This window comes from Pollicipes pollicipes, unplaced genomic scaffold (assembly GCF_011947565.3).
Source record: "Pollicipes pollicipes isolate AB1234 unplaced genomic scaffold, Ppol_2.1 Scaffold_7262;HRSCAF=8765_pilon_pilon_pilon, whole genome shotgun sequence".
Classification (NCBI taxonomy): domain Eukaryota; kingdom Metazoa; phylum Arthropoda; class Thecostraca; order Pollicipedomorpha; family Pollicipedidae; genus Pollicipes; species Pollicipes pollicipes.
The window spans coordinates 6642574-6706907 of NW_023597055.1; the positions used below are offsets into that span (position 1 = coordinate 6642574).

Here is a 64334-nt window from a genome sequence, read left to right on the forward strand (position 1 = left end):
GTCTTTTAATACTTTGGATTGTTATTACAACGGCATGCATCCGACTGTGTCAAGAGACGTGTACATCTACAAGCAGGTCGTTCTGAAATGTTATGAAAGCCACGTATCAATAACATGTTCCAACAGACGATCACGGTCTACGATGATGATGATGATGATGATGACGCTATGACAAAGCTTTGCCAGCATAAAGGAAGACATGAGCAGTGCGTTCGTAAGTCCTCTTGATGCTATGTATGTGCAGTCATTTGAAATAAACAGACAATGCAATGCGATGGGTACCTGAGCCGTGATGTTTCTGCTTTCTCACGAACAACGGGCCGTCATAGCCATCCTCCGTACAGAACATTTCGCTGTTGCCAGTGTATGCAGGAGGGGGGGGGGGGGGGGGGGGCGAACGCCCTGGCATTTGGACACATGACAAGATAGCAAACACTCTTGGGCGTAAGAGATAGTTTGGCATACTCTCCACATTCTTCACGAGGTCATTGAAGGGTGACCCGTCAGGTCATCGTTAAGGTGAAACCTTGGGTTAATTCGACCTTTTTGCAATTTTTCGAGAAACGCTTGCTAATTTCTCGTACTCAAAGACCTTTCAATGACATAAGCGTGTTCCGCAGCTCCTTATGAATTTAATGAGACACGACAAACTACATTTGAAGTAAAGGGCACCAGTCAGGTCAGACCAAAAGCAGACCCCACAAAAAATAACGGGATTAAATATTGTCCATGTCCATTGCCATTGTCAACAATACAATACTGTCCAATACGTACCGGTGCCTGCAGCCATTTTATTGATAAATATTGACGGTGAAGTTAAATTAATGATGTTCAGTAAACCTCGAATCTTCCGGGAGATTAACAAAGAAGCCACCACAGTTCACCTAAGGTCAATGACCTCAGCATTACGCAGTTTCATCTGCAGCTGGACAGTCTGTCCCCACTGAAGCTTCCATTTGCAAATGGTTGTTCTGTCCCCACTTAAGTCTTTATGAAACGATGGGTGTAACCTTACTTACAAAAAACAACGGCGTTATCAGCCACCAAGAACTTCATGGAACACAAATACGACACGTATTCACGAACACTGCGGGACTCAAATGTGTGGGACTCATATGTACTTATGGGAACTGCATGCGAAGCGGTGCTACATTTGAAGTGCGTGAATTAGCTACACTGCAGTTTCAAATTCATGACATACCAAAAGCTGAATACAAATTTATAAGAGGCTAGTAGATACATGGATGACGAACTGGAATACCAGGGTTCAAGGAATCCCAGTAAACGTGAAAGTGTCACAAGGTTAAACTAGGCCAGTGACCTTTAATGACCTTGAGAAGGTAAGGGGCAGTGTACAAACGTTAATCCATATATGTTCTGTTACAAATCACCCAATGTGTGCCGTCTTTGGTGGATGATGACCTACCAAGATGTGATGGTCGACAGTTTCGGAGACAGCTGGTTAGAGGATGTCATTGCTCCGTGACCTGACATGACCCGGTCAATTCTACAAACAAAAGGTGCGAGGAGGATGCCCCAGGACTACTGAAAATTTCAGCTAAAATTACTGAAAATTTATCCACTGAACGATGCAGCGTCCACCTAGGAAAAGCAGGAGGAAGGGGAAGGGTCGCATCGACCCTTACACCGGTGAGGGTCAAGGCCGTGATGCTTGCACTCGTGGGGTAAACACCTAGTATTGTGCGGGTGCCCCTCATTTCAACCACAAACTGGCAATTGTGGTTGAATCCATCAGATTGTAAAAGCCTACTGAGGAGTTATTGTTGCGCAAATGTTTCCTACACACCGCAGGGCCATCTGAAAGCTGTTCTACCATACACGAAACCCACAATTCAATAATGGCAGTAAGGCATGTGGAAAACTTTTTCAGGAAGCTTTCTAGCTGATGATGCGTTCGAAGGTTGGCTTAGTCGGTCTGGCTTTAAAAACACCCGTCGGTGCTCGCAGGAAGTAGACTTGCCGACATATAATTGCAGATATGATATGATATAACATACAATACAATTTTATCATTATGCCATATTTTATATGATATGATATGATACAGTATAGGATGATAGCGTAAGTAGAAAAGAGAGAGAGAGAGAGAGAGAGAGAGAGAGAGAGAGGAGAGAGAGAGAGAGAGAGAGAGAGAGAGGAGAGAGAGAGAGAGAGGAGAGAGAGAGAGAGAGAGAGAGAGAGAGAGAGAGAGAGAGAGAGAGAGAGAGAGAGAGAGGAGAGAGAGAGAGAGAGAGAGAGAGAGAGAGAGAGAGAGAGAGAGAGAGAGAGAGAGAGAGAGAGAGAGAAAGAGAGAGACCAGTTACCTGTGTAGATATTGAAGCTTGCGTATATACTATATACTGTATATTCACGGTGACAGATATGACATTACCAAGGCACGGGGAAATATTAAAAATACACACAGCTTGACTTCCGCGGACATCATTTTCTAGCCATGATAACTATTCTTCTGAAATAATATTCTATTTCACACTTATTACAAAAACCATCCAATACCATCCATCCATCCAACGACGCCCAAATGAAAAAAGATAAAAAACAAAGACGCCCAAAGAACCTCCAAAGTTCCGCGCCAATGCGCCTTTTGCGATCTCGCCCAAGCAGCAAAAGGGCAAGCTTCACGTGTAAACGCGGGCCGCCTCAGCACACATCTGCTACACATGTCATCGCTGATACCTACCGACAGAAACGTGAGGGTGCCAGCGCGGCGGGGCTGTCTCGCGATAAAGGCGTATAGTAATCCCTGCGCAGCCAGTTCTGCCAGATATGGGCGGCACCATCAAGCAGGTGACGTCACCTGCGGCGACTGACAGCGCGTATAGGTGGGCGGCGGCTTTTCTCTTTTGGGAAGGACCTGCACTCAGTACGCCCTGCTGTCTAGCACCCATGGAAAGCAGTGTGTGTGTGTTGTGTGTGTGTGTGTGTGTGTGTGCGTGTGCGTGTGCGTGTGCTGTGTGCGTGTGCGTATGTGCGTGTGCGTGTGCGTGTGCGGTAGTGTGTGCGTTTGCTGTGTGTGTGTGTGTGTGTGTGTGCTGTGTGTGTGTGTGTGTGTGTGTGTGTGTGTGTGTGTGTTGTGTGTGTGTGTGTGTGTGTGTGTGTGTGTGTGTGTGTGTGTGTGTGTGTGTGTGTGTGTGTGTGTGGTGTGTGTGTGTGTGTGTGTGTGTGTTGTGTGTGTGTGTGTGTGTGTGTGTGTGTGTGTGTGTGTGTGTGTGTGTGTTGTGTGTGTGTGTGTGTGTGTGTGTGGTGTGTTGTGTGTGTGTGTGTGTGTGTGTGTGTGTGTGTGGTGGTGTGTGGTGGGTGTGGGTGTGTGTGTGTGTGGGTGTGGTGTGTGTGTGTGTGGGTGTGGGTGTGGGTGTGTGTGTGTGGGTGTGGTGTGTGTGTGTGGGGTGGGTGTGGTTGTGGGTGTGTGTGTGGGTGTGTGGGTGTGGGTGGGTGGTGTGTGGGTGTGGGTGTGTGTGCGTGTGTGTCTAATGACCTTTTAGACAAATAGTGTTATTCGCAGCAAGATACGAATCCAGATGCTGTCGCAAATCCCTCCCCACCTGCCTAATACATAGAGAGTTAACACGTGCTTTCGGTCAAGCTCGTTTCAATAAATGTCGCATTTGCTATGCATAACACGCAGGGAAAACAGGATGCGCTGTTTGAGAGAGCCTGGCGTCGCTTCTCCCATACGCACCTCTCCGGTGTCCTATCATTGCCGATTTTGGGTGTGAAGCAACACCCTATGAGGAGGAATTTTTCACCCCTTTTCCCAATACTTTATATTAATTCTTCACTCTCGCCTGACGTTGTCTAATCGCACATGCCAAACCTCTATTTCCCTTTCTGAGGTTTCCAGCTGTCATTCAAAACCGAGCTCACTTGAAATCGCCAAGCATAAATGAGGCTCCACAGAACCTGGACACCTATGGCTAGGTCGTGCCTCCCCTACATCTGAATCACGTCTATGTATGCGCAGAGGAAGGGCGCCAGGTACCTCCAAGCTCAAGAACCCCAGCGATTCCAGCCGCTTGCACGCATCAAGTTTGATTTGTTTACAAAATGTATTACAATCGGCAGCTGTGTGCCAAATGCAAGGTGTTCATGCATCCCCTATATATTTCGTCTCACCACCACACCACGAAAGCAGAGCCTGGTGCGAACACCAGCAAGGCCTGGTAGATAATTTTACTCCACGTATTTATTTTCCCCCGAGAAAACTTGACCACTAAATTGCATCACTCCCGAAATGCAGGAATGAAGGATTGAAGAAATACGAGTGTGATGCCATTTTATTCTTCCTTTCCTTTGGATTGCATTCTGAGGTGCCATCTGTTGCTTAAAATGCTGACCAATTTCTCTGCAAGGTTCTCCAACTGCAAACTTGTACGTATTTCATACATGCATTGGATTAATTCGCCAGCCGCCCAAAGATGTTTGATATGCACCCAAGAGCGAACAATTCACAGGGAATGAAGGAGATAATTTGAAGCACGGAACTACCGCCATTTTTGCATTGTTAAACCCGCGTTTAACCTTTTTCTTGGTTCATGGCGGTGCTCAATAATGATAAATCTAAGCCTTTCGAGCGTCTAACTCACCAGGCTACCTGTCGAGGCCATCCTAATGCTGCCATACAGAGCTTTGGGACAGATCTGACGCAGCTAATACGGAAGTGTTTGATGGCGAAATTCTGCCCTCTGGAGGTGTTTATCATGCACACCTTCCCACTTGTTTCGCATTTCCACCATCTCGTAGATTGGTGGGCATGGTTGATATTTATATTTGGGGGTGGGTGAGATGACTCTGTCTGCTAGCAGACCATGCAAAAGGTACTGACTTTTTGTCTTGAGGGAGCAGGAAGAAGCCAGTAAGCCTCCTGTGAACCAAGTAATTGCTTGCATTACCTGCTTTCCACACATGATTGGTAACCAGAGTTAGCCATTTTCTGTTTCAACCAATCGAGTTTTGTCATAAGACAAGTTATGATGCCACAAGGCATGCAATGGGCTTATTTTGTTCCATATTCTTGATTACTTGCCCCAAATCTCTTGAAGAAATCAATCATGGCTCCTTTAGCCAGATGTTTTCTAGAGTTACCATGGTTTGCTGGCTGGCAAATGACTGTACAATCTGTATCTGTATATATGCACCATTTTTTACATAGGGATGCTCTAAGCTGTATAGCAATTATGGTATGAGTTAAATATTAGTATGTAACAAATAGACCATCCCATTGAAAATGTCAAACATTGTCATTAAATATGACTGAACAAGCCTAAATAGATGCATTTGCTGCAGCTAAAAAGGCAAGCAGCAATACTGGCATGGTCATCTAAAGGTTATACTACTTTTGGAGAAGAGAGATTGTTTTGTGGAGCAAATCCATTATTGCCCTTGACATAGGTTAACCATGACAATCAGAATAAATTGTTCAAAGTGATTTCCAGTATTTGATTTGTGCGTTGTCAACTTTGTCTGAGGTCAACAAGCATACACAAATGAAATGAATAAAAATGCAAGTTGAAACCAGCCAAAAATTAGCTACATTGTGTTTTTATCACAAGTGCTGCTGTGGACAGGCAGGTGAGTTGAGGTGATGTACAACATAAGCGCTACTTTAAGTTAGGTTAAGTTGGTGAAGTGCATGGCAAGTGGCAATAGGAATTGTGCAAGAATCAGTAACTCACAACTGCTGTTATGGTACAAGCAGGTTAGACAGGATGATATGAAGTAAGGCCTCTTTACGTTAGGGCATATTTAGGCTATTATGTACATATATTTCATGGAATAAGCATTGGTATGTTGTAAGAAACAGTGACAAAATTTTCCTGACCCCATCTTAACAAAAGCCATAGGCATGTCTATTGTGTTTGACTTGGTGATGGGCTGATGCCTAGGAATCCAAGGCGTTTTTTTTTGTCTGAGTGTTTCATGCTTTTTGAATTTTCCGTTATTTTGTTATTGAATTCCTTTGCTTTGTCTTGTGTAAAAGTGATGTGGAAGGGAAGTGCAAAGTACAGCATAAAATTATTGGTGTTAATAATTGTTTATGCTCATTACACTGTCATGGAATTACTATGCTTTAATGTATTCTGTTTCACCTTAATGGCTTAAGATATTAAAAACCAAAAAGTTGCGTCAGGTTTATGATATTACGCCCATGCCGACGTGAAATAGATGTCTTTGTTTGCTAAAGCATCAGTCACGAGCTCATAAGTTCCATCCACATGGAGTCACATTCCACAATCCACATCCACATTCCACATGGAGTTGCACTTTTTTGTCAAGGTAGCTACGGCACAATCACTCATCACTGCAACCACACACGCAGCGCAGTCCCCCGGCCCGCCATGGCGCATGATCCTAACGCGCTAGTCTACCGAGACCCGTGCTGCCACCTAGCGCGAAAACCAAAAGTATGGCTTCAGCCGCCTTGGAATACTGTGGTACAATACTCTCCTCTCGGTTAGGTGCCACGCAAAACCAAAACCACAAAAACGCAGCCGCAATAGAAGTCGCGCGCGGGGCCGGCGAATAAACAAGGAAGGAAGGCAAACATATGCACATGAGGCCACTGCGCGTTGACGGGAAAAATCCGCGTGCGCGCGCATGCCTGTAAATCTAAACGAGCTGGGGCACGACGAACACGCATAGAATGTCGCCGAGCGCGCACTGACGAACGCGACCCTGGGACCGGAAGCGGCAGCGCCAGCACGCCAGGCGGAAGGGCGCGCGGAGGCGCCGTCCCGTCGGGTACAGGCGAACGCTCGGCAGCCACGGGGAGCGGCCGATATGCAGGCCGGCGTACCGACCACGCGAGGATGGCAGAAAAGGCCTCGAATGGCACCGCGCGCAGTAGCAGGTGTGCGCGGTGGCGGGTGAAGATCCGGCCATCAGTCAGCTGAACTTGACAGACTGGCCCATCAACAGCTAGCGCAGCTAGCAGGGTAGGGTAGGGCCCAGCGCGCTGGTAAAGCGCGCTGATGAACAGCTACCGCTGGCCCCGCCGAGCTGGGCCGACCTGAACCAGACAGGCTGGCGGTGCGAGCTGTCATGCTCCTGCAACCAGACGCACGCCGCCCGTTCAAAGCTGATGAGAGCACACACTACCTCACTCTTCAGCACAGCTTCCTAATCATGCACGCTCATTTTCCACTAGCTTGCGGAATAGCTAGTTGATTGGCAACGCAGTTCAAAACTTCACAGAAATGTGGAACGCTTTGTAACAGCACTAGGCTTCTTCCCTGCAGTCGCGATAGCCGTCGTCATGACGACGGCAGAATCTGCTAGGTATCGTTGTTAGCTGTTACTGAATAACATTGGTGCAAACAAACGTTTTCGTCGCGGGCGGCAAAGGCCTCTTTCGAAAAGTGCATTGGTTGGATTTGAAGTAGTGCGTCACTATAGACCATGTGATACTCCGTTTCCCAAAGCCAAAATGCACTTAGAAAAGAGTCGCTGTAGTATACTCCTAAGGGTAGAATTCAAAACAATAATAACGCGGTTCGTTGAATTTGCAGAGTAATAGCTTCCTGCTCGCGTATCTGTTTGTGTGAGCAGTGTCTCAAGCTTTCATGACATTTATTTGCAAACATGTTGACAATGTAGCGTGTTGCATGCATTACAGAACACACACGTGAAAAAGCAAGGCAAATGAGTTTTATTTCTTTCATAGTGGTGAGCAGGGAGTCCAATGATATTTCTGCCACAGGATTCTTCGTTTAATATCTTCGTTTTTTACCTTCAGCATCTTCAGGATACTTCGTTTCTAAATTTTGAGGTATTTAAGATTTTGAGGAAGCTGGTATTACCGATCAAATCGCAAGCGTCTGCCCTAACAAGTGAAAAGTACAGAAAAGGTGGCATCCAGCAGCACGCTCACTCCAGCTGCATTAACATCCGACGCCCGTTGGCCGTGAGCGTGTGTTTGTCTCCAAATACTAGAGACTTTTCGCCTAGGGAATTCTATGGGTATTTGGTGGACATCTTGCGGTATAAGAAATTTACCCAGATTTGCTGAGGCAACGGCGAACAGGACTAGATGTCGTATGGGATCTTGGTTTGGTGGCAAATTCAAGGTGGCATTTGAATTCGGTGAAACGATCTTCGTGTTATTCATGTATGTGCACCAAGTCACAACTGAACAAATGCATTGTCCCTGCAAATGATGGAGCAGTTGCCTACGTAGCTATTGAACACACTGCCTATTCGCTGTAGAAGAGAACGGACAGCATTTTACTGTAGGACATGCACCCTAAAGCTCAATTCATCATCATCATTACGAGCAGTTTCTGGCTGCTCTCGTCGTTTTCAGTCTGTCAATTCTCATTGTCCGATACGTATCAAACTTATGACGGTCATCTGGTGCAAGTGAAGCCGCTTGTGTGAGGCTTAGTTTTTTTTCCTCAAAGCCATCTAAGCCCATCCGCCAAAAAGTCCATCTACTTCGCCAGGTGCTCCAAAATATGGGTGCGTTAAATTTCATGCTTGAGTGCGCTGAGCTCAGTTCAGGTCAAACTTACTTAAGTTTTAAATCCTTTTGCGTGAGAATGCTTTTTGAAGTGCGCTTGGGACACATCCCAGACGTTAATGTGCCGAATCTTATGTTTGAGTCTGCATAACTCAGGTCAGATGTAAATGCACTAAATTTTCAACTTATTTCGTGCGGGAAAGTTTTTTGAAGTATGGCTGTGTGAAATGACTTGCAACGCCCCATGCCTAGGAATAAAGCTTGTGTTTTGACATTGATGGTGACTGTGCAACAGGGGCGCTGAAACCATGTTCAAGCGCGGAGTGGGCAAGCTCCAAATGTCAAAATGAGCCCCCTTCAGGTTGGAATGACCCTTTACAGTTAATAGTGGGTCATTTACAAGTCAGAATTAGCCTCATAGGACCAGAATGTGCTCGCTGCAGGACAAAACAGGCCCTCTGCAGTTTATTATGTCCCCCCCCCCCCCCCAACAGATTAGAATGGGCCCACTGCAGAATGTGACAGAATGAGACATTTACAATGGGATAAAATCGGACATCAGAATGGCACGTCTACGAGCCGGAGTGGGCTTTCGTTCGCCCAGATTGGACCCTTTACAGGCCACAATGCACCCTGTACAGGCCTAAATGGGCCATCAGCAGCCGATAATGGCTCCTGTACAGATCAGAATGGGCACTACATTCAACAATAGGCCCAATGTAGGCCAGAATGGGCCCTCTATGGGCGAAAACTGGCCTTCCACAGTCAATAATGGGACTTCAGGAGACCAGTATGCGTTCTTTGCAAGCCACAATGCCAGGAACTACTGTGTCAATAATGGGTCCTCTGCGAGCCTGAATGGGCCCCTCTATAGGCGAGAATGAGCCATGAATATGCTAGAATTGGCCCTCGAAAGTCAGTGATGAACCCTCTATAGGCCAAAATAGGCCCTCTGCAGGCCGGAATGGGCTCTCCAGTCAATAATGGGCCGTCTGCAGTTCAGAGTGAGCTTTTACTGGCCTGAATGACTTTCTTCAGGTCAGAATTGGTCTTCTACAGGCCCACAAAAGCCTCATTTGGTCGAAATGGCTCCTAAATAGATAAGAATGAACCTCGACGGCCAAAATGGGCTTTTACAGGCGTTACACAGTTTTCAGTTCAGAATCGGCCATCGATATATCAAAGCAAGTGAGCCTCCACAGGTCTCCAAGTTGGGGGCGCCCCCCCAGCTTTCCAGTTGGGGCCGGGCTGCCCTCCCCACCCCCCCCCCCCCCCCCCCCCGGCAGTTCCCGCGTTCCTTATTGTGCACCAAACACTGAATGCTTGGATTCATGACATACATTTTAACCCCGATGTCATTGTTGCCCGAGACGTGCTTAAAGGAAAATTCTGCATAGCGGTCCGGCGTAAGCCCCTGACTGCAAAGTGCGCGTTATGCTTCCAGCTAGGCTGGGTAATTGCTGTTATTCACGCGGTCATAAAGATGGAGGCAGGCTTGGCATCCGGGTCATGTTCATCACCTATGGTAGTGCATAGGAAATCAATGTTTGAGTAAATCATAATATTTCAGGGTCAATTTCAGACAAGGATGCCCCACAGCATTCTTGAAGCAAGTTATTTTGAACTTTGGTGCAGTTTGGTCAAGCCTGTGTTTGGTGCATGCTTGTGCCAGGTTCAGGTTCAGCGCTATTTTAGGGTAGGGAAGATTTTGCAAGGAAATAAAGGAGCTTTCTCAACGCCCACCTTCCCTCCCCCCCCCCCGAAGAGCGCGATAATGTTCAGCATCGTTTCTTTCCAAAGAACTCTGCTCCATCATTTGCTTTGGTTCCCTCAACTGCCCCCATCTGTGGCAGTTTTACTTTCTCATGGGTTGTAAGAACGTTAATGTTGTCTTGTTATCTGTTCATTCGCGGCTTCCCAGTTCCGGATCACGCGCACAGCGCTCCACAGTTGGCGTCTGTATTTGAACTGAACCACCGTAGTCCAACGGAATCGCGTCAAGGTACACGGTGGCGCACAAGGCACAATGGCGATGTGGGGGAACTGGCTCTTAAATTGGGGGCGCCACGCGTTTAACATGGGACATCACGTGACAAATGTATGATTTTCAATGCACTATTTATGCATGCAACATGCCGTCGCGTTAAGTAGCGTTTGTGCAATATTGCCGGTGAATCCCAGCCGGCTAGAATCCCTAGAATGTACGCTGCCCCCGAGGTTGGCATCGCTGCGTCATGTGACGTCACAGATCTGACCTTGACGGCGCGCGACGCCGATGGGGGAGGGGGCGGCGACCGCTGTCGATGGTCTGCCAACAGATCTATCCGGCGCAGTTGTGCTCGCTGCGGCTGGGGGGTTGCGCGCCGGCTCCCGTTGGGTTGCAGCTGTGGTGCCGTGTGGCGGGCTGGTGAACCGAATCCCTAGCGTGATGCTGCGGCTGTTGGGGAGGCAGGCGCTGGTGAGGGCGGCGGCGCCCGCGCAGAATGCCTGCTACGCCACGGCGGCCATACCCCAGCCGGTCGTGAAGCCCGACATCCAACACACAGGGGTGAGTGCTGAAGTCGGCCTAGACTGTGGAACATTGCGCGTTACGCCGAACATGCCGGCGAACCAGCGACATCATGGCGGCACCTTCAACGCGTGTGTTTCATAAACCACAGCGGTCAGAGCTCTGCGCGCGGTCGCTGCCAATTTCAGCGCGTGAATAGCCGACGTTGCAAGGAATAATGACGTTTCTGAGGGGATTTGAGTTAAACAGTCTGCTTAAACTCACGCGAAATGACTTGAAATTCCTCAAAAGTTGTTAGGCCTGAGTAGGAACCAAAAAAGACATCCTGAGTACATTAGCCCTTTGGTTAAAAATAGGATGCCGAGATCCGTCCTGGTAGCTCCTCCGCTGGCCATAGCACCTGCCTCCAAATCCACTCATCCGTGGCGGAATGAGTGGGTCACTTTAGGCGCTCGCTTTTAATAGAGCTAGCTAGAGAGAGCTAATAGAGTAAACTCTATTTACTCGTTGCTAGGTCGCTTTAGGCGCTAGTGACGCCCGCAGGTCATACCTTTACGTGCGGCTGGGCTCCACGACATCTTTGCTACAACAAATACTGTCTCTAACCGATAGGAGTGGTACGAGATTAGGTCTACTGCCAATACTTATACACGACATTAGACATCACTGCTACACGGCAAAAATTGTGCTTCCAGAATGGTATCCGTCATTGCTTCTGCGAAGCCACATCTAGTCACTGTGTTGGGTCGCCACATCTGCCGCGCGTCCGGCCGACCTCCGCCCGAAGGCATTTCCGTACCGCTCCGCCGTCGCGCGGAGCCGGCTGCCTGCGGTGGCCGTCCGCGCCTCTCCCGCCGGGCGCTCTTGACTGTTTAAATCGCTGACTGATTGGCTGACGCTGCTTACACCTGTGTGTTTAGGTGTATCTGTGTGTGCTTTTTTTCTTGTGCGACTTGGCGCTGGAAAACCACCGCCACGTACGCGCCGGCAATAGAATGTAAATGTAAAAATTAATAATGCACGACATTAGTTCCACTGCAAATACTTAAACGTGACATTAATGCTATACTACAAAAATTATGATTCCAGAATTATGCCTGCTGTTACCTCAACTGCGACAACTTTTAGTGTTTATGCACATCACCTGTACTGCAAAGACGTACGCGCTACGTTAGTGCCTACACCGCAAAACTTACGCGTGATGTTAGTGCTCTACCACGAAACTTATGCCTCAAAAGTGTGTAGCTGTCATCACTTTTACTGCAAAACTGGTATGGTCTTCACGCGACATAACTTCTACTGCCAATCCTTTCCATGAAGTGCAAAAAGCGTGGAACATTGTCAGGGGTGTAGGAACAATTTACGGATAAGGAGCGAACCAGAATTGGTCAATGCTGCAATTGAATAGTCGTGGTGCTGATACAAAAGGGGTTTCATCCATTACGTTCCGTGATTTTGTAGGTTCGTCGTGCTTCGTGAAAGAGGAAAGGCCCTAGTTTTGGTAGTAAAGATGACGAATAATCTCTTAAGTGTCCTTTTGTAGCGCAACATGGAAGCATAATGTAAGTCACTGTAGTAGAAGTAATGTCACCTTTCAGTGGACACCAAGCGAGGGGTGTGCTTTCTTTTTCAGTCGGAGACACCATCTCCGTCATCTGTAATGACCAGGTGTGTCACTGTAGTGGCGGAGACTACGGTCCTTTACGACGTCGTCCTGCCGCACCTCACTGATCTTGACCTTGACAGTCTGGCTAGCACATGGCCGTGGGCGAGACCGCTTTTTCAGCTGAAGCGTCGTCGTTGTCAAGCGACTTTAAGGGCACCAATCAACGTCCGACGTCCAGTCATGATGTGGTGCCAGAGGCACAACGGGTGTGTGAAGGGCCTGAACCAGTTTGGTGTGATCTGGTGCGCCTAGGCTTTCATCCGCGTCTGACGAGATGGAACTAACTATATCACTCAGACCATTGCTCGCAGGTATTCTGTTGTATGAAGTGATTCGTCACAATTCTGGTAGAATGTTCTCGGATCACGAGCACTTGCAATGAAAGGGACGAAAATAAATCGGGATTCTGTAAAAGCGAATGCGAGTGATCACAATACATTTTGTTGAAAAGTGAAGCACGACATGTACCTTCGTAGGCAGTTACAACACGCTAATTTTTGGGAGCTAGTCAAGATGTTGAGTGCATTAGGATCGGTATCAGAAGCTCGGTGAGCTTAGTTTTTTGTTTTGACCACAGGTTGTAGATTATGATTTGCTTGTTTCTGATGCGTGAATTAAATGGCTTTAGCTTTAGGGTGTGGGCTCTAAGGAAAATAAATGTCCCATGGTAGGAATGTTTGGGTAAGCATGCATTTACTGCAGTGCCAAATGGATTACTTAATGTGTAAGAGTTGTGTGGTACGGCCACAGACAGGTTGTAATGTGATGATTTGAACAGAGGATTTTCTTCGCCGCAAGATATTAGCTCTCATGAGCCCGTTAATAATGAGATAGTTGTAGTACTAGTATCTCACCCCACCGCCTCCGTCACTCCTCCTCCAAATAAGTCCGTCGGTAATCGGACTTGTACTGCCTTTAACATAACACGTCTCCAAGGGAACCGGGCCTTGTCAACATGCGTCCCCAGTCCAGACGCTCGCTCGCTCGCGTCGCGCCCGCCCCGCGTCACCGTTCGTGTGGCGCCGCAGGCTATGACCTCGTGACCCCGACCGGGCCGACTGCCGCGGTCCACTGCTGTCGGCCCTGCCAGCCGTGGGGCAGACGGGACATGAAGGTACAATAGTTGTAAGTTAACGATAAATAAGCTCAATGAATAGGAGTTTCTGTAGCTAACTCAGTCTTACAGAGCAGAGTGTCATTGTGATAATCGTAAACAAGGGGTCTCGGTAAATGATAACAAGCAAATCGCGAATTCAGATAAATTATCTGAGCCTTTTAGGATGAACTGGAGAAAGGTGACTGCATTCTAAATCGAACATATCAATGTCTGGCTATTATGCCTATTCCCTACAGTTTGCTTTCAGCTATATTCAGGCCTACAAGGCGATTTTTTTAGGAAGGATAGTCGGCTTGAGTGCATACCCAGTGGTCTGTGGCACTCGCAAGGGGACAGGGTACTGGACCCCTTAGCGTCTGGAAATATTGGCGTCCTTCCGTCCGCTTAAGGCGCCCCTGTTGCAAGTCAAGTGCGTAGAACAAAGTTCAGGCATGGTGTCGCACCTAAAGTCGGACGAAGGACGACGCTAAGCCCAGATGGAAAGCGCCTTAAACCCTGACGCAAGGCGTTCGTAGTTCACGCAGAGTCACGTTGTCCAGTGCTAGGCCAAGCTCTGTCCTAAACTCAGAGAGGCTCTAAGCAGTGACACGGGGACCCCTAGTCTTGATAGAGGCCGAATGCCCCAATATATGCCATCTCAAGCCGAAGTCACTTGCTCTCATTGGGGCTGTGCGACGCACTCAGCTGCTGAGGCTGCGTGGCGTCGCCTGCCTCTCACTCAAGCGGGCGGGGCGGGCGCCGCGGGGAATCGAACCCCTTGCCTCTGGTTTCCCTGACATGTAACTTAACATCGACTCTTCATGCAGGTAATCGCCCCCCCCCCCCCATGCCGTAGTAGAGAGACGCCCCCAAAATTGAGGTCACGGGACACCCATAAACGTCTGTAGGGGAGCGCCCCATGCCCACTGGCAGATGTGATCCTCAAACTCTTCTGTGAATGCCCTCGGGCACCAGCAGAGAGGCGCCGCTAAGTCCTGGTAGAGAGGTGTCCTTAGTGTAAGTAGAGAGCATATCTAATTTTTCTTTCCTCATCACGTCAGGGCAACGAAGAAGACTCGTTGACCAACGAACAGCGCTGCTGGCCCCGTTGACAAGGGTTTTCGCCCGACGTCATGCATGGTATCACCCCCCCCCCCCCCCCCCTCCTCAACAAAATTAGACCGAAATGTTGTTATGAGGTCTGTAAAAACGCATGGCTACCCTCCAAAAATGTAGTCCCCCGTTCGAAAATCACGGTCGCGGGTCTGTCAGTGGTGTTGCCGCCGCGCATGGCAGCCCCCTCTGTACATGGCCAGTCGGGGTGGAAATCCCGCCGCCAGGGCGTTGCGTCAGTCTGGCAACAACCGCGCCTGTCCGGCACGCTTCCGCCTCCTCCGCGTCACGGTCACCGGCGTGTCCAGCCAAGATGACCGGAGGTGGGGCCGGGGTCATCTCCCAGCACATCACAATGGTGGTCAGTGGGGTCAGTCCGTGACTTTCAGGTAGTCAGTCGGTCTGTCAGTGAGTGTCCGGCTCCAAACAGCTGTGAGATCCTCGCCCCCCCCCCCCCCCTTGGCATCGGCCTGGCAACGCTGCTCATCGTGCATTCGTCTCAAGCGCTCGGCAAACAGCGCAAAGTGCCGCTGAGTGCACACTGAACAGCGGAGCAGGATAAACCGATGGCCTCCGAATGGCTAGACAGATTGCGAGCCGGCGTCCCCGGGAATGATACGCGCTGATGCAACGTGAAGTGTCTAGCCCTTGGCTGAGGTTGCAGCTTCGCGCTCAAGTTGCAACCCCATGCAAGTTTGCCGCCCTAGACCGCAGGCGCATGTCCGGAGGAAGGCGGTTGTCCCTCCTTGAAGTTGCTGCGAACCCCACTCTGAGGATGTGGCCCTTGTGGGGTCGTGACCCCGTGCTGGGCCCCTCTGCTGAAGTGGTCGCTGGACTGGCCCATCGGAAGCCTGTTGTCTGGCGCCGGGGGGGGGGGGAGGGGGGCAGCTCACCGGATGGCGTCAGTTCTGCGGTGCAGCGTCGACATCCTGCCAACGGCGGATGTACCCGACCGGTCTGCCGACGCTCGGCTGGAGGGCACGGGGACGTTGTGGCGTCCTGCTGACCCTCGACTGGGGGGAGTGGGGTCGTTATGGCGCCCAGGATGGCTATCCGGATGCCATGCGTTGTAATGCATGATGCGACTAATGCGGCGAGCTGTGCATGCGGTATACCTTTATGGCTTCTTCATTGCATAGCGTGTGGACCTGTCGGCGTGTGTGTTGCGGAAGCTCTAAAGTGAAGGGCAGCGGTGGAATCCCATGTCGCGGTGACAGCGAAGACAAGCGGATCAGCCAGCGGGGGTAAGCGGATCAGCCAGCGAAGACAAGCGGATCAGCCAGCGGGGACAGGCGGATAAGCCAACGGAGGTAAGCGGATCAGCCAGCGGAGACAAGCGGATCAGCCAGCGGGGGTAAGCGGATCAGGCAGCGAAGACAAGCGGATCAGGCAGCGAAGACAAGCGGATCAGGCAGCGGAGACAAGTGGATCAGCGAGCGAAGACAAACGGATCAGCCAGCGGAGACCAGCGGATCAGCCAGCGGAGGTAAGCGGATCAGCCAGCGAAGAAAAGCGGATCAGCCAGCGGGGACAGGCGGATCAGCCAGCGGGGGTAAGCGGATCAGCCAGCGGAGACAAGCGGATCAGCCAGCGGGGACAGGCGGATCAGCCAGCGGAGGTAAGCGGATCAGGCAGCGGGGACAAGCGGATCAGCCAGCGGGGACAAGGGGATCAGCCAGCAGAGACCAGCGGATCAGCCAGCGGAGACCAGCGGATGAGCTTCACGTCCAGCTGCCAGCGGGACTGGGCGTTTGTAATGCTTGGTTTAGACGCCAGCCGACTCCACTCGACCCACTTATAATTCCGTACCAGCCCGCCTCATTCCTTTCCCCTAGTGCTCCCGCGTGAGTCCAGTGTCTGCCGCCGATGACGTCAAGCTCCAAATTCTTTACCTAAATGCTGAACTGTTGCCCTCCGGACCCGGCTGGATGAGCTGCTATCCAGAGGCAGGCTGCGCCCCATAGCCCCAGCAGCTGAGAGCGCGACTGAGCTCCGTGACGACAGCTGCTGTGCTGTGCTGGTCTGGTGGGGCACCGGTGGAGGGCTGAGGCGCTTGTCTGGTGCGGCGCAGGTCGGGGGCTGAGGCGTTCGTATGGTGCGGCGCAGGTCGGGGGCTGAGGCGTTCATCTGGTGCGGCGCAGGTCGTGGGCTGAGGCGCTGGTCTGGTGTGGCGCAGGTCGTGGGCTGAGGCGTTGGTCTGGTGGAGCGCAGGTCGGGGGCTGAGGCGTTGGTCTGGTGGAGCACAGGTCGGGGGCTGAGGCGCTGGTCTGGTGCGGCGCAGGTCGGGGGCTGAGGCGTTCGTCTGGTGCGGCGCAGGTCGTGGGCTGAGGCGCTGGTCTGGTGTGGCGCAGGTCGAGGGCTGAGGCGTTGGTCTGGTGGAGCGCAGGTCGGGGGGCTGAGGCGCTGGTCTGGTGCGGCGCAGATCGGGGCTGAGGCGCTGGTCTGGTGCGGCGCAGGTCAGGGCTGAGGCGTTGGTCTGGTGGAGCGCAGGTCGGGGGCTGAGGCTCTGGTCTGGTGTGGCGCAGGTCGGGGCTGAGGCGCTTGCCTGGTGGGGCGCCGGTGGGGGGTGCGGGAGCTGAGGCGCGGGGCGACCGTCGCAGTGGGGCCCTGCTGGCTCGGTATTCCAATGCTACTGCTGATGACCTTGCAGCGTTGTGACAATGAACGGACGTCTCGCAGGCGCCGCTCGGTGACGGCTCACGCCGCGGAGGTGAGCTGCTGCATGGCTGGTTCAGACGAGTGATGCTGGGTAGGCATGGTGTATGGAATGTGTGAATCGGGCGTAATATACTCTGTGACTCACGCATGGGTAGACTTTCTTTTCTTTCGTTGATACATGAGATTTCATGATTAGCCTAAGAACTATCACATCGAGAAAAGAACTCTGCATGAAGCATTGAAAACAACGCGAGTTTGTCGAGACATGATGGCTACTCTATACCGCGCCCATGTACGACAATACAGGCCGTATCTGTTTGAGGCTATCCTATAATGTGCCCATCATACACTGGCTTTTAACAACAGGAACTAGTTTATCAAAGTGAAACTAAATAAAACCAGCCCCTGTAAAAGGACTGCGATGTTTTCTAACATGCTTCGTACGAATACAGTCTGAGACTGCCTCTGGGAGATGCGGGGGCGCTGTATTTGCCATGGGATGGTCAAAAATGCCAGCAAATAATCAAATCCCGGCGTTTTAGATGGAACCGTATGATAAGAAAAAGGAAGTCAGAAGGGGCAAACCGTCCTGCACTTGGTATAATTTCTAGCGTCCTCAGCCTCTGTCCATGTAGATATTTTACTGGGCAGATTCTCGCTTCTGTTAATGGTAAGAATTGATAGAAAACAGGGCTATTACAGGAAATGAAGATCGTAAGTAAACTTATTTTCAAGTCGAAATCCTGCACCCAGAATATTTTTGGTCCCTGTTAGGGTGCATAAATCTCTAAAAACCCACCAAGCAGCAGCGGAGCCACTGTAATTTGCGGAGGCGGCTACCATGATTTGTGACGCGGGAGGCAATATTTTTTTTTTACACGAGTGAGTCTTAATCCCGTTGACAGTACCTACACACTGCGGACAGACTGAACCCCTTCCCAAAAAGATCATAGGTACTGTACCTAGCGTATCGATGGGCTGCGGATGTTGGTTTGCCCTGATGCCTTAAACTTTCAGCGGCGTACCGTACGTGTTCACTCGACTAACCTCTAGTCGTGTTACGAAATTACGGCTGTTGAGCTCTACATGTGTCTGCCCGTGGAAGTGTCTGTGAGGTTTAGAAACTAAAGTAGTTTTCCTGACCACCGAATTCCGGAATAACATGCGTGAAAAGCTGTGCTTGAACCTTTGCGGAGGGAGGAAGAGCGGAACCAAAGTCCCGTGACCCCCCCCCCCCCTCCCCCTCCCCCTGGCTGCGCCACTGTCGAACAGTAGTCAGGTATCGAACGCCGCGGCACGTCGGTATGCTCCGACGTGGCAACGGCAGGATTCCAGCGGTCCACTCCGACAGCCTGGGGCGGCACAGATCCTCACTGCCTCGCATACCTGAGGATCTGCTATTTTGGCTCGCCCGTTGTTAGCTCAACTTTCCAGATTCCGCGCCGGCTGCAGATATACCCTCGCATTCCGGGCGTCTGTCATCCTGGCCCTACCGCTCTGCTCAACTGCTCAGATTCCCCATCGGCGGCAGCAGACATCACATGCGTCCCACAGACGAACCATGTGCGTCTTGTCCCGGCGCTTAACAGTTGTCCTACGTGCCACGACTGCTGCGATGCTAGCCCCGCACCGTGCCTCGGGGTGATGCCCTCTCAGTCACTTGGTTCTGGACGGTCGCTGGCAGCAGTGCGTCTTGTCCCGGCGCTTATCAGCTGTCCTATCTGCCACGACTGCTGCGATGCTAGTCTGGGACCGTCCCTCGGGAGATGCCCTCCCGGGCAGTTGGTTCTGGACGGCCGCTGTTGACAGCGGCGCCCACGCCAGAACGCCACGTGCCGCAGTGGCCGCTTGCCAGTCTTGAGCTTTGCTTTCTCTCGGTTTCGGAGAACGTGCGCTGCGATGATAAGCACCTCGGTACTCGGATGTTGTCGAGCGTAAAATCCTGGTGTCTGATCAAAATTCGCCGCCGTGTTTCGACCATTGGGAGAAGTGAGATTGGGTTTCTTACAGACCCAAATACATGCCAACACTTTGGCGAAGACTGGCGCATTTGTCACGTCTCTGCCTGACCCATGTCAGATGGAAGTTTGACGTGAGCTGGTAAGCGGCCTGGTCTAGTGGGTCTGATGAAAACACTACCGCTGCTCGGGACCGCAGTTTCCGTTCTCCTCGCTAGCTGCAGTGTCACGTGACCATGGGCACTAGCGTGACGACAGAGATGATAAAGTGAGTCTGCGTCACGTGACTAAGCACAGCACGAACCGAACTGCTTGCCGTTGCCGGTATCGTGGGGCGGATTTACAAGTTTGGTACTTTTAAATCTCCCCGGAACCATGTGGGCCGGGATTAACTCAGCCGCTCAAACAGTTCCTGTCGTTAATGAAACGGGCGAGCTCGTGCACATTGGCAGTTGCCGGCCCGCCGGCATGCACGACCCGATTTTAGAGGCTGTAAGCTGCAGCGCCGCTGCACGCCGCCCGCCCCGGCCACCGACGTCTCGGGACAGGGGTTCGGGCCAGTGTCAGAGAGCGGGGAGGCCTCGGTTGTGCGCTGCCTGCTCCGCCTCCGATGTCCCGGGGCAGGGTTATTTTCTGGAGAGCGGGGGAGGCCTCAGCTGTGCGCCGCCTGCCCCAGTCACCGACGTCCCCGGGCAAGGGGCCGGGTCAGTGTCGGGGAGGCCTCAGCTGTACGCCGCCTGCCACGGCCACCGACGGCTCGGGGCAGGGGGCCGGGTCAGTGTCGGGGAGGCCTCAGCTGTGCGCTACTGACGTTTCGCGGCAGGCAGGGGGGGGGGGGGGGAGCGAGGGGCGAGTCAGTGTCGGAGACCGGGGGAAGCCTCAGCTGTGTACCGCCCGACGCCAGACACGCCGCCGTCCTCCAGCGATGAGCCGGTCTGCCGTCTAGGGGCTTCACCCGTCGGCGGTGGACTGCGCAGGGACGCAAGCAGAGCCGGAGGACGGCGGGGAGCGCACCACATCTCGCGGCTGGCACCTCTAACCTACAAAACAAACATGTCCCAGCACGGGGTATGGTGCCCTCATTGCGGCTCATTTTCCACCCCGTGGTCTGCGTGGATCGCTGGGGCTGCTCGTTAGAACAGCGCCGTGATGGTCGAATGCGAGACTGTGCCGTGCCGTGCGGGCGGGCGGCAGGGTCATGGGGGTGAGCAGGGCTCAGCCCGGTACACGTCATCGGTCGCCCCTGGCTTTGTGTATCTGAGCGGCACCGAGCATGTGGCTCTGTTCCGTGTCAGAGGCAGGGCCGACAGCGGACGCTGCCAAGGGCGGGTGCACGTGGGCGGCCGGACACACAGAGGTCGAATCAATGTTTCAGCGCCCTCGCAGCGCGGTCGATGTCCGGGCGCCCCTGATCATTGAATGGCCAGGTTCTAAAAACCTGGGAAGAATTGAATGTGGTGTACGGTTAGCTGGACAGCGATCGTTGCAACTGCCGTAATTACGTGCATGCATTTCGGTGCGAAGTGGAAAATGGAGAACAACGTTGCCAAGCCTTGACATATCCAAATAGCATGAGCTTGACGAAGTGCGGTCGTGGGGAAGACCGCGAGCGGATGTCTAGCATCGCGCAGACCTTTATTATTTTTCTTGTTATCCCTTCACAATACTTTGACCGGTCCGAACCATGGTAAGCCCATGGAGATAGGCAAGTAACATTCAGATGCGCGCCGCAAGCCTCGCTTGCAGGTACTCTGAACTGAAAACGGAAAATTTGCGTCAAAGTAGAGATTTAAGGCAAGGGGACCTTCTCATCGAGTGACCTCTGCAGAGATATTCGGTGTTGATCATAATATAACCACTTCACGCCTTAAGAACCGCGAGATGTGACAGAACGTTATGAGCAATGCCAGCAGCTGGTGCCACCACGTCGCCGAACACGGCAGGTTGTCTGGTCTTGCCATCCTCCAGCAATGCGAACAGCAGCTGAGACCGTTATCCTCCAGTGCCTTACGTTCCGTAGGCTGTCGTGTAGACCTTTAGCCCAGACTGCGTAGATGTCAGAGGCGACATGGATGTCAGAGGCGACATGGCTGTCAGTGGGCGACATGGCTGTCAACGGGCGACTGAGATTAGTGGCGTGACAATGAGCCTAATGTTGGCCATTGTTCCATGATGCATTGCTGCAATCCACATGGGATGTTGACCATGTCCACGTGTGTCGCCATCACGCTAACAGCGTGTGTCTCTTCCGCTGCAGATCTTCATCAACAATGAATGGCACAAGTCGGCCTCGGGACGCACGTTCCCGACCTTTGACCCGCGCACCGGCGAGGTCACCTGCGAGGTGCAGGAGGGCGACAAGGTGAGGCGCTCGCACTGGATTGGTCCGAATCCATCACGCTTGCTGGCTGCGTTCCTCTGATTGGTCGAGACGCATGGCCTCGTTGGTCTTTACCATTGGTTGGTGGTGCTCCGAGACCATGGATGGGTACAGATGTAAGGGTAAACTGTTATACCTTTGCAGACTATTTGACCGTTGCGCGTGACAGTCGAAGTGTACGTTTCACACATATGAAGCCACGCGGGTCTTCTCGCTTTTTCTCAACGTTCCCCGGCTGCGAGGGACAGGTGTTTCTTCCCTCCAGTATTTGTAAATTGTAACGTAGAGTTTATAGACGTTTAGGACTGACGTCATTCGCAAATCCTGCTGTGCCCGTGATGATCTTCATGAAGTATGGCTTTTGTTGGCTCACAAAATACGGCACTTTGATTTATTCTAAGCCGGGAAATTACCGTAAGCGACTCGCAAACCTCTTGCTTCGGTTTTAACTCGCGGTTGGGATAATGCGTTTTCCTTTTGAGAATCTATCGATGGGAGACCAGACTTTGCAACCCGTGAATGTGGAATTCATGAGGAGAACATCCACACTGTCTCTCGAACTTTCTGCTGAGAAACCTCCGTTCAGAACCCACAAACCCGAAGCAGCATTCAATTTGGAAAACTCATTTTCGAGAACCCTCATAGTCAGAGCCTATTGATGAGAACCCTGTGCTCTTAACATGTACCGAACCGCCATACCAATACCTTGAAGTCACCAGTGATGCTGAGCCCACGCTCCGAGTGTCTGCTTCGTCGCCCCTGCGCCGCCAGCGGTCGCCACTATCACGCTGTGTTCTCCTCTGGCTAGGCGGACGTCGAGAAGGCGGTGGCGGCGGCGAACGAGGCATTCCGCCTGGGCTCCCCCTGGCGGACAATGGACGCGTCCGAGCGAGGCAGACTGCTGTACCGGCTGGCCGACCTGATGGAGCGAGACCAGACCTACCTGGCTGTGAGTGCAGCACCGTGACCTTGTCGAAAGTCAGTTGATCTCAAGGTCGAATGTCCGGTATGTTGCGGGTACGTTCATTTCTTGCTCTTGTCACGATCATCTGGGACGTCACAATGAGTTCATGACGCCAGAGCTTGCTCGTGCCGTCATCAGCTCCGTGACGTCAGACGGCATGAGTGACGTCAGTCTCTGACGTCACGCTCGCCGCAGAGTCTGGAAACGCTGGACAACGGCAAGCCGTACTACATGTCGTACTTGGGCGACACGGCTCTCAGCATCAAGCACTACCGCTACTACGCCGGCTGGGCCGACAAGATCGTCGGCGAGACCATTCCCGCCGATGGCAACTCCTTCTGGTGGGTTTCGGACGGTGTGGAGGAGACAAAGCTGTCTAGGGCAGCCCCTTCTGGTGGGTGTTGGAGGGTGTGGAGGAAACAAAGCTGTCTGGGGCAACTCCTTCTGGTGGTAGTCGGAGGGGGGGAGGAGACAAAGCTGTCTGGGGCAACTCCTTCTGGTGGGTGTTGGGGGGGGGGGGGGGTAAGACAAAGCTGTCTGGGGCAACTCCTTGTGCGTATCGGAGGGTGGGGTGCGGGGGAGACAGGGCTGTCTGGGAGAGAAACACGCGGACGGCAGGGACGTCTCATGGACCCCACCAGCGGGAGGGTGGGGAGGTAGAGCCTGTGGAGTAGAGGGAGAAGATTAAGGTGTTGCCGTCCATGTGTGACATGGACGAAGTTTGGCCTGGAGTGTCGGACGGGGCGCCAGGAAGCCGAGAGGTAAATGGCTATGGCGCATTTCGACTGAGGCTTGCTGGCTGGAGATTTTGGCCCGTTTGAGGATGAACCCCATAGAGTGGGCTTTCATTTACTTGTTTCCTTGGCTTTTTGGTGCGCTATTGAATATGCCCTCTCATGAAAAATATGGTTTGTTTTCTGTGATATATCTGGCTAAGGATGACTAAGCCCGTGTGCAGTGTGTCCTCTCATTAATAAATGCAACTTGTTTTCCCTGTCCTTGATGTAGTAGGCGAAGGATTATTATGCTTGCGTACAGGCACTGCCCAACAACAAGCACGGTCTTTGTAATGTGTCGTGAACTTCCACATCCTTTAAACTGCTTGCGACGTTGGTAGAACACTGTCCTTTATGTTTCTTTTACGTACCTGCGCGCGCTTGTACATGCATGCATGCATACATGTACCCGCCATGCGGTATTTGCCCCCGAGTCGTGTATACATCAGTGCGAGCCTACGAGTCTTGTCAATACGCTAAATGATATGACATGACAATACGCTAAAATGACACGTTATATATATATATATATATATATATATATATATATATATATATATATATAACGTGTCACCCGCTGACGTATGTCTGCAAAACTGCGTGGGTGCCGCGGGTCCCTCGCCATACCCGTACCCGCCACACCCATACCTGCCATATCCCTATACGCCATACCCGTCATACCCGCCGTACGGGAATGTTTCAGATGTTGAAGGTATTGAAGCAAGCATCAGATATGATAAGCAGGCTCACTTATAACTATTGGTGCCTTAGTTATAAAGCTGTGAGTGCTGTACTGCTGTGCGTGCTGTGCGTGCTGTACGTGCCATGCGTGCTGTGCGTGCTGTGCGTGCTGTGCGTGCCGTGCGTGCTGTGCGTGCTGTACGTACTGTGCGTGCCGTGCGTGCTATACGTGCTGTGCGTGCTGTGCGTGCTATACGTGCTGTACGTGCCATGCGTGCTGTACGTGCTGTGCGTGCTGTGCGTGCCGTAGTGCTGTGCGTGCCGTGCGTGCTGTGCGTGCCGTACGTGCTGCACGTGCTGCGCGTGCCGGCCGGGCGCCGGCGGACTGCTCACCGCGCTGCGCCTGTCGTCAGCTACACGCGTCACGAGCCTGTCGGCGTCTGCGCCCAGATCATCCCGTGGAACTTCCCTCTGCTGATGCAGGCGTGGAAGCTGGGACCGGCGCTGGCCGCCGGTGAGTGCCAGACGTCACCTGCTGGTGACGTCATCAGCACAGGATGACGTCATCGCGGAATACTGCGTCTGGGAACAGTGTTTGTGATAGTCGATATGCTAGTTAGTGCTTTCCATGTTGAAAAACGATGTAGTTGGTGGTCGATGTATCAGTTGTGTGACACAAAACGCTGATGTAGCGCACCGCCGCACCGTTTACTGCGCAGACTAGACGACTCTGTGAGGAACGGCGCAGAATGACATGCTGTGCGTGAATGCGTGTGTAGTTGGCAAGACATGACGGCAAGCAAAGCATCTTTTACCGGATAAAATGGATGTTTTGTCCAGGATACCGCCGCTGTGACAATCCTCGTCTCGCCCTAAGGACACTTCTGCTGTAGTCACCAAAACGGCGGGCGTTCCTTGTCTCATAGAAACCCCATCTAACCTTCCTCCCTAACCTAACCCTCTCCTTCTAACCCTCTCCTCCCTAACCTTCAGCCGCGGTATCTTTTCTTCACCTCTCCGCTACCAAAGCGCCTCTCGTCTCCCACGAAGCGTGGCCGACGCCGCCTGACAGTACAGTACCCCTACGCTCCAGGGAACACGGTGGTGATGAAGCTGGCCGAGGAGACGCCGCTCACCGGGCTGCACGTGGCCGACCTGTTCCGCGAGGCTGGCTTCCCGCCTGGCGTCGTCAACATCGTGCCTGGCTACGGGCCCACGGCGGGCGCGGCGCTGGCTTCGCACCTCAACGTCGACAAGGTCGCCTTCACCGGCTCCACCGAGGTGCGGATCGCCCCTGTGGCTGTCTGACCGGATCTGGCTGGCTGCGAGGCGCAGTGGGAGGAGAGGCCAGCGCGAGGAGTGTACGGCTCACCTTCGATCGACTCTCCGCTCGTTGTGTGCCGCTGCTTCCATGAGAGGACGTTGCACGCGCACAGCATTCGCTGCTGACCGGCTGTCGACCTCACAGTCGTAATTTGTCTGGTTCGAGCCCGGCTTCCTGCGAAGTGTTTCATCGCCCCCCCCCCCGTCGTTCATCGGCATGAGAGATATCGGCGCTATATGGACCTTGGCCATGGAGCGCGCGATTGAACCCCAATAGGAGCCAGGCAGTGGTGACGGCCGCGCGTCCCCGACGCCTCCAGGTGGGCCAGGTGGTTACGATTGAACCCCAATAGGAGCCAGGCAGCGGTGGTGACGGCCGCGCGTCCCGACGCCTCCAGGTGGGCCAGGTGGTTACGATTGAACCCCAATAGGAGCCAGGCAGTGGTGACGGCCGCGCGACCCCGACGCCTCCAGGTGGGTCAGGTGGTCAGCGAGCTGGCCGCCAAGTCCAACTTGAAGCGGGTCACCATGGAGCTGGGCGGCAAGTCGCCCAACATCGTCTTCAAGGACGCCGACCTGGAGCAGGCGGTGGAGGGCGGGCACTTCGGCCTCTTCTTCAACATGGTGAGGGGCCGAGCGTTGGCGTGCGCCTCAAACCAGCGACGCCGGAGGGGAGGGGAGGTTAGGGCGAAGAGTACTCCGCTCCGCTGAAGCTACGGGCAACTCTAGAACATTAGATGCGGACTTTGGTGTGACACGTCAAAAAGTTCTCATGATGACTCGCGGTCGTGACGCGCGTGGAGACTCTGGTCATAATGAGAACGAAACTTAGTAAAGTGACGTTTGTCCCACGTCAAACTCTTCGGCGGTTCCTAAAACTTGGGGTCCAAACTGGTCGGTGCAAGTGGGCGATCTTCGTGCACAAAGTGGGAATTAGCGCTCCGTGGGTGTGTCGAAAGCAAACTCATCTCACATGTGGGGCGACCTATGATTTCACCCGTACCGTACCTGACCGATGATCCAACCAGTGCTTTTTCGGACCCGGCCTGGACTGTGACCCGCCCTGTGACCTCGTATGTGACCTGTGACCTGACCAACTGCCACCCGGAACACATCCACCGCACCTGTGATCATCCGCACCTGACCCGCTCTCACCTTTGACCAGAGTTGTGACCTGCTGTGTGACCTGTAACCCGAGCGCCTGTCCGTGGCGCCTGACCTGACCCGACCTGACCTGCGCCGCAGGGTCAGTGCTGCTGCGCCGGCTCCCGCATCTTCGTCCAGGAGGACATCTACGACGAGTACGTGGAGCGCAGTATCGAGAAGGCGCGCCAGCGCACCGTCGGCGATCCGTTCGACCTGAGCACCCTGCAGGGACCCCAGGTACGGGTGACGTCACTCGGCGGCGCGCGTCGTCGTCCAATCACGGCGCGGCTTCCTTCGGGAGGGGTGACGTCAGGTCAGAGCCGGTCGGCCAGCTTCTCGCCGTCAGCGGGAATGGCGGAGAGTTGGTATCGATGTATGTGGACGTACATCGACATGAGTATGAGTTTGGCGGGTAGGTTCGGCGGGTGTCATCGTGTTGGTCCATACAGACACAGTCCACACGGGCACAGTCCACACCAGCACGGTCCACGCCGGCACAGTCCACAGCGGTACAATCCACATTGGCACAATCCACACCGGCACAGTCCACACCGGCACAGTCCACACCAGCACAGTCCACACCAGCACAGTCCACAGCGGCACAGTCCACACCGGCACAGTCCACATCAGCACAGTCCACAGTGGTACATTCCACACCGGAACAATGCACAGCGGCACAGTCCACACCGACACAGTCCACCCCGGCACAGTCCACACGGGCACAGTCCCCAGTGGTATAATCCACACCAGAACAGTCCACGCCGGCACAGTCCACAGTGGTACAATCCACACAGGCGCAGCCAACAGTGGTGCAATCCACACCGGCGCAGTCCACACCGGCACAGTTTACAGCGGAGCAGTCCAGACCGGCACAGTCCAACTGGCACAGTCCACACCGGCATAGTTCACATCGGCACAGTCCACTGCGGCACAGTCCACGCCGGCTCCGCCCCAAACCAACCGCAACGAGGGTAGCACTGTGACCTTGTGGCAGTGTTACTTGTGGCGAAAAAAATGTCGTTATCGTCGATGGCGTAGGAGCGATCGGATAGATAAGGCCCAGATATCAGATAACACGCGTAATGGAGCATGACCGTTTAGTGGTGTCTAAATCGGCATGAGGTTGGTGTTCTGCAAAAAGTGTGAAAAGGTTTGTTTATTAGACAGAGTAGGGCACACACGACGTTTAGTTGTGTTGCTGTTGATGGGCTTTTAAGGAAAATTGACTCCAATTGAGAAGTGAGGAGAGGAGGCAAATGTGTTGGGTGACAGAGGAGAGAGGATTACCACCCGAAGAGTTGCGGGACACCACTCAAGACCCTGATGTCAGTTAATGCAGGAGATGACAAGACCCCTGAGCGGCACTAACTTCAGTGATCCGCAGTGCGGTCATGTTGGGAGTGGGTCGGAGCGTTCCAGCCCAGGTCCGATGACCCAACACTACTTCAGCTCAGGTCCCATGACTCAACACTATTCCAGCTCTGGTCCGATGGGCCACCACTATTTCGGCTCAGGTCCGATGGGCCACCACTATTTCAGCTGAGGTCCGATGACCCACCGCTATTTCAGCTCAGGCTCGACGACTCAACACTATTTTCAGTGCGCGTCTATCAGCAGTGCGGCAGTCGAACTGCATGCCTCACGCAGACGTTCGGCATTTTTACCACCGAGCACCGTCTTGGTCTTAAGTGGGGCAGCACTGTCCGCCGAACCCCAGCGGCACCTCAGGGTTAGGGTTAGGGTTAACAGGCGCAGCACGGGAATACTCGGACGACCCGGCTCCGTACGTGCCCGCTGTCAGCGCGGTCCCGCTCGTGGCCGCGTCACGCGCAGCTGGCACGGTCCGGTGACGGGAGACGGGCCTGGGTCAAGGCGGTCCCGCTCGTGGCCGCGTCACGCACAGCTGGCACGGTCCGGTGACGGGAGACGGGCCTGGTCGCGGTTCGCAGATCAGTGAGGCTCAGATGAACAAGATCATGGGTCTGGTGGAGACGGGCAAGAAGGAGGGCGCCCACCTGGCGCACGGCGGCGGCAGGCACGGCGACAAGGGCTACTTCGTCCAGCCCACCGTCTTCACCGACGTCAAGGACGACATGACCATCGCCAAGGAGGAGGTCAGTGCCAAGGTGTAACTTTCGCCCCGATTTGTTGGGGTTGCAAAGCACATTTTGGGGGTACCTTTTTGTCCACCGCTAAAGACTCCGTGTGAATTTTCTGAGATGTCTGGATGCGACTGCTTCACTAATTGAGAATACAGGTAGACCCATGAGTCTGTGCACCGGTTGAACTCACTTCGAAACGGAGATCGCATGAAGAGAAATGTGCTCAAACGCTGTTCGCATGCCACTGCTGGCACGGGACCGCGTAAGAAGGTAATGAAAATATGCACTCTGGCTGAAAATCCGTCTAGAGCTGTGACTGACTGACTGAGCCTGGCACGGAGTCAGCGAGTGAATCTCAGGGAACTGAACACTGGCTGCGCTGACGTCACTAAATGGTCACAACGTGAACCAGCGTCGCGGCTGGTCCGTCAGGCCTCCGATGTCCGATGACTGGTTCGCATGCGTCCGATAACACGACGACGAAGTGTGAGTGTGTGTTGCGTGCGGCGGTGATGATGATCGGGCCGCGGCCTCCCCGTGCGCGGGCCGCCGGCTGACGGACGTTCTCGCGGCAGATCTTGGGACTCTCTTGACGGACGCTCTCGCGGCAGATCTTCGGACGGTCTTGACGGACGCTCTCGCGGCAGATCTTCGGACGGTCTTGACGGACGCTCTCGCGGCAGATCTTCGGCCCGGTGCAGCAGATCATGAAGTTCTCCACGGTCGAGGAGGTGATCGAGCGCGCCAACAACTCCATCTACGGCCTGGCGGCGGGCGTGTTCACGCGCGACCTCAACCTGGCCAACAGGACAGCCCAGGGTCTGCGCAGCGGCACAGTCTGGTGAGGCGACGGGCACGCCGCGCCGGCTGCAACTGTGACCGGGCGAAGGGCAGGGAGGCCGGCGGTGATCTCTCGGACGGCAGGACGCGGTGGTTAGGCCTGGGATAGGAGTTGGGGGGGGGGGGGGGGGCTTGCTGGCCAGTCAACGGGTTGTGATCAGGCCAAGTCAGGCCAGGCCAGGCATGGCTGGCGTTGTCCGCGGTCTAGCCTGTGCGGGCTGTTGCAGGGCAGGATGGTTCATGTTTGGTCGTCGAGGCGACGGTGACGTGTTACCTGAGACGGCTGGCTTCCGGTATACTTGTGTGAGGGATGCGGGCAGAAACCGTCTAGAAAATTATGCGTCTTCATTGCATGGTAAATGTCCTCTCAATTGTACAGCAACAGTCCCCATCCTTCTCTATCGTGCGCTGTCTGCCGCGTATCCCTAATCCTAGGAGACGGCGCCGGCCCGTCCGGCCACGACGTGCCGTCGCCTCGCCCGCCGAGAGGCGGTGCCCCGCTGCCGCCGCCGCCGCGGCGCGCTCACCACCGCCACTGAGGCTCACCCCGCTCGTGTTGCAGGATCAACATGTACAACGACTTCCCGTCGCAGGCGCCGTTCGGCGGCTACAAGATGTCGGGCCACGGCCGCGAGAAGGGCTCCTACGGCCTGCAGAACTACACGGAGGTCAAGGTGGTCGTCACCGCCATGCCGCAGAAGAACTCGTGAACTAGACGTTCGCGTGGCTGACAACAGGTGGCGACACCGGGAGCGGGAGAACAGGGGCATGTGGGCCTCCAAAAGTCTGGAGAGGATGGGGAGCTTTTTTGTAATCAAGTATTCATTTAACCGCTCATTTGTGAGTGATCTGGGCGTCAAGTCTGTCTGGGCGTCAGTCAAGACAAGGGCGTCTGGTCTGTCCCCGGCCGCCAAGCCGCGTGTAAGCTCGGGTGACGGTGGTCCACGGTGTTTTCCAGGGCCAGTTTGTTTCGCTTTCTTAAGGCATGTACGTTGTTGTACGATTCAGGGATAAACGGCGCTCCTTTCGTAACATGTCGTTTGGCCAGAAGTGACAGTGAAGTAACAAGGAGGTATATTTGGAAAGAACAGACAAGGACAGTGAAGTAACGAGGCGGTATGCTAGGACCGAACGGACAAGAACAGTGAAGAAACAAGGCGGTATGCTGGGACTGAACGGACAATGATAGTGAAGTAACAAGGCGGTATATTTGGAACGAATGGACAAGGACAGTGAAGTAACAAGGCGGTATGCTAGGACCGAACGGACAATGATAATGAAGTAACAAGGCGGTATGCTAGGACCGAACGGACAAGAACAGTGAAGAAACAAGGCGGTATGCTAGGACTGAACGGACAATGATAGTGAAGTAACAAGGCGGTATATTTGGAACGAATGGACAAGGACAGTGAAGTAACAAGGCGGTATGCTAGGACCGAGCGGACAAGGACAGTGAAGTAACAAGGTGGTATGCTAGGACCGAACGGACATGGACAGTGAAGTAACAAGGCGGTATGCTAGGACCGAACGGACGAGGACAGTGAAGTAACAAGGCGGTATGCTGGGACCGAACGGATAAGCAAGAAGGTGGTACGCTAGGACCGAACGGATCAGGACAGTGAACAAGGCGGCATGCTAGGACCGAACGGATAAGCAAGAAGGTGGTACGCTAGGACCGAACGGATCAGGACAGTGAAGTACAAGGCTGTATGCTAGGACCGAATGGATAAGGACAGTGAACAAGGCGGCATGTTAGGCCCGAACGGACAAGGACAGTGAACAAGGCGGCATGCTAGGACCGAACGGATAAATAGAAGGCGGTATGCTAGGACCGAACGGATAAGGACAGTGAACAGGCGGTATGCTAGGACCGAACGGATAAGCAAGAAGGCGATATGCTAAGACCGAACGGATAAGCAAGAAGGCGATATGCTAAGACCGAACGGATAAGCAACAAGGCGGCATGCTAGGACCGAACGGATAAGCGACAAGGCGGTATGCTAGGACCGAACGGATAAGCAACAAGGCGGCGGCATGTCGAGCGTCCTCGAACTGCGAGCAGTGCTCTCACGTCCGCGAGAGCGCGTCACACGCGCCACGGGGGCCAGTCTCGCGCGCTGAGCGCTGGGAGTTGGGAAGCTGTTCATGGCATTTCTGGGCGTGGCGAGTTTCCCATTCACTTGGCGGGACGGCTACGTATGACGACGACGCGGCGAAGGGCTTGGCCGACGTGGGCCGGCCGAGTAAGCATGGCAAACCACACACTGAAATCGGCCGCGACCAGCAGGCGTGGCCGCGAACACGGCCGGGGCCAGCGACCCAAACGCCATCTGTCGTCCACAGCCTGTATTGTCCGCAGACACCTGACTAGACAACAAGAGCCAACACAGAACAAACCCAACGCCCACTCCCACACTCAGCTGGCGCCGCGGCGCGGGGGACGGCGGATACTGGCCAGGGCCGAGCGGCGTGGCTCGGCGGAAATCGGGGCGCAGCCCAGCGGCCAGTCGCCGACCGAGCGCCGCCAAAGTCGTACAGGCCAGGCAGAACGCACGTAAGGGGGAACGCGGGCGCATGCCGCAGACGCGCCTCAAATGCATAGCGTGTGCCTCGACGGAGAATGCACGGCGTGGAAGGAACGCCAGAAGCTCAGAACACCGGTGCAAGGAAGCGGAAGGCGATAGCTCACGTGTGCGAGCGGGACAGCGGTGCCACCCCCACCCCTTAGGAGAAAGCACCTTGCTCACTCACAATTCAGTAGATTTGATCACTGTAACCCGCACCGTCCGAAGCCGACCGCAGCGGCGGGTGGCGCTCCGCGCGACGAGGCACACGCCGCGTCGGGCCGGCGGGGGACCACAGAGCGTCGCGGCGAGGGCGGAATGGTGGCGGAACGGACGGCCGACGGTGCGCGGTCCCAGCGTCCCGCAGCCGGCGGCGGCGGCGGCGGGCCGCTGCGCCCCATTCACACTGGCACGGCTGGTGCTCTGCGCCCGCGCATGAACCGGCTGCCCAGGCTCAGTTCAGGCGGGACGGCGGTCCAGAGCCGCGGCCGCTCGGCTCGGCTTCAGGTCGCCGCCAGTGTTCTCTCTCGCTGGCCGCGCGGGAGCGGGAGCGGGCGCCGACGTTCCGGCGCCGCCGGCCGGCGCTGCGCGAGCTCACCCGGCGAACGCCACACTGAGACGTCACGCCCGTCACGCACGGCGCGGCGGGCGGCACGGGCGGCGGCGGCCGGCGGTCTCGCCACACTCGACGGCAGCACCCGCCGCCGCCGCAGCCGACCACGCTCCGGCGCGACTGTGTTCGACGTCAGCGCAGAGCGGGAGCGGCAGGAGTCCCGGGGACATGACAACACACGACATTACCGACCACGCCAGAGCCCGCCACGGGCGGCTGAAGTGGTCGGTGTCAGATGACGTCGGTGACAGGGCGTGACACTGCCGTCACATGACGTCGGTGTCGTGGCGTGACACTGCCGTCACATGACGTCGGTGGCGTGGCGTGACACTGCCGTCACGTGACGCCGGTGACGTGGCGTGACGCTGCCGTCACGTGACGCCGGTGACGTGGCGTGACGCTGCCGTCACGTGACGAGCTCGGACGCCGTGGGCCCCGGCTAGGGACGGCCCGGATCCGCCACGTCGGCCATCTCGGTGACGGTGTCGCCGTCGACGCTGTAGCTGAGCATGAAGCGCAGCGTCACCTTCAGCTGCCGGGGCGGCGGGGGCGGCGTCAGAGGTGTGCCCAGACGGAGCGGGGCGGCGAGCGACCGGAGGCGACCTCAGGCAGGGAGGAGGGGGGCACAGTCGGGGCACGCCGGAAGGGTGGGGGTGAGTTTCAGCCGGTGCCCGCCCGGTTCATTGGAGATGTGATTGGGAGGGGAGGGATCAGCGGCGCTCCCAAACAAGGAGGAAGAGCTGCATCAAAGGCGTGATCAGAGTAAACGGTTCATCACAGCGTGTTCGGAAGGATCTGCCTCCCAGTAGCAATCAACAAAACACCTGCTAGGAGGTGGTTATACATGCTGGCGGCCAATGATAGCGTTCGCTGGTGCGTTATGTTCGCATAATGAGCGTGTGAACTGTTTGACAGTTAACTAGCCTTACGCTTGGTATGAGTCATCCAAGTATTCCGGCTCGACCATCACTGCCCGGTCACGGTGCCCATCACTGCCAGTCACGGTCCTCATCACTGCCCGGTCACGGTGCCCACTACTGCCCGGTCACGGTGCCCACCAATGCCCAGTCACGGTGCCCACCAATGCTCAGTCACGGTGCCCACCACCGCCCGTCACGGTGCCCACCAATGCCCAGTCACGGTGCCCACCAATGCCAGTCACGGTGCCCACCCTGCCCGGTCACGGTGCCACCAATGTCCAGTCACGGTGCCCACCAATGCCCAGTCACGGTGCCCACCAATGCCCAGTCACGGTGCCCATCACTGCCCGGTCACGGTGCCCACCACTGCCCGGCCCGGTCACGGTGCCCATCACTGCCCGGTCACGGTGCCCATCACTGCCCGGTCACGGTGCCCATCACTGCCCAGTCACGGTGCCCACCAATGCCCAGTCACGGCGCCCACCACTGCCCAGTCACGGTGCCCATCACTGCCCAGTCACGGTGCCCACCACTGCCCGGTGCCGCCTTACTGACCTGCTGCGGGTTGGCGAGCAGCATCACCTGGCTGGCGGCCGGCGGCGGCAGGAACGGCGAGCCGGCCGGCAGGTCGGCGGAGGAGGGCGGCTGCAGGCGCACCCGCGCGCCCTGCCGCCGCCATCAGCGGGCGTCAACACAGCCACCACGGCCACCAGCACACCCGCACAAGGGCGGCGAGCGCCCTCCAAAGAGAACACGACGACACGGCGGACGCAGCGGGTCGTGAGGGCGGAATACTGGACGGCCGCCGGAGTAGCCCGGGAAGGGGCGCCTGCGACGCACGACAGCCCGCAGGCACGTGCGAGGAGGGCTGGATTTATCGTAAGGCCCTCTTATATCTCTCCCAGGGTCTCTCTTAAAGTGATTCCAAGAACGTAAGATTCCGGCGTTTAAGGACAACACGAGTCAACTCTTGTGCCACACCGGTACAATGAGGGCCACGCTGGAACCCAAGTAGATATGAAACAGACCAGCAATTCACCAACCATGGGGTACATTTGAGCCATTCACCAACTATGAGGTACGTTTGAATGCGTAAACAAAGGGATATCATATGCACATGATAGTACGCAAACCACACCCCACGCCCGCGGGCAAGCCAACTCGAAAACACCAATGGCGTCACAATGACGTCACACCTTATCGCAAACGGCCTGCAGTGTGTACTGCGAGACGGGCCGGCCGGTTCGGTTGAGCGCCGTGATGACGTAGACGGTGACGTCGGGCCGCGGCCGGTTGCCGGCGGGGTGCAGCGCGATCTCCAACGAGGCGGGCTCCGAGAACAGGGGCACCGGTGGCCCGCCGCCTGCAGGTCACGCCAAGGTCAGGCGGTGGGCACACGCAGTGGCGGGTGCGGTGGGATCGGAGGTCGGCGGTGGAGTTGTCAGGCGGTGAATCAAGCCAAGCCCACGTGGCGAGTCGGTTCAAGGTCGGATGGTTGGTCAGGTCAGGTCCAATGTGGGGTCCAAACGAGGTCAGATGGCGGGGCAAGTCAAGGTAACATGGTGGAACAACCAATACATCAAATTAGTGATGAGAAGCTCATCAGACGTCCACATTTCACCCAACAAAATCACTTCATGGTAGCACTCAACAAGAGGCAACCCCATGGACGGAGTGGCAGAGAGAGCCCCATCGTCCAATCGACGGGGGTTGCTGTGCGGTAATATGACCACGCATAGACATGCCAAATTAAATGAAATACTCAGCAAGCCGAAGTGATCCGTTTGCAAAAAAACCATGGCCTAGTCCGAGCCCAACAACACTCATGCCACCACAACACGAGAATTTAGCAGCCACAGGAATGGTTAGTTTGGTGCTATCCTCCTAAGCAAAGGAATTTTGGACGGTCTTTCATGCTGCCAAAATATCGGAATGACCTAACTACTTTTTATGAATTGCCAACGTTAAACATCCCGTATCAGTGCTAATGCATGGTTGTCATTGAAATATTTAAGCTTTCAAATATTTTCAATGATCAAGCCCCAGGGGCGGAAAGCGTATAAACTGGCATCTGTCAAACATCCTCCATGCTAACGGCCAATGACACCTTTTCCATCACAACACTGCGGGACACAGTACCTTAGCCTGCCCACAGCCCTTCTCCTGCCCTCTGTCCGCCTCACCTGGCTTGATATCCTCCAACGGTACAGTAACGTCCGCCAAGCTCAGCAGCTTCCCAGTGGCCGCTGGCTCTCCTGCCGCCCGCACTTGACCTTCATCTGACCTTCCGTCGGACAGCAGCGAGTCGTGCGAGCTCGGACCACTCAGCGCCGACAGCAAGCTGACGTCATCACCATGCAGTTCGCCGGTTGGCTGATGCCCGTTAGGCGCCGCCCCCGACTGCTCGCAGCCGAAGTCCAGTAGCGAGTGCTCCGAGCCGTTCGTTGCGCCCTGATTGGTCGGTGACGGCGGACTGGCATCCTTGACTGGCTGGAGGACAAAGGTTGTGGACGGCACCGCGCTCTGATTGGTTGCTTTTCCAGGAGGGGCGGAGCGTGGACTGGACGGAATCGGAGGAGTCTTGATGGTCCTGTGGAAAGTATTTGGCGTTAGCTTGTAAACAAGCTTGCACTAGTCTGCAGTCATACGTAAAAAAGATCGGAGGGGGGGGGGGGGTTAGATACGAAAAATGCCTTGTAACCTATAGCCATTTCCTAAGAGACATTTTCCATCATTTCACCAGAAACTTCGCCTTTGAGCACATAAGTGCACAAATTATACCTGACAATCTCTTGAATGTAAGTCAGCATTCTCACAAAGCAGCATTGACGCCACATTTTAGAGTAAAACTGGGTCCACTCGTACCAGTGGAGCGAGCCGAGGACAGGCCAGAGCAGATGGGCAGAACCAATTCTCTTTCATTTTTCACAACATAAAGTGGGTAATATACTGAACAGTCTTCAAACATTCCAACATCGATCAAGAATGAACAGTAATAGTCCATTTACGCCTTGCACACTGGGTGCAGGACCGCTGCAAATTTCGTAGCCAGTCGGCTGTTGCGAACTAGTGACAGCACATTTAACCCCGCATCCTCACAAAAGCCGGGAAAAAGACCTCAAAACCGGCACTTCTCGTTCCCGGTTGCTGACGTCTGCAGAATCCGCAGGACATTCTGCAGTCGCCAGGCGTGGGTGACCAGAGATGCACCACTTTTGAGCCCTTTTCATCCGCGCTTTGCGGACCTGCGAGCTTAAAACTGGCGCCTCTAGACCGCAACAGCTGACTGAGAAACTCGCAGAAATTCTGTTGCTGGTACACAAGGCGTGAACGGATGTAAAATCAGACGTTGAAACTGTACCCCCGGTGCAGGGCCGCATCTGGCACGAGGTATGGCGCGGCCGACCAACATACAGAACCAGAGCGAGAAAACGATATGAGAACGTACGCCAAGAGCGCAATTCCATAGTCCCACGCAGATGCTGTTTTACAACCTTGTTTTGTCCCCCCCCCTCCCCATTTTACGATTTGATATTTCCATAAAGCTATTGTTTTAAGACCTTCAAAATGTCATGCTTCACGCAGATGTAGCCTGCTTTTTGCACATCTCGGGCATACAATCCCCATACTGTCGGGTGCGGACGCGGCACTGTCCTCCCCCTGACCTGACCTGCTGTTAGGCGGGGCCGAGCCCGACATGCTGAGGCGCACCAGGTCATCCAGGTCATCGAAGGCGGAGCGAGCCGGTGGGCACGGCGCCGGTGCTGCCCTCTGTGGGGAGGAGGCGGAATTAGGGCATAATGGTGTTGTTAGGGAATAATGCCAGACTGGCACTGCTGCCAATAGCTCTGGGGCGTGAGGTGTACAAAAAGAGAACGTCGCGGTACAAAACCGGCACCCACCGACGCCAGTACAATCACTCAAGAACAAAGCTCACCTTAATTTCCGGAAAACAGTGTTCTCAAGAAAACCAAAATCAAAATAACCTCCACTGAGCACCAGGCTGAAGCACGTCTAACCGCCAACACTGTCTCCAGACCCAGCACCACGTCCGCAGTCGGCGCACTGCCCCCAGGGGGCGCCAGCCGTCCGGGGGCGGCTGCTAACCTGCGGGCTCCGCTGCACGGGCGGAGGTGGCGCCACCGTCGTCGGCGGACCCAGCGCGCCGAGCAGCTCCGCCAGCGCAGCGCCGCTCGGGCCGGACGGAGCGGCGGAGGCCGGAGCCGGCGCCGCCCTGGGCAATCCGCTGGTGCTGGACAGCCCGCTGGCGCCGGACAATCCACTGGTGCCGGACAGCCCGCTGGTGCTGGACAATCCGCCGGCGCCGGACAGTCCGCTGGTGCCGGACAATCCACTGGTGCTGGACAATCCGCCGCCGCCGGACAGCCCGCTGGTGCCGGACAATCCGCCGCCGCCGGACAGCCCGCTGGTGCCGGACAATCCGGTAGCGCCGGACAATCCGCCGGACAGCCCGCTGGACAGGGCAGCAGGCCCGGTCGGGGCTGGTCCGGGACCGAGTGGCTGTCCGACCGGCGGCGTCGGCTGACAGAGCAGATCCCCGCCGTCAGGGGGTGCCGCCGCCGCCGCCGTCTCCACCGACGACTCCAGGTCGGCCAGGCCTGCAACGAACTGGGCGTTATCACGTTTGCATGCAGCGGGCCGCGATGTGGGCGATGAGGGTCAAGAGAGGGGCACGGGTTGGCTGTCTGTCATCAGAGGCACAAATGAAGTACGGAAATAGAACTGCCTTTTGTCCGGCGCCAACACCTTCAATGTTCCAGCCTATGGTAACTGGCAATATACAGAATACAATAGCAGATGATAAGTAGGGCTATCTACACCTTCAGACAGCTATCCACTGGCACGGATCTGCCATGGAGAGGCCGGCGTCCGAGCCAGCCCAGCAGCGGCCGGCGGCGGCGCCGCGTCCCCTACCCAGCTGGGCCAGCTGCTGGTGCAGCAGCTGCTGGCCGGAGGGTGGCGGGCGCGGCTGCTCCTGCGGCGACTCCAGCTGCAGCAGGGTGAGCGGCGGCGCGCCGGCCGACAGCAGGGCGTCGTGACGACCCAGCACGCGGCCGATCTCGTCACTGGCCGCCACCAGCTCACCTGGCGGCAGCGGTCAGGTCAGGTCAGGTCAGGTAGGTCAGGTCAGGTCAGGTCAGGTCAGGTCAGGTGGCTCAATGGTGAACAACAGTGGGCATCTAGCCATGTGGGCCAAGTCAGGTCAAATTAAGCCACGTGGGTCAGTGGTTGCAACAGCTCACCTGGGAGTAGTGGTCAGGTCAGGTCAGGTCACGAAGGTAGCTGGTTAATATCAGCTCGCCTGGTGCTGCTTGAAAATGAACTGAACTTAAGCATTCAAATGTATTCAGCTCTACCTCCAAAGCGTCGCTAACCACACCAAAACGTGGCTGACACTAGACATGAGGCCCCTACCACCTAACCTGGCAGCCAAACTGCCCAGCAGCAACAGCTAAACACTGCAAAACGTTACTGGACAAACGTCCTCCCCTTCCTCCGGGTTCTGGCCAAGCGCCGGGCCTTAGTCTCCCCACCCCGGATGAAGGTCAGCTGAAGTGACCCAGCGTGCCTCACTGACCCAGCGCCGGGTCCTGGTCTCCCCCTCCCCAGGTGAAGGTCAGCTGAAGTGACCCAGCGTGCCTCACTGACCCAGCGCCGGGTCCTGGTCTCCCCCTCCCCAGGTGAAGGTCAGCTGAAGCGACACGGGCGTGTCCCACTGACCCAGCGCCGAGTCCTGGTCTCCCCTCCCCCGGATGAAGGTCAGCTGAAGTGACCCAGCGTGTCTCACTGACCCAGCGCCGGGTCCTGGTCTCCTTTCCCCCGGGTGAAGGTCAACTGAAGTGACCCCGGAGTGCCCCACTGACCCAGCGCCGGGTCCTGGTCTCCCCTCCCCCGGGCGAAGGTCAGGGGAAGTGACCCCGGCGTGCCCCACTGACCCAGCGCCGGGTCCTGGTCGTCCGTCTCCGCCGCCAGGCTGTCCAGTTTGGCTCTGAGCTGGCCGCAGGACGTCTTCAGCTCCGCCATCAGCTCCAGCTCGTCCCGCGAGGTGGTGGCTGCCGGCAGACACGGCCCAGCCCCGGTCAGCGACGGGCACAGTCCCACCGCCGCCGGACGGGGGTCACGGCCGCGTCCGGCGCGGAGGGGGCCAGCCGCAATCGACCCAAACAGGCCATCTACTGAAGTAAAGTCACAACATATGCCATTCTAAATCACACCACATATGCCTTCAAGCAGTTAAGCAGTGCCCATATAAACATTTTGTTTGTTGTTAATCGGTGTTTTAGGGCGCGCCGACTGCGGTGGTCATTTGGCGCCCATCATATAAACATCGAATTAACGTATGACCTTCATCTCAAGGTCACGGTTAAATGGGACGGGTCGGTGGAGCTGGGCAGATTCATGGCCACGTGCACAGTTGGATTCAGAAGGGTGCACATTGTGCTTTGGCTTTAGTTAACTGCTATCTGGTTAAAGTTGTACTTGATACCAGAAAGATAAGCCCTTAGCTTCTTTTTTCAGCATGTCGAGGTGCAAGTTCTTCTGCTGAGTTGACGACTAACGACCTTCAAGATGCCAGGAGGTAGTGGTCAAACGAAGTTATAATGTGAAATGGCGATTACATTAACCAAGATGATCCTTACTTAGCATGGCGACGTCCATTAAGCAGCACCACCTGGTGTACTGAAGGTCGTTACCTCAACACAAGAACGTTCAACTCATAACATCCGCCAACTTCTGCTATCACGCAATCGAGGCCTCGGGGAACACATCCCACGGCAGGGCTACAGAAGAGCTATGACGCAGCAGGACTTGATCGTGACGTGCCACAGTCGGGTCACCGCACACATCCTCCGAGCCATCACCCACCACCGCCCGCGCTTCCACTCACGTGCCTCCACCCTGGGAGAGGCCATAACGCTCACCATGGGGGGCGTATCCGGCACAGGACACGAGCTGCCTCCGGCGACTGGTGCGGCCGGCCCACGTGCATCCCCGCCCAGCGGTCGCCCCCTCCCCCCCCCCCCCGTCACCCACAGTCAGCATGTCGCACGGAGACCAGGCGCACGCACGCCGCCGGACGTCATGCCGCCACCCGGCCCGGAGGCGCGCTCAGCCCGGCCGGCCGGCGGCCACGCGCCGGCGCAGGCCGCACTGGCTGCCCGCGCGACGCAGCAAGGCGACCCACCTGGCGAGTAATTGTCCATCATCTCGTCCAGCAGGCGCAGGTTGGTGCGGACCACCTCCAGCTCGGAGACGCGGCGGCTGGCGCGCTCCACGCGCTCCTCGTCCTGGCGGTCAGGACATCGGTCACACCGATGCATGGTCACACGATCACACGGTCACATGGTCCAAGGGTCACGCGTGAGTAACACTGGTCACATGGTCCTGGGTCATGCATGGGTCATACTTGTCTAGTTATATTTTATAATTGATACGGAAGTAACAGGCCTCACAGGTCGCGTATGACACAAAACCAACGAGTGACATGTAAATACAGAGGTAAAACGTCATCATAGGTCAACTTATGTCATCCTTAAACAGCATACCAGATGCATCACATTTCCATGCATCACTGCAGTAGCGTCAAACGTGCCGACCGCGCTAGTAGTAGCGCCTCCGCAGCTTCTCACCTGTTTCACCATGGTCTTGATGAGGCGGTTGGCTGCTTGAATGTCCTCGGGGTTTGTGCTCTGAAGGAGACGCTTCAGCAGCGCCGCCTTCTGGCTGTCGTCGAAGATGGGATTCTGAGGTCTGTCGGTAGATGGCAGCGGCGGAGTGGGCGGCCGATGGGGATCCAGCTGCAGCAGAGGTTTGCGTTACTGATTACGGCCTACGAATACAAGTGACCATCACAAATGGTGACACAAGGCAGACATGCACCTGGACAAAAAACTGATGCAACGTGTCTGTTAGCATTGCACAAGCAATGGTCTGCCAGCATCCCACAACAAATATTGACCCATGACGGCGAAGCAGAAACAGTGGTTTCATGGCATGTTGAACAATGGGCAGCTGAGTACAAATCCTGAAGTCATGAAACCCATGATTTTAAATGGTACGAATAGGAAGGTAGCACAATTTTTTTCCATCGATAAGACGGTAGTAATAGCCTTATTCCTCGGAGAAAAACCAGGGTAATGGAGATATAGATGGGTTGATGTTTTGGCAACATACTTTTATCGAAACAGTAGCGAGAGTTTTGTTCAAAAGACGTTGCCGGCTACATCCCATGAGAATATCTCGAGCCAGCTACATCCCATGAGAATATCTCGAGCCGGCTACATCCCATGAGAATATCTCGAGCCGGCTACATCCCATGAGAATATCTCGAGCCGGCTACATCCCATGAGAATATCTCGAGCCGGCTACGTCCCGCGAGAGTATCTCGAGCCGGATACATCCCAGGAGAATATCTCGAGCCGGCTACATCCCATGACAAGATCTCCGCGCACCCTGCTCAACGTACCGCTACATCCGGCGCGGAGTGCTCGGCCTTGGCTAGTTCCGGGTCTGGCCGCTCCGAGGCGCCACCAGTCAGGCGGGCCGTAATCTACCCAAGCGCATGCGCACACGGTCAATCACAGCGCGCACGGTCAAACTGACGCAAATCGTAAGCGCCAGATGTACGGGTAGCATGCCAGACAGACATAGGCGGCATCACACATGAATGGATGCAAATGTTTATGCTAAACACACAATTGTAATGGGTAGCATGCCAGACAGACATAGGCGGCATCACACATGATTGGATGCAATATTCATGCTAAACACATAATTGTTAACTGTTGGATGCTAGCGTTCAGAGTTTCGCTAACACAACAGCGGCCAAGTGTTAGCATTCAGTAACTACCTGCTGTGCATTACATCAGCACGACATGAATAAACTATAATGCAGTTCTAACAGAGGAAAGCATGAATTGCTATGCAATCAGACATGTTCATGCCACCAATTGGGACGAATGCTCGACCAGACCATGCTGGACCATTGCACGTTCAAAACTGAAAAGCTGAAACCAGCTTGTCCATGCCAACTGGTAACCACCTCATGAGGCACTTTTCCGACTTCTCAGCCGGAACCGCACAAAAAGCACGTCCAGCATTACGAACGTCATGCACGAATGCCTCGCCGCACCAGCGCCCTAGCAGCCATCACTACAATTCAAACGCACCCGACTGCACCGAATCACGCCGCATGCCTACGACAGATGATATTTTTAGCGCTCCACAAGCTCTGTCGTCGCACACCCTTAATGAAGTGCTAGCGGCTGTCTTGGCTATATCGGGGACGCGACAATGCCAGCCGAATGTCGAGCCGGAGCCTCACATGTGAGAGTCTGGCGTGCTCTTCACGGAGCCCCCTCGTCCCCCCTCGCACATGAGTTTGGCGTGCTCTTTACCGAGTCCCCTCGTCCCCCTCGCAAGCGAGTCTGGCGTGCTCTTCACCGAGCCCCCTCGTCCCCCTCGCACGTGTCTGGCGGCTCTTTACGGAGTCCCCTCGTCTTTCTCGCACGTGAGTCTGGCGTGCTCTTCACGGAACCCCCTTGCCCCCCCCCCCCCTCGTACGTGAGAGTCTGGCGTGCTCTTGACGGAGCCCCTCGTCCACCTCACACGTGAGAGCCTGTCTGGTGTGCTCTTTACGGAGCCCCCCTCCCCCCCCAGCGGGCACACGGCGGGGGGACTGAAGAGCCAACTCTGAATGGCTACGAGAACACAGCCATGTAGAAGCGGGATTAGTCCAGCCCGGATGCGCGTTGATCCTTCACCGCAGGTGAAGACAGCTACCGGCCTTGACCCCAAAAAACCTACCCTTGTATGCCCAGAAATGCTATAGTTCAGCTCTGCGCTGCCCAGGGCGTCGAGCAGAAAACTCTATCTTAGCGTGAAACCCACCCAAACAACTACAAAGTAGACCGAGAAGACGCCTGAACGAAATCCAGAAGTACGAAGACAACCGAGCGAAATTCCCTCGCTCTGGTCCGTGCTTTCTTCACCGAGCGCAGTTTTTCTTTCCCTCAGCGGCTCCACCCCACTCACTCCGTGCATGGCCAGCAGACCCTGCTTCTCGACTAGGGTGAAGGCCTCCTGGATCTTGGCCTCGTGCGGCAGCAGGCGTGCCCAGCTCAGCAGCAGGTCCGCCACGCGCTGTTTGACGCGCTGCGGCGAGCGGGCGCCCAGGTAGCGCGGCGACAGCAGCTTGATCAGCTCGTTCAGGAAGCGGAACTTGCCCAGCTCGCTCTGGAAGCCGGGCCCGGCCGAGCGCGCGCACGTGTCCAGCAGCTGGGGGAGGGTGGGACGGCACAAGTCAGATGGCAGCAGTCAGTGTCTGACTGACTGCATGAGAAAGCTGGAAAACGCCATGCATTTGTCACGTTTGTCACGGAATGACCATCAGTCATTTCAGTTTCAGTTTCAGTTTTCAGTTTCAGTTTTAGAAACAGCACTGTTATTTCAGTATTGTTCTTGATTTCCAACCTCTCGTCCCTACCTCTCATCACATGAACTGCAACTTTGTCCCTGCACCACGAGGCAACACAGGTGACTCTCGACCCGTCGCATAGCCACGGTTCCAACTACATCACGTGACTCGGTCCATCGCTCGTGCCTTCAGCCCTAGCTCCGGCACGTGACTCACATCCAGCGCGAGCATGGCCTCCTTCTCCTGCGGACTCTGGATGCGGTACGCCAGCAGCCGCGTGGCCGCCACCGGCCCGTCCTGCCAAGGCGTCAAGGTCATTCAAAGGGCGCGCCGCTCGTAGATCATAATAAAGCCAGCTGTTTGGTTATTTCATGACGCATGCAACTGATAGGCGTGCAAATCTCCAACCTTACTTGCAGCGAGAGGTGGGGAGGAGAGGGGGAGGGGGTAACAGTGCACCTGGTCACCCCGGCAGTGCGTGGGCAATCCAAATTGAAATGACGACTTTGGGCCTGGGTTTACGTGGCGCGAAGTACAGCAGGTCAGACATGGAGTGTACGTTGACTTGTGATCGTCCTTGTCACACTCATCACATGAATGAATGACATCGATCACTCGACAGCACAGGCCGCGACCCAGCTGGCAGAGGTCATCGGGTCACTAGGCCGCCAAAAGCTCAGGCAATGGTCCCAACGGATCGGCAAAGTTAACAAAACCGCTGCAAGACATCTGCTCAAACATCCATACATTAAGAGTTTGGAATTTTAACAGCGATTCGTCTCCGACGACTGATAGACGACAGGGTTATAACGTCAGTGACCCCATTACTTATCAAGCTCACGTGAGAGGCCATTATTTACCCGAGCTTTACGAAACCGTTGCAAATTATGCCCGGAATATTACAACTTCCCTAGTTTTAAATTTCGCGAAGCCTCTTCGAGTTCGCCGCTACTCCAGCAAACGATTAGCATCGCAATGTATTCACTATGTGGCTGAGCCCGAATCGAGCCTGTGTGGTCGTGAACCACGACCACATCCACCACTCGCTGCCAGGGGAGAGCGCGCTGCAGTCGCTACCCCGGGCCGGGCTGCAGCCCTGCCCAGTTAGCGCGGCGCCCCGCCACTGCTAGCGATCGGTGTCACGGTGGCAGCACTTCCGGAGGTCGCCGCGGTCACAACGTGACTTCTCACTGCTTCGGCAAGCCATGACTGCTCACCACTGACAATGACCTCTCATCACCACTGATCATGACCTCTCATCACCACTGACCATGACCTCCTTACCATGATCTCCTTACTGACCATGACCTCTCATCACCACTGACCATGACCTCCTTACCATGATCTCCTTACTGACCATGACATCTCATCACCACTGACCATGACCTCCTTACCATGATCTCCTTACTGATCATGACCTCTCATCACCACTGACCATGACCTCCTTACCATGATCTCCTTACTGACCATGACCTCTCATCACCACTGACCATGACCTCTCATCACTGGAGGCATAACCAAGGTTTTCTCACAGGAAGGGAGGGCAGTGAAAAACCCATCACACTGTATCTTTTAATAACTTGCTGAGAGGGCTACCAATGGTACTAAACCATCCAGATCTGTGAAAGTGGTCAGGCAGAAGACCTCAGCCTACCCTTAGCTGTGCACATGAATATCATCAATGGGGGGTATTCACTGTGAGCATGCGCCCTTGTCACAGGACTTGAGCACTCATTACAATCTCTTGCCACTCACCTGCTGCTGTTTGATGCGTTCACAGAAGGCATACACCAGGGCAGGGTCATAGCTCTGGCTCAATGGATTGGTGATCCTCTCTGGAACAATGGGCAGACAGCTGATGTAATTTTAAGCCAATATGGTTTTCATAAATAATCATTTCTACACCTTTCACGCACAGGAACAATGGTGCAAATATCGCAGACTCAAGCAATTGTGATTGGTCAACTCATAGACAAAGTGATAATTTGTGCCTGCCAGGTGGCTTTCTGTAGCCTATTTTCTTTGCATCTGCAGCTTGTCAACATTGTGGAGGAAGAGGGGTGAGAGCTACAGCTGTCATGTAAGCGGTGGTAAAACCTCTCTCTCCAAACCACGTTAATGTTGTTTGTGTGGTCAATAAAAACATATTGGTCAAGGCACTTGGCCATAATGGGAAAACAAGGCAAGAAACATCCAGTGTAGTGGAAAGACGAGGCACACTCACGAATCAGGACATCAAGCGGCTCCCTGTTGTGTTCGGCAGACATCATCTGTGGTTCACCGTCCAAACCCTGTTTAAACCTGGACTACAATTCAATCTTCCTGGAGCATGCAGGACACCCTCTGGAACCAAACCTGGTTGGCATTTCTGACCTGTGAAGAAAAAATACATTTTTCAGTTTTGTATAGCCATGGGCTGAAACACCTGTCCCAGTATGAACATATCCACATCAGCAGTACCAGTGTTGATTGTGGGAAAGCTGTCATGTTGACACCAAAGACCCTGCAAGTACTGCAAGTTTTGGACAGGTGTTATGACAAGGCTCCAAAAGCAGGTGTCAGGCTTTGCCCACATGTTCTGCTAACACACCATCACCATGACCTACTTCTACCAACAGGGAACTCTACCAACACTTCTACCAACAGTCTGCTTCTACCTCATGTGCAGGGTTCTGGAGAAGTTTTAATATATCTGGTAGCCTGCTATCCAAATGAGCAAAAGCCCCTTCATGTTCAAAAATCTATCTTCATGCATCAAAGATTGCCTGATGTTGGAAAATGGACCTGAACATTTGTTGGTAAATATGTGCATTTGTGTATGTATAATTAACAAATAGCAATGTTAATTCCTAACATGCTAATATACTTTAAAATCTCCTCCTTCATACTTAGATATATTGCATCATATTAAGTTGTGTGTATACTTAGTGTGCCTATATCATGCATTCTTGTCATCACATCTGTCAATAAATTCCAGTCAGGATAAGCTGGGGTTTATAGGATACTATGAGCATTGCATATTTGTATTACAGGCAGTGTGATGAGAGTTCAACCACAACCAAACAGCAACTGAAAAACAAAGCACTATGGTATTATCTCAGAATTCATACAGAGCCAGTGCCACCAATTCATTCAAGAAATCCATCCACTGCACTGTGCATGATTGACATACAATTGGTGGGCTAAACCACCTGATTATGTGTGCCAAACTCAGTGCAAGCCAAATGACATGTAATTTTCTTACTTTGTTTGCTAGAAAAATGTCTCAGAACATTTTCATAGTCATATTTGTAATATCAAAAGTCTGAGACAGTGACTCTCTATCCTCTAAAATTAACACTGTCAGCCAGGCTCTGGGCACATTTAACATTATTATGCATCAAACTTGTTCCAGACACACTGGTGGAGGATGTTTCTGCATGCCCCGGACCAGTGCAAGTTAACATGATGCTTTTTGTCAGCCTGACTGCAAATGCAATATACATGGTGAATGGTTCTCCAGCCTGTGGATTCAGGGGTCCGTAATATTTTCAAAAATGATAATAGTTGATGCTGACAATGATGATATTGCTATTATCATACATGATGCTGCTGACAACATAGCTAGCATGTGTCATGCTATAACATGTTAAGATTGATGCTATTATAATAGCAAATGATCACAATTAAAATGATTATGAAACTTGCTTATCGTTCACCAAGTCCGTCGCAGTACCGGTTCGGTAACACAACAGGGTGGAAAGCTATAACCACCGTCATTGCATTCCAATCCTGCCCTGCAGACTATCTGCTGCTTGGCAAGCCCCAAGCACCCGACCACATGCCTGCAAATTTACAACTCCAAATAAGCACTAACATCAGCTAATAAGGTTTTCAGTTCCCACAAACATAGGAGGCCTCAGCGCCCGGGCCATTCAGAACAAAAACCTAAACAAATGATGATGTAAGACATATCCGACGCGTCTGTTTCATAAACGTCGTTGGCCTAAAAATGAAAATGAGAAAATTAGACGCGAGTAGGAATATTTTGAGAAAAGAAAATCAGATTAAAAAAATAGTGTGTGCATAGAAAAATGCGTACATTTTCTTCAGATTTTCAGATACACTTACGTGTTGGCAATTTTGCCTGATGTTCGTTTTAACTATTGCGACTCCTTCATTACCTCGTTGTTGAAATAAACCTTTCTCTTTCATATGCCCGCAAGAGGCTGCCAGTTTACGCGCGTTCTCCGGATAATTACTACTGGTTTTTGCATTCGCAGTGGGTTGGGATATTGTCAGGATCGTCGTATAGGTTGTCAGCAGGCACTAGTTGGTTTTTTGTGTTCACGCGCTGACATTTTGAATCGGAGGCATGGCTTGTGCCCTGTCATCTTACCATGACGTGGAATCACCTTCCAAAAGGATGGGACAGGGACAGGTGCAGGTGAGTGCCACGCACAGGTACGGAAACTGTCGCCTTGCTAGCTTTTCTTGAGACGTGTCACTTTCTTGGACGTGTACTTATGTGTCATTTTTTATATGCTCTAAGATTTTGGACAGTTTGGCACTAAGTTTAGGGCAGTGCATAGAAAAAACTCGACTCAAAATGCCTCTGAGCCTCCTAATCATTGACAACTTCCCTCACTTCCTGATGGCACACCTAGCTGACATAGCCCCTTGGTACATTGCAGTTTATCAGTTCTGTGGACCAGCTGTGCAGCCTCCTATTCAGCAGATTTCCAAAGGAATTGTAGCGATGGAGGTACTGCACTTTGTTGCCTTTGACCGGGCGACATGCAGAAATGACTTATGATTTGAGAACCACTCACGAATCGCGCACCAGTCACCATTCTACCTGTAGCCACAAGAAGAGTGGCTTGCGCGCGTTTGGATCCATGCTGCCATATTGTTTGCTCGTTTACCAAATGCTTGTCACACGGAGGCTTTTTTGCAGTCTTATGGCAGTAAATCCGAGTACGGGAGCACATAATCGACGCTAACAAAGCCTGACAAAATTACGTAATAGCACCTGGCATTGGAATCGGAGTCCAATAAATTCGTGGTGGACGGCGCGGAATCAGCCACGACCAACCCCGCACGCCGTTAGTCGGGCTCGGCATCGACTCCGCAAGAACGTGATCGGCATCCTTTTCGTATGGCCCGTGCCCTAAACCTCACCTTTATCTGGACCAGGAATGGTCTGCGGGAAAAACGCATGCGCAAGGATTCGGATCTAGGATGTGGGGGGCGTAGACCCACTCGGTTGACCGTGCGGGCAAGATTACAGATTTTTCAGGTTCTAAATAGCGTGTAGGTGTCTCATCTTTGCATCCGAACCAGGGCGCTAAGTTTTAGGTATTTTGTTTGTGCATTCTAACGAGAATTCCACAGATTTCAACGATCAGGTGATCTTACAGAGTAATGCAGTCAGCACGTTCATCGTAACCCAAGGTCGGTCGTAGTTGACGCCTGGCTCTAAAAATGTAGTTTCAAGTTTGCCAGAACCATGACAATTGAATAGCACTCCGAAAGAGATAACTTACTGTCCATTGCACAGCCTGACTTAGCTTTCAGAAGCTTGCCAAGGCCTGTGTGACACTGGGACTTTGGTTTTGCCATCTGGGTATGAATTTAAAGTGTATTTAAGATATCTTTAAAAAATGGATGAGCGTTCCATCCTCGCACAAAAGTAGGCGTAATGATCGCCTGTGCACCACTGCTGGCCTGGCGCCCATGCTGGAGGGACTCGCCGCCTGCTGCCGGTCTTCTGCTCCGCCCCATGGCCCCAGACGCTGCCGCTGTCGGTATCGGATGTTTTGCTTATCTGGTCGGCTATGATAGTCGTCCGATACAGTGAAGCATGGCGTATCCAGGAGGGACGAGGGACATGGCAGCCATCTCGACCCCCGCTCCTGGAGCCCCGTGTGCACCTCATAGGACGACTCATTTCCATTCCTACTGCACAGCCATTCGGTCACATTTCACAGCAATGCCCCTCCCCGTCTCCGAACATCGGCCGTCCCACCAGGCGGAGAATGTTTATGACTTCCTTACAGTTAGGCATGCCAAGATACATAATCGGAGATCGACATAGCAACGGTCAGCATATGATAATCTTTGTTAACTAAACAACGGGCGCTAGGTTTTCCGCGCGTTGCTATCCCGTGCTGGCGGCACCGATTCTGCACCGCCTCTTTCCATTGCCATTAATTGTGTTATTATTTCATTGCAAATAATGATTTCAACAATAATTATTTCATTGCAAATAATTGTGTGCTCTTAACACAGCATTTCGTCGTACAGCTTGCTCTCTTTTGTACGCTTCCAAAAATCACCGTTCTCTCATGATAGCCGCGCTGTTTGGCCGTTAGGATACCCAAATATGTGGTAAGACACGGCATATATGGAACGATATCCAGGAATAAAACTCATTGCCGAAATCTGTCGTATAACGCGACGTATGCTGAAGAATATTTAGGAAGAGAACTCACTGTCCAAATCTGTGGTCAAGCACGGCATATGCCGAAAAATGTGTAGCGGTAAAATTAGTAACGCATATTCAGGATATGGAAGCATTAATCCAAGGACAATTATGACGCACGGGAAGCGCAGCACGGGCGGGCCGACGCCGCTTGGAGACGACCAGATACGACCTTGGGCGGACGCCGCTGCGACGGGGGGCGCGGCGCGTCTGGCGGTGGTCGTGGTGCGCGCGACCCGCGGTAACTCAGTATGTAATCACGGTGATTGGTGCGCTCTAGTGCGAGTGGTTTTTTGGAACCAGTGAAGAGGACAGGTCAACATGGCTCAACCTCAGGGAGGATGTAAATATGACGAGGACCTTATTGAAAACCCATTTTTCAAAGACCTGTGTGCCAGATTTCCAGATGCATATAGCAAAGCTGTATCAGATGGCTGGGTTATATGCATACCCAGATCCGGCAGCTACAAGTCTGATGATCTAACTGATGATGACATGTTGTCGCACATCCTAGTGCCCGATCCAGACGATCGGTGCACATTTCATACCATCACCAACAAGTGTGTGAAGAAGAAGAACAATGCCTACATCTTGCAGGAAGACGGCTTGATGGATAAAAGTGTCCACATTTTATTCACAGAGACCTGCTACTCGGATGACATGTCAAAGCACATAATCTGTTGCCTTGAATGTCCTCTGTGTATGTCAGGCAGTCCATATGTGCAAGTGCGTGCCGACCTGCAAACTCTGAGTGGCATGCATGACTGCTTGAGCTTCCTGTGGACAGCTGGAAAAGGCCACCATGCAGTCAATGCTGTGAACAGGTGCTGTGGTGGGTTTGTCAGGAACCATGAGAATCTGGGTGCTATGAGTCTTCAGGAACTGTGGGAGAAGGTCAGTCATCTCTATTCAAAAGCTCTCAAGCTGTTTTGTGAAAAAGGAAATGTTGAAGAGCAATTCAAGGAAGACTACCATTTTGCTGAGTCAGTAAAGTTGGCCTTGGAGACATATGTGCTGTATCTGCTCTATCAAAGCCTGATGGAGGGACTCCTAGCTGCCACTGCTGCAGATGACTCAGATCTTAACAAGAAGATCCAGAACCTTCAGGATTTACAGCCCTGTGACCTGGGCATCCGAGCCCAGTTTGAGGGCAGAATACCATCAGCTTGTCAGCAGTTGGTGAAGCTGACACGCCAGCACCACCCCCTTGGAAAGTACCCTCACTTTGAAGCGGGTGACAAAGGAGATTGATGGCCAGGACTTCAACTCCTCCCTCTCCTCAGATGACCTCCTGCCCATCTTTGTGCTGCTTATCCTGCACACACCCATCGCCAGCTGGACCGCTCAGCTGATCATGCTTAAGATGTTCCACTTCTCTCCGCCTCGTCCTGCAACCACGACGAGTATGGCTTCCTCGTTGCCACGCTCGAGGCAGCCATCGAGCACGTCAAGTCGGGCGCGCTCGCCGGCTCCAGCCTGCCTGAGGCCGACCTGCCGCCTCCGGAGGAGGCCGCCACCGTCGCCGCGGCGCCCACCGCCGTCTCCGTGCAGGAGATGTTCACGCGCGTGGCGCGCGACGACGCGGTGGCGCTGGAAGCGCTGCTGGACGCGCGTCCGCCGGCCGCCGCCGCCGCCGCGCTCTGCCACCCGCTCTGCGACTTGCGACGGCTGCCAGCGCGCGCGTCGCAGTCCTGCTTTGGTCGCGCCGACTATGGCGTCGACGGACGGCGCCGGCCGCACGGCGCTGCACGTGGCGGCGGCGGCCGGCGCGCTGCGCTGCCTGGAGGCGCTGGCGGCGCGCGGCGCGGCGGCCGACGCGCGCGACGAGGGCGGGTGCCACGCCGCTGCACGCGGCGGCGGCGCGCGGCCACCAGCGCGCCGTGCTGCTGCTGCTGCACCTGGGCGCATCGGCCGGCCGGCGCGACCGGCGCGGGGCGACGCCGCTCCACCTGGCGGCGAACAACGGACACCGCGGCTGCGTGCAGGCGCTGCTCTATCACGCAGAGCAGACGGGCGCGCCGGCCGGCATCAACGCGCTGAACGGCGACGGCGACGCGCCGCTCCACCTGGCCGCCCGCTGGGGGTACGACGGCATCGCGCTCCTGCTGGCGTCGCACGGCGCCGCGCGCGACGTGCTCAAACCGACGCGGCCTGACGCCGCTGGACGTGGCGCACGACCACGTGCTCGGCCGCCGCCTGGTGGAGGCGTGTGAGCTGTACCGCCGCTCGGCGCCCAAACGCCTCGTGCGGCTGCGGGGCGCGCCGCCGCCAGCGCCGGCGGCGCCGGCCGCCGGCGCTGGCCGCGCCGTGCGGCGCCTGTTCGCCGCCATTGCGGCCGGCGACGAGCGCCTGGCGTGCTTCCACCTGGCGCTGAGCGCGGCCGACGGTGCGGCGCCGCTCTGCCACCCGCTGTGCGCGTGCGCGCGCTGCGCGCCGCTGGCGGCGCAGCGCAGTCCGGCGCCGCTGCCGGTGACGGTGCGCGACGCGGCCGGCCGCACGCCGCTGCACGCAGCGGCGGCGGCGCGGCTCGCCGACCTCACGCGCCTGCTGCTGGACAGCGGCGCCGACGCCAACGCTGCCGCCGCCGACGGCGCCACGCCGCTGCACTGCGCCTGTGCGGCCGAGTTCGCCGCCGGCGTGGCCGAGCTGCTGGCGCGCGGCGCCGACGTGTGCTGCGCGGACGAGCGCGGCCGCACGGCGCTGCACGTGGCGTGCGGCCGGCGCAGCGCCGAACTTTGCCGCAGGCTGCTGCGTGCCGGCGCCGACAGAACAGCCCGCTGCGCGGAGGGCAAGACGCCGCTGGAGCACGCCGGCAAGGGCCGCCAGGCGCTCGGCAGGGTGTTTGTGGAGGTGGCCGGCCAGGCGGGCGGCCGACGAGGCCTGACGGCGGTGACACGAGGTCACGGGGCGGGTCCCAGGAGACGGCGAGAGATGAAGCACAGATCGCGTTGACGGCAATTACTTTGTTGGCATTGTGCTTAACGGCGATACTGCGTCATTCTGGCGGACGAGGGGACGTAGCCGACTTTCCAGGATCACCCTCCCTTGTGCGGAGCCATGTTGCCGTGGCATGGCGGCGAACTGAGAGGTCGAATAATTGTATTTTGGCCTGGCTGCGTGCTGCCTGTGCCAAATGGACCCTAACGCTGGGAGTGATTTCTCGTGTGTGCCAGCGCGTTTTCGAGATTAGTGTGCCACATCGCGCCAGTAATCGTTGCTTTGTTGGTGCCGTGGTTTTGAAACAAATGGGTACAATGCATGTGATCGATGGTCTAGAGCACGTACTAAGAGTGCAAGATAGCATTGCCTGTTACGCTGCTTCTCGCAGTAAACTCAACGATGGCTGTATGGCTTTGTATCACTCGGCTGTGGCAGTCAAGAGGCTAAACTAACTCATGAATGGCGGGGTGAGATAGCGACCTGGAATCACATACTCCTGGTAGATATTTTGGACAGATGCTCATGTCCTGTGTACACTGTGGTCCTGGATGTTAAGTAGTTGAACTGTGAAACAAGTAATGTTTGTCCGGTTTTAGTGCCTCATGTTAAGATTTGTGTGAATTACAGCATCGAAATGCTGTCCGAGCGTTGCTGGCGCCGTGTGTAGTTGGAGGTGGGTCAGCTACGCACTGACGAATATGTTAGCACCCGTTGCTGACAATACAAATCATGTATAGCGTGTTACAAGGCCGTTTGCCGATGTGTGGTACCCCTCAGAACCGTCGCTTGGTTTGCTGAAGCTGAACGAACCTTGCTTCACTATGCTGTAATACCTGTAACACTTCCTTTCATGTTGCAATGCTTTGCATGATACACTGATACTCTTGTCACCGCTGTGGATATTGTAGCCGTTCGTGCTGGTGCCATGTACAATGTGTCTGCGGCCAGATAAACTAACGTGTGCGAATCACTCAACGACGCTGCGGTGTTGTGCTCCCGGGACTCGCCTTGACCTGCCGTGACCGCGAACCGGTGATTGCTGGGCATTTGCCGTTGCTTTTTACCGAATTGGCAGTGGCTTCAACTCCGTTGGGATGTGCCGTGCTCGCCATTCCGTCTCGAAGCCCTGTTCCTGCGTTACTCGTCAGGCTGCGGTCCTTTAGGTGCCCGCAACGGATGCGGTCGCGGTGTAACACCGCGTGAATCGGGTGGAGCACACGTGTGGCTCGTGTCAGCTAATCGCCAGTTGATGGCTTGCGCGTAACTGGACCAATTTTCTCACCGGTCGCTCAGTTTCATGTGTTTAAATGTTCACGTCTCATGTTATCGCACGTTGTCACGCGTGAAGTGGATTTACCGCGAGCGGTCAGTCCGAACACTACAGCGATCAGCGTCCGGCCGAGGGGCCGGTCGTCAGCCTCTTACGTAACGTGGCCCGACGCTGAGCATCCGGGAAATGTTTTCTTATCGTGAATATACAGATCGTTTGAAGACGGGTGTGTACTCTGCCGACGTCGCCAGCTCAGACGTCTCCGCCGGCGCACGTGGACTTCACCTGTTACTGGAGTTCTACGCTGTTGGCGATAAAAGAAAAAACTAAAATTTTAAGATATTTTCGCTGGCCGCGTTGTGTTGTGGTCGGGAGCTGATTTCAGGACGGTCCTGCGCCGAGCCGGCCAATCACACGCAATGCGGCATGTCCTACCTCAGTCCCGGGCCACTCCGCCCTGGGTATCAGCTTTCTCAGCGCGGGCCATAAATCCACCACGTGCTTAGTAGTGATGTAAACAAATGCAACTGGCGGCAAGTTTGTTGATGGCAATTGTGGAGTCGTGCAGTTAAACTGGTAAATAGTCGGCGTGCAGCGAGGCCATCACTTTGGTTGTGTGGATTAGACCTATCTGGCCAATTGCGACCACTGCGGGGCTATGGGATCGAGGAGAGTGGATCACGGAGGGGCAAGCCAACACGCACATGGGGTCTTCCGCCGGGGCAGCCTGCACTGCGACCGCTCCGCGGGTGTCGTGCCGAGCACTCGGACGGGGCCCCACCAAGGGGCGCCTTGGGCCCACTCCTGGCTCGGACGTGTAGTCTGCCCCGGGTAATCGTGGCGCAAGACAAAGCAGTAATGATACTTTGTCTTCAATGGGGCGGGTCACAGCCGCGAGGCTGTTAAAACATGTGAGCTTTAAGTCTAGAAGCTATTGAGTATCGCGGTCATTGGTGTCGAACATTTGGAGCCGCTCGCGGCGCGGTCCATGGCGCAGCGTTCCTTAGGACTTCGGTCCCTCTTCGGCGCTCATGTCATTAGACGTCTTTTTTGTGCATCGGGGTCGGTATGGAGATATCTTATAAGTGTGCAGTGAATATGATGCATGTGAATGTTGTTATGGCTTGGATATACATGGACTTGGACAGTTTGGCTCGTCGTGTTCAATGCCCCCCCCCCCCCCCCCCTCCGCACCGCCCCTAAACTGACCCGTGCGATCCTTGAACGAAACCCCACCTGTGCGATCCTTGAACGCGATCTACTTGTATCCCAACCATCCCGCATGTGACAGCGAACTGACCTCTAGCAACATCCAGACGAGTCCTGATCGGCTCACGTGGCGCACGTCACTGACTCATGTGAGCACTAACAGCCCCTGTGCAACTGCGACCAGATTCCGATGTGACCTTGAATCGAGCCGTGTGTTCGTGATCAGCCCCTACTCGACATTGGTGTGCCCCTCATAATCGATCTCTCCGTGACCGCTGTTCGATCTCTGTGGGGTTCCCCGGGCCGACATCTGAACGACGATTCTTGCTCTCTTTACGCGCCTAATGCCAGCAGCATATGCTGCGTAATCTCACCCATGCGTACCCCTGGCCTGACCCATTGTGACTCCGTACTCCACCTCTGTGCTGGCGCCATCCCCAAAGACATCAGAGACCCCTGGCTCAACCCCTGCACCGCGAGGGCCGGTACCATTGCTCCTGGCATACCCCCCACCGGCGCCTGGCGGGCTCCATCTCCCCGCACCGGTGGCCGGGCGGAGCTGAGCACGGGTCGCGCCGGCAGGTGATCTTCGGCCCCATGTTCAGCGGCAAGACCACTGAGCTCATCCGTCGCCTGAAGCGATACCAGGTCTCACAAGCATACCGCTGCCTCATCATCAAGTACGAGCCAAGGACACGAGGTCAGTGGCCGGTGCTGGCTGGCCCTACTCAGCGCTGCTGGCCGACGGTGACGGTGCTGGTGGTGGTGGTGGTGATGGTGGTGGCCGGCCGCGGTCCGTAGCCTGCGGGTGACGCTGATTGGTAACGTGCTGGTGGCTGGTGGTGGTGGCCGGTCGCGGTGCCGTAGCCTGCGGTGACGCTGACTGGTGGCGGTGCTGGTGGGTGGTGGTGGTGATGGTGGTGGCCGGCCGCGGTCCGTAGCCTGCGGTGACGCTGACTGGTAACGGTGCTGGTGGTGGTGGTGGTGGTGGTGGTGGTGGTGATGGCCGGCCGCGGTCCGTAGCCTGCGGTGACGCTGATTGATGGCGGTGCTGGTGGTGGTGGTGATGATGGCCGGTCGCGGTCCGCACCACAGTCATCACATGACAGACGTCACAGACAGACGTCACAGACAGACGTCACAGACAGACGTCACAGACAGACTCCACTGGGTCTGTCTGAGCGATCAGTTCTTCCTCCATAAGAGTCCAAACTCCGCACCTATATTCACGTTCGACCTTGGTCTTAGTTTCCTTGTGATTTTACGTTGTACGCTTAACTGAGAAGCTGCTCATCTCGCAAGTCATTGACTTGAACGTGAGCCCCTGTATGATGCAAAGCAATGGCAGGAACCTGTCAGTCAGTGCATGGGAGCTCTCGCCCAGCGCCCCTTCGCCATCATCTTCCCCCAAATCATCTGTCGTCGTCGCCGTCATGTCCAGGTACGACGAAGGCGGCATCTCGACGCACGACCTGCAGACGCTGGCGGCCGTGTCGGCCACGTCGCTGGAGCCTCTGAAACGGATCGCCAACACCGAGTACTCGGTCATCGGCATCGACGAGGGACAGTTCGTGAGTCGCCGACACGCTTGTGGATCGCCCCCGGCAGTGAGGAGGTTCCCCGGCGAAGAAGACGTTTCATGCTGCGTCCGTGGCGGCGGGTGGAAATAGCGAATTTGAGCCGACCACCACCTTCGTCTGCTGCTGTCGCATGCGTTGGAGCCCGCGTGAAGGCGCAGGAGTTGGAAGTTGTCAGCGTTTAGTTGTGGACGTGAGAACGAGGCCTGCCACTAAGCAGGACTTGCACCATGCCTTAAGAATTCAGCGACAAATTCAGTTTCATTACGTCCAACTGTCTAGGAAAGGGGGTTGTTCTCTTGTATGGCTCTAGCCAAGTCTAACCCGTCGTTGTGTATGTTGTGCTTGTTGACGTGATTGTCTTTTGAATGCCGGAGACCTTGGGAGCCTTCACAGCTCGTTTCCATGAGGTCTAATGAGGCCCGAATGACGCTCCAAGACAGCCGACGTCTGTGACGTCACTGGTAGGACCGTTGTGACCTGACCTGCTCTGACCTGACCTATGGGCCCGCTCGCTCAGTTTCCCGACTGCGTGCCGTTCGCCGAGGAGCTGGCCAACCTGGGCAAGATCGTCATTGTGGCGGCTCTGGACGCGACCTTCCAGAGGCAGGCAAGTACAATCTACTTGAGATTGACCACGTGAATCCAGGAAACGCAGAATACGCAGATTTTTGTAGATCTCTATATAAAGATGAGCTGAACGGGACTCCCTGGAGTTCACCAATGCCCTCGCCCCGCTATCATCCGTGCACGGGGTTCAGGCTTCTCCCAGCCTGAGCCCTGTACACTCTCCTTATGTAAATAGGAGCCCCCAAGGGAGCGGGTGAACTTGCGTGTGTGGGTGCGTGCGTGCGTGCGTGCGTGCGTGTGTGTATGTGTGTGTGTGTGTGTGTGTGTGTGTGTGTGTGTGCGCGCGTTGTGTGTCAGGTGTGATAAATATCTCGTTCGGTATGGCTGGCTTGCTGTTACCAATACCCTGGAGGTTTGTTGTGCCATTTGCCACCCCTGCCCCCCCCCCCCCCGCCCGCATCCTGTGTTTAGTTTGTTCCGAGCTGCATCTTTTTATCTATTCACCGCGCAATGTGACACACTATTGCCATCACTTCTACCGTGAGTTCCTTCCTACCCAAGCGACGACTGGCCCAGAGTGGTGAAGCTTCACCTCCCGCCTGCCCGGCGTTCCTTACCCCGCCGCTCTGACGGCATCTTCTACCGCTTCGGCAGGCCTTCGGAGACATCCTGCGGTTGGTCCCGCTGGCGGAGAGCGTGGTCAAGTTGAACGCCGTCTGCATGCAGTGCTTCCGCACCGCCAGCTACACCAAGCGACGCGGACTCGAAACGGAGGTGAGTGCGATGGGGGGCAGTTTTTGCAGAGTGCACCGCCATTGATAAAACCCGCGGTGTTTTGAAAGTGAGAGCGACTCTAGCTTCGGGCCGACGGGGCCGCCAGTGAGAGCGACTCTGCTTCGGGATGACCGGGGCCGCCAGTGAGAGCGACTCTGGCTTCGGGATGACCGGGGCCGCCAGTGAGAGCGACTCTGGCTTCGGGATGACCGGGGCCGCCAGTGAGAGCGACTCTGCTTCGGGATGACCGGGGCCGCCAGTGAGAGCGACTCTGGCTTCGGGATGACCGGGGCCGCAAGTGAGAGCGACTCTGCTTCGGGATGACCGGGGCCGCCAGTGAGAGTGACTCTGGCTTCGGGATGACCGGGGCCGCCAGTGAGAGCGACTCTGGCTTCGGGGCGACGGGGCCGCCAGCGAGAGCGACTCTGGCTTCGGGATGACCGTGGCCGCCAGTTAATCCGGACGTCACGGATGTTCCTTCTGCTTCCGCGATTGCCTATCGGTTGCTCTTACGTGTGTGACGTTCGTTTCCACGGCAACAGCGAGTTGGTAAACGGTAGCACGTCTCAAGGCGGGGCTCATGAGTGTAGCGTGCAAGTTTTCGAATAGCCGTTACATTTGCTCACCATGCCAAAGGTATCCGAAAACAGCCAAGAAAAGTATAATTGTCAAATAATTCGTGTCTGGCGTCCGTGAGCACAATTCCCAGATATAACGGCCATCGACTGACTCGCAGTCAATGTGCAAGGCACGGTGACGCAATCAAATGACAATTGACAAATAGTTGAGAAGCCTATTAACTGAACAGAGAGATGGTATTGTCTATTGGTAAAATACTGGTGTGTATTGGTCAATGGTTGAGTATTATTTTGCACCTAAAAGTAAACTTTCAGTCATAAGTGAGCTCATTACATCTCATCTCACGTCTGCTTCAACATCTTCAAATGTGGATCATTTCCTTTAATGCTTGTGCCCAGGGCCCTCGAGCTGATGACCGTTCTGCTACAAACTCCGACTCACGAGTGTCTGGCTCCAGGTGGAGGTGATTGGCGGCACCGAGAAGTATCTGGCCGTCTGCCGCAAGTGCTACTTCGACTCGCCGCCGCAGAACGGCGCTGGCGTCGCCGTGGCCGCGTCGCCGGTCAAGAAAGCGCTGTTCAACGGCAGCTCCTGATGAAGGACTGTACCCGCTTCACGCCGCGAAGCCGGTCTTCCAATCTCCTCAGGGGATCAGCCTGGACGTCCTGGACACGTGTGTGGTGCTTTGCCGGCGGAGGGGGGGGGGGAGGGGGGAACTCGGTCCTCCAGTCATGCCTTCCGGTAAAGGGTCCAATTCGCATACAGTGTGCTCATCCGTCCCTTTTGTCCTGAATCTTGCTTTATCCTGCGTCCTCGCGACACCCCGCTTATCCGGGACAGGCTGCATGCGTCAGCCACGAGTGGGCCGAGAGCCCCGTGGGAAGGGGGACCCCGACCGGGTACCCGCGCATGCGTGGGTTAAAGCTCGGTGGTTGGCCCCCGAGGCGCACGCACGTCTGTCCCATCGTTAACCAATTTCCTTTATCCCATAGCCATGAAATGATCATGTCTGGTCGAAAGGGCTCTTATCCAAAAACCTAAACCAGTGTGCTCATAAAATACCTGTGTTTTCGAGAGTGGTTGTCCTTCAAAGCTGCCGAGTGTGTTGCTGGCTTTGTATGGAAATCATGTGGGGTCTGGTTGCCGGTAAAACCAGGCGAGAAATGGCTTTGAATGTCATTCTGCAACGTTTACTAACGTTTGGTTCGAATACATGTCATCGTACCATTAAAATTATTATTCCGTCATACGTCGTATTCGCATGAATTAATAGGACATTCGCACTATAGCTTGCCGTGCTCGTCACAAGCTGGACTTGTCAACTGATGTCGAGGCCGGCCGTTTCACCTGATGCAGGGTTTACCGTGTGGGACGTGTGCTGCACCCACGGGTTGCCGTAAAACGCTTGTTTGACTGGCACAGTGACAGGGATGGCACGCCATGGCCCACCGAGCGAGTGGCGAGCCCCGCGGTGTTCACCCGGTGAGGGTGTGTCGTGTGGTGATCATGTCACGCGCAGCGGAGCGCTGTCGAGTGGTTACCGCCACCGCGTCCTGGCGATCCGCACGGCGCCACGAACGAGCTCTGGCGCCTCTCCGTCACTGCCCGTGTCTCTGAATACATACAGACGCTGAGGGGCGTATCGTTTGCGATCACTTCAGCTGAGGCGACCGCGAAAACGAGGTGACACAGGACGGACTGCACGAGATCAGTCTAGCCGTCGCCAAGTGTGAGCGCAGAGCCGTTTTGCGTGTGGAGACCGAGTCGCGCCCGCCGCCAGACGGCCGAGCGACTTGAACGCGGAGTTCCCAGCTGCATGTGTCGTGTGCCATTGGGGCTTTACGACGCACTCAGCTGCTGAGGCTATATGGCGCCGCCTGCCTGTCACCCTGGCAGGAAGGGCGGGCACCGCGGGGAATCGAACTCCGTACCTCTGGTTTCCCAGACTTACACTACCGGCATCCCCCCCCCCCCCCTCCGCATGCGTCGCCGACGTATGCCACCCACAAAGGAATGGGACGCCCGCGCGCATCCCATGCTGCTGAACAGCCCCGGGTCGACTGCAGGTGCTTGCCCGGAAACGTTGCTTGGTGACACTGATGAGGCGCGTGACCTTGGTCACCAGCGCCGTGTACGGCCGTAGTGGCTGCCACACCATTGGCCGGGGGATGATCGTATATGATGATGATGATGATACGATATTATTGGTAAACTGATCATATTGCATGCAGGACGTTAAGCGCGTCGTTCATTTTCGGCCGTGACTCGGGTATACGGCGCGCCGGCTACTGTGGTTGATTTAGGCCTCGGATTGCTACAGGCGGCGTCACCGACGTCCAAAGTATATGTATCGATCCCAGAGCACCGCTGAAGTCGACTGCGGCGGAAGGCTCACGGCCTGCCTCCGGCTCTCGAGGCGTCGCGACAAACTGCACGGCTGAAGCCAGCCGCACACATAGCGCCATGAACGTCGTGTTTATTCGCCTCCGGTGACGAACCAGCACGTTCGGCCGCCGTTGGGCCGGGCGACGCCGACGTCACGTGACGGTCACCTATCACATGGGCCTCAGACATGCGGCGGCGATTGCCGCTATCGCAGTTGGTATCGCCAGTATCGCCTCGCTGAGACATGACCGTTTGCGGGAGCACCTCCGCCGGCCGCGCGCGCCGGGACCGGAGAGCGGCCTTATCGGCCTTACCGGAAACCATATCGGCCTTGTCTGGTGCAGACCGACGGTGACCACCTTATCGCCGCCGGGGGGGGGGGGGGGATTTAATCGTCCAGAGCTCGGTGAATTCCTTCGATGTTTGTCTTACGACTCGGAGGCACAAGTTTTGTGACAGTTGCGGCAATTATTACAAACAACTCACGCGGTTGTGCAACGCCTACTTGGCTTGCATGGCTAGACCTTCGAATATAATGCACATGTCAACCCATTACGCACCGGAAACGGCGACGGGTCGGATCCCTACCCCGCTAGGCATCACCCACACAGCGCGTCCGAAAAACCGCCAACGGCCGGCGGCCGCGATCCCCGCCGCGCGCGCCACACCCACGCGATGCTCGAATGTGACCAGGAGGGCGGGCTGGCGCCCGGCCACTCTACAGCACGCGGGCCTCGCTGGAATACAAACCCATCGCCCCTGTACACGACAGGCACCAAAACACGCGCCGCGAGAGGCAATGAAGGACGTCAAGAACGCGCACACACACACGCACGCACGTCAGCGTTGTAAGGCACCCACGATCCACAGTCGTTTAAAAACACTCCACGCGTTGTAGTGGATTCAAAACGCACCCAGCGCGCTACAGGGAATGCAGACAATTTGAGCTTGCACAGCCAGTACCGGCTCCATCTGCCATCCTCTGGCGGCTGCACGAAACACATTGCCCAAGTGGGTTCGCAGCTCCCGCCATCCCACGTCCTGAATGGCGGGTAGATGGCGCCATCTACCGTCCTCCCGGTCACTACCAGCTAAAACCGTGGCGCCATAAACAGCCTCCACCCACCACTAGACTCGGGCGGTAAAGCACTCGCGCTCGGCGGTGGCGCGTACTCGACTATGTCTGAGAGCGCCCCAACATTTACGGAGCTCCATTTACGGAGCTCCACACCAAACACACACACACGTAAAACACAAATCTGGAGAGATTCCACGTCCAGCCGCCGGCGGCAGGCCCGGCCCGCCCAGGAGGCGGTCGGATCGCGCCGCGCCCCAGGTGGCCGCCTGCTGAGCGGTCACCACGGCCTGCCTCACCGCAGCCCCGGCCGGAGGATCTGTGCGCGCGCGGCGCCGCAGCCAGGGGGCGCTGGCGTCGCCGGCAGGAGAGACGCCCGCCCGCGCGGCGGCGACGACGGACATTGCGTCAGTGGTCACTGCGATGGCGCCACCGTCGCCGACTGCGACGGCGCCAGTCTCGCCGTTGTCAGAGGCCTCGGGAGCGGGGGTGGCGGGTTTGGCTGCCCCATCTTCGGCAACGCCGCTACCAAAACCAGCGCCGGCGGCGTCCGCGCCAGCCCCGCCCGCGTCACAGCCGGCGCCGGCCGCCAGGTCAGGGCGAGAGCCGCGTCGCACGATGGCGTCGGCCTCCTCCACCAGGGTGCCGCCCTCCTGGACGATGTCGACCAGTCGGCGGCGCACGCGTTCACCGATCTCGTCCGACAGCGCGCCCTGCACCTCGTGCGTATCCGGCTCCCTGGTGGCGGCTGCCATCAGCGGGTCAGTGGAGCAGCTCGCCGGAAGGTGGCGCGCGCTGACAGCCGGCAGTGGACCGGCACAGGTGACAGGTCGCTGACCTGGCATGAGCTCGTGCGATGGACTCGTGAGATGGGCTTGTGAGATGTTTTCGTGAGATGGGCTCGTGTGATGGGTTCGTGAGATGGGCTTGTGAGATGGGCTGGTGGCGTCAGGCTTCCGCAGTTCATTTAAGTATTACTTGGCATCCTGAACTTATGCCTATGGGCATCATAAGGGTCTGTTATTTCCAGCAGGAGAAGGTTGTGAACACTGGCTGAGGGCTGCAACATGTTTAAGTGCAACGATCCCATTTGGTGCAGACACCACGAGGAGAGCTGTTGCAACCTAATACTCTGGTGAAAGTACCTAACCTAATTAATTATCAGCTAAACAAAAACAAACCATGGACAGCTTTGGGACGCCCCTGACGCCCCCCTGACGTGTCTGCAACCTTTACTCCTCCACCCCCCCTCCCCGCTGTCGGCCGTCA

The 64334-nt window shown here is 55.3% G+C and overlaps 3 protein-coding genes and 1 long non-coding RNA gene across 4 annotated transcripts; 2 read left to right on the plus strand and 2 right to left on the minus strand.

Annotated features, from left to right (window-relative positions):
- Positions 1-10783: 10783 nt before the first annotated feature.
- LOC119113687 (aldehyde dehydrogenase, mitochondrial) lies at positions 10784-30720 on the plus strand. The gene is made up of 11 exons (XM_037237965.1): positions 10784-11024; positions 21734-21838; positions 22665-22805; positions 23016-23161; positions 24691-24791; positions 25371-25558; positions 26075-26224; positions 26846-26983; positions 28696-28860; positions 29532-29689; positions 30251-30720. The coding sequence occupies exons 1-11, from the start codon at positions 10905-10907 to the stop codon at positions 30396-30398; spliced, it is 1560 nt and encodes a 519-aa protein (XP_037093860.1). The 5' UTR covers positions 10784-10904; the 3' UTR covers positions 30399-30720.
- A 5266-nt stretch (positions 30721-35986) lies between these two features.
- On the minus strand, positions 35987-37963 carry LOC119114164 (uncharacterized). The gene is made up of 3 exons (XR_005095996.1): positions 37893-37963; positions 37456-37556; positions 35987-36375 (listed from the first exon to the last, which is right to left on the minus strand). It is a non-coding gene; the product is annotated as an uncharacterized LOC119114164 (long non-coding RNA).
- Positions 37964-38887: 924 nt separating this feature from the next.
- Positions 38888-45528, minus strand: LOC119114166 (ADP-ribosylation factor-binding protein GGA1). Its single transcript, XM_037238373.1, has 8 exons — positions 45508-45528; positions 44440-44520; positions 43842-44084; positions 42274-42357; positions 41438-41605; positions 40993-41095; positions 39739-39859; positions 38888-38891 (listed from the first exon to the last, which is right to left on the minus strand). The coding sequence occupies exons 1-8, from the start codon at positions 45526-45528 to the stop codon at positions 38888-38890; spliced, it is 825 nt and encodes a 274-aa protein (XP_037094268.1).
- A 2932-nt stretch (positions 45529-48460) lies between these two features.
- LOC119113866 (thymidine kinase, cytosolic-like) lies at positions 48461-60204 on the plus strand. Its single transcript, XM_037238100.1, is given in 7 exon segments — positions 48461-48649; positions 56688-56789; positions 56792-56805; positions 57547-57676; positions 58203-58292; positions 58907-59026; positions 60063-60204. Coding segments are annotated over 7 exon segments (666 nt in total). The 5' UTR covers positions 48461-48577; the 3' UTR covers positions 60201-60204.
- Positions 60205-64334: the final 4130 nt, after the last annotated feature.

Coding starts and splice junctions, on each gene's coding strand:
- LOC119113687 (XM_037237965.1), top strand. CDS start 10,905: ATGCTGCGGCTGTTGGGGAGGCAGGCGCTGGTGAGGGCGGCGGCGCCC. Junction 21,839..22,664: donor AGGTGCAGGAGGGCGACAAG/GTGAGGCGCTCG, acceptor TCCTCTGGCTAG/GCGGACGTCGAGAAGGCGGT. Junction 22,806..23,015: donor GAGACCAGACCTACCTGGCT/GTGAGTGCAGCA, acceptor CGCTCGCCGCAG/AGTCTGGAAACGCTGGACAA.
- LOC119114166 (XM_037238373.1), bottom strand. CDS start 45,528: ATGGTCAGTAAGGAGATCATG. Junction 44,085..44,439: donor AGGCCATGCTCGCGCTGGAT/GTGAGTCACGTG, acceptor ACCCTCCCCCAG/CTGCTGGACACGTGCGCGCG. Junction 42,358..43,841: donor GTCTGCTGGCCATGCACGGA/GTGAGTGGGGTG, acceptor GCGCTTGGGTAG/ATTACGGCCCGCCTGACTGG.